General features: G+C 35.7%; 1 protein-coding gene across 1 annotated transcript; it reads left to right on the top strand.

The window, feature by feature from the left end:
- Window positions 1-4,778: 4,778 nt before the first annotated feature.
- Window positions 4,779-41,231, top strand: LOC127863798 (uncharacterized). Its single transcript, XM_052403457.1, has 31 exons — window positions 4,779-5,009; window positions 12,763-12,910; window positions 13,199-13,371; window positions 13,935-14,082; window positions 14,856-15,028; window positions 15,598-15,804; window positions 16,588-16,794; window positions 18,806-19,012; window positions 20,261-20,467; window positions 20,675-20,857; window positions 22,308-22,409; window positions 22,681-22,781; window positions 23,053-23,235; window positions 23,442-23,549; window positions 23,951-24,071; window positions 24,185-24,277; window positions 24,567-24,639; window positions 24,794-24,890; window positions 24,991-25,034; window positions 25,230-25,341; window positions 25,675-25,778; window positions 35,970-36,072; window positions 36,334-36,484; window positions 36,660-36,729; window positions 36,859-36,925; window positions 37,081-37,166; window positions 37,859-37,985; window positions 38,354-38,395; window positions 38,611-38,697; window positions 39,914-40,154; window positions 40,421-41,231. Exons 1-31 carry the CDS (start codon window positions 4,958-4,960, stop codon window positions 40,471-40,473), a joined length of 3,870 nt encoding a protein of 1,289 aa, XP_052259417.1. The 5' UTR covers window positions 4,779-4,957; the 3' UTR covers window positions 40,474-41,231.
- The last annotated feature ends 30,858 nt before the right edge of the window (window positions 41,232-72,089 follow it).

A 72,089-nucleotide genomic window follows, 5' to 3' on the forward strand; every position in this document is an offset into this window, starting at 1 on the left:
ACAGTACCTCGCTATGCGCATGCTCACTTACGATGAACGACTTTTAACGGCATTAAAGCATATAAAGCTTGTGAGTTCTATATTGAATGACTTTGAATCCTGTTGAAGCCTTGGTTGGAAAAATATTTGTGGACTTTTAATTATTTTTCTTTCCGATTTCATCAATTTAATGATTTTTTTTCGGTTATATCGATGAGTTACATGATAGTCCCTTACTATAGTTGCAATCTTACGTTATACTGTATGCATTCACTCTCAATATATGCTGGATGATGCTGGATAACGGAAAAGCATCTTCATGGGATTGAAGGGTGATGGGTTACATGAAAGTTTATGTTGTGTGTTATGTAAATATATACGTGTTTCATTGGGTTTGTGTGCATGTAAATACTGTTAAATTAATGTTGCTTGTTTTGTAAATATACATGATGTTTGATTAGGTTTGTGTTAGCATTGAATATTAATTATAAATGTATGATTACATATAAAATGGTAAATACTGTTAGGTTAATGTTGTTGTGTTTTGTAAATATAATGTTTCTCTAGTAATTAGTTTTTATGCTCTCCGAAATAAAATTTCGGCGGAGCATATAGTTGCCAGTTTGGCCTTCCTTACTTCCGTCACACTTTTGTTACAGTTTCTCATAGCACCTTCAAAACTTAACCGATCCTTTTCTTATTTGGCATGTAGGTATCTTGCATGGACCACTACCTTTTGATGAGGTTTGATGTCACTGGGGTCAAGGTCACTGAGGCTAATAATAGATTCTTCTGTCACACTTTTGTTACAGTTTCTCATAGCACCATCAATACTTAACCGATCTCTTTCATATTTGGCATGTATGTACCTTGCATGGACCTCTACCTTTTGGGCCAGCATTTTTATTTTATTTGTTTTACGGGAAATTTTTCAAAAAAATTGAGTCGGGGGGATAAATAAAAATAAAAATAAAAGCATGAAAAGTGAGCAGTCTACCAAAAAAAATAAAAATAACACTGTCTAAACTAATTTTTTTTATATTTTTGAAAATTTAAAATTCAGCCAATTTAACCTTATGTATACTTGCATTAACCTTTAAATGTTTTATATATCTCATGACACTGTTGGTGAAGCTTTTTATAATAATAGTAAACATATTTGTATATATATTTATAGGTAAAAGCACCTTTTGCATGTATTATACTATATTGCTTCAATAGAGACTATTAAACACGCCAGGTGTGTAGTTTATTATAGTGATCGTTAACTTTTGTTGAGTGTATATCATATGTATGTTTATAACAAATATAGCATGCATTTTACTAAAATAAAAAAGACTTGAAAACTTTTTACATTGTTTAATAGCTTTAAATAACAACCAAATTTGTAACCTACATCCATGGGTGGAATATGCACACCAAATATACTCTTTAATACACAACAGACTTTCTTTATATCATGATAGTTTGTATCAATCATAAGAATAAATGAGCCACGTAACAGGAAGTTGGACTTTAAGGCTCCAAAAGAGCAGTCTGATCAGGATCCAAAATGTTCAACATAATTGTCATTCAGTCACTACTTCTAAAGATGTTAAGCGAACACTTTGGATCCTGATCAGACTGCGCTTGAATTGATCTTGATCCAAACTTTGTGTAGTGAAAGTTCTAGTACATAAAATGTGAATATTTTATTTAAGAAACCGAGAGTTATAGACTTATAAAAACATATGCTGTATTTTATTTTATATTCAGAGAGAGTTATAATGTTTATATATGTAAAGTGAACACAAGAGGCATGACTAAAATATTTGGTGTGTACCATCGTAATGAGGTTCTCTTTGAAGTTTGTTCAAATCATGCAGAAAATTTGCCCTCCCTAGGGGCTACTATTTCGCTTAAAAATATAAATAATATAATCATTCTCTGAAACCGCAAGGCCCATTGGTTTCTTACGTTGAATGCCAACCATATAGTGGTTATTTGCTAAGTTTCCTCAAAGCATGTTTCCGTGGTCAAAACTGTTTGCGCCTCAGGGGTAAACTGATTTATATACATTAATGTATTTGATAATCCCTAACAACACAGAAGGGTCATGGGTTCAATATTTGGTGTGTAACATGTTAGTGTTTTCTTCTATCAAATCATACATTTGGAGTAAAAAAAATGAATCGTCTTGTCATTCTGTTTCAAATAATGCGAATTTAAATTTGAAAATAAAACAATGTGCCTTGTATAGTAGTACTTGCAATTTGAAGCATGTTTGATCCGCCGAATGAGAAAGCAAGTGAAGGATAGGTTTCTAGTTTTAGGTACGTGTTTTTATGAACTGTTTACAGAGTCTGAATGATGCGTTTAGATTAACAAACATTATCAACATCAACAATAACACATACTCAATGATCGTATGATTTAAAAACAATAAGAAACTATAGTAGATTTTTGAATCAGTTACGGGAATAACAAAAAAAAACATGTGAGGAAATTATTTAAATTTTACTAATATTATCACAATACACAAATAAAAATTAGTAACACATTGAATCAATAACCAGCATGATTTTTAGCGTGTTGTTTTAATAACTACACTTTATAGGATTATTTAAGAACGCGTGCAAATCAAAACATGTACGAGCATCTCCGAAAATGAAAGGGTCCACAAAGACGATACATGGAATCAGCACCGAAAATCATAAGAATGATACGTGCAAACATGGTTGCGTGGGATAGATGCATCTCAAGAAAAAAAAACAAAGTTAGGAATTCAAAATAAATGAAAATAATGAAAAAAGGCTTCCTATTTAAAACGGAATTCCGTTATCAAAAAACATGTTCTTTGTTTGACTTTTAATGACATCAGTCCACAGACGGCTATTAAATGAATACAATATATCACACAAAAAGTTTTCTATTGAAAAAGCAAACGTGTTATATAACCATAACACTGTAAAATCTACACACGATATATATGTATATACGTATATACAAGTTTACTTTTTTTAAACCATATCTCTCTTTATCAGTGGTTGATCGTCCGTGTGTTCATTTGTAGTATGTTTGCTCTGATAATGATAACGCGATGTTAGATAACGTGTATGTGTATCAATATTATCATGTTGACCGTTTGACTTTAAATTGCTCTGATATTATATATGTTGGACGTAATCTGGAAATTTATATATAATGTTATTATAAATAACAATGTTAACAGAAGGTTACCACAAGTAAAGTCACATAACATTCTAACTTGTATACGCTTCCAAAATAAGATTTGTTTGTCATTCAATTTTTGGCAAAAATAACATATACACTTGTATAATATTAGTTTATTGTATATATATATATCATTCACAAACAGAAATTATATATATCATTCACTAACAGAAAATGTTTGTTAGGTTCTATTGTTCCTTTCGTGTCTGTTGTTGTTGTTAATTTCACGTATGTACACATATTGTCAATCAAGGTTTAAATTACATGTGGAGTACAGTATAGCATAAACACGTGTTGATAAGTGATAATTTAAATTCGCAAGCGATAACATTCATGAATAACCCATCCCACATATTGGGCTCGTTCAAAAATGCGTAGGCGTTGGTAAATTGAGAACAAAATTAAAACGGTATTCGGTCATAAATCCAGATCTGACAACTTGATTTTAAAAAATGATAAATTAACGTCGTGGGCGTTACATTTCCCAAAGCTGGAGTATAACACTCCCACATATTCACAATATAAACTGCGTTGTAAGATTAAGCCCTTGATTGTATGAGTAGCAATGCTGTAAGGTAACTTTCAATCATGAAAGAAGTAGAAAGAGGAGTAGTAGCAATAGTAGCTGTAATCTGTTAAAGTTAACATGAAAGTTTGCAAATACACTTTTAATTGACATAATTCAATTTCGACTTAAGCGTTTTGCTATACTCAAAAAAGCATTTCTCATTACACATTAACTAAAACTTTTCATATTCAAATTTACATCTGTATCTTAACCAACCGTGCATTAAAAGAATACCAGCGAAACCATAAAAACGTAAAGCAACTCACCTTGAATTAAAGTACATATTAATCAATACATATAGATGCAGTTTGATAGTGTGCAAAATTGTCGTTAAATCTATAGCCAAGTTAGCAAGTAATTTATTATTTTTCAAACGGTACCGCTTTTAAAACCGAAAGTAGGATGTCTATACGTATAAGTCCATTTCAACAAAGGCAATTAATTTTAAGTTTTAAAGCGCAAAAAGACGGATTTCTACCTGTTACCACCAGATACATTCTAATTGGTTTATATAAAATTAAATCTATAGCCTAGTTAGCAAGTTATTTATTATTTTTCAAACGGTATCGCTTTTAAAACCGAAAGTATGATTTCTAGACGTATACGTCCATTTCGACAAACGCGATTATTTTTAAGTTTTAAAGCGCAAAAAGACGGATTGCTACCTTGTAACCCAGATATATTCTAATTGGCATAGATACAATATGTTTTCTTATTTATAATTAAATTTACTATGCCAAATAATGTGTGCGGCTTTTACATGCATAGCGAACATTCAGTTTGCACCAAAACAGCACACACTTGTGAATATAAAGATTAAGAGAAATAATTAGCAAATTGGATTGGATTGCGATTTGAACATGCTACGAACATTTGCGTTGTTATAAAACCGGAAGTGTGAATTTGTCAGCATTCATTTTTTGCACATAGAATGATGTACCGTTCAGTCACAGTCTCACAAAGGCTTGCTGATTACGGGTCATGATTATTTTGCGGTCTTTCGCATGTGCACTCCGTATCATTACAAGATAGTTTCCTCAGAAGTAATCACATGACCCACTTGAAAGTAATCAAAATAGATAAACATGAGATGACACGAACAAGGCGACATTGTCACTGTGCGCTTGTTACAATACGGAAGATAGTGTGTAGTTTGTTAGCGTGTGCACTGTATGCGAAAGGTTTACGGAAAATAACATGTGGGCAATGATTTGTACATTATGTATGTGGACGATGGCTGGTCAAACGGGTAAGTGTAAACACAATAATTAATGTTTTGTCACTCTTTGAGAAGAAAAGCATTTACTGATGTAAATTGAAACATGAAGTAACCTATAGAAGAGACCTATTGATATTCATCTCCGGAACAAATATTGCCTTTTAAGGAGTTAGCAATATCACATATCATAGGAAGGGATGTGAGTCAGAAATATTATTAGTACTAATGTTTTTGAGTTTAAAATTGTTGTATCGTAAGCTTTTATATCGTGATTTTATGTTTATTAGAAGATATTAGAAGATATTCAAAGTTCAATTTATCGCCCACGCAATTTATCAGGTTGGTATCTATGATGACGCATGTGCCTAATCTTAAATTTGTGTTTTTTTAAAGAGCTCAAATCACATCAAAAGTGTATCATTTTCCAAACAAGCAGGTGATTTTACAGATTGCAGCGAAAGTCATGTTACGGGAAATAACATGCGGGCATTTATTTGTACATAATGTATGTGGAATATAACAGACCATATATGTAAGTGTTAACACAAGTATGAATGCAGTGTCGCTCTATTTTAATTGGAATATGAAGAAACATATAGAATATATATATATATATATATATATATATATATATATATGGTTACTGCCTTTGTCAGGAATTAGCAATATATCACATATCATAGTAAGTAATGTTAGTCGGATGTCAGAAATATTATAAATGATAATATTCTCGAATGTAAAAGTGTTGTATGGCAAGCTCTTGTATTGTGATTTACTGTTAATCACGAGATTTACAATCCGGTGCGTACACAGGATGACACACTTACCCACACGCCTTATTTAAAATTAAGAAAAAATATATCAAAAATGTTAAAGTGCTGAAATCACTTAGAACGTTTAATATTTTCCGAATAAGCCGATAATTTTTACAATGTGCGATTTGTGATATAATACAAAATTACTAAACATGTTAATGGTGAGATTGCAACGAAAGTCATGTGGGTAATCTGACGCCTTAATATCCGTTTAGATCTGTGGTTTTAAACATAATCAACCCAGCAAATCCCTTAAAAACAAATCGCCCCATTAACCGACTGGGGAACTACTCATGTAGATTGTTCCTGTTCCATTTTTACGGAATACTACGGAATACTGTTAGTGCCATCGTGGTTACACATTAAAATCTAGAGGGCGACACTGCGATAATGCGAAAGTATGATGGCGACCAATGCGATAGTACGATGGCGACAATTCGACAGTGCGACAATTCAATTGCGACAGTGCGATAGTACTATGGCGACAATGCGATAATACGATGACGACAGTACGACAACGCGATAGTACGATGGCGACAATTCGATAGTCATATCGTACTGTCGCCATCGTATCATCGCATTGTCGCCATCGTACAATCGCGTTATCATACTGTCGTCATCGTATTATCGCATTGTCGCCATCGTACTATCGCACTGTCGCCATCGTATTGTCGCACTGTGGCATTGTGGTCATCGTTCTGTCGCATTGTCGTCTATCGCCTTCCGGTACACATGCGCACATCGTATTTTTTCCTAGATGGAGCCATTTTTAGAAAAACTTTACAGTTCGGCATACCTTTCATCAATACCCATTCTATAACTTAATAAGAATCTGAATTCATTATAACTGTAACCTCTATCAAAGAACATCTTTATAAAGTCAATTATTTTGTTTCTGCAATGAGAATAGTTTGTGTACTGATAGTCGACAATGCGATAGCACGATAACGACAATGCGACAATGCGATAGTGCGATAATACGATGACGACAGTGCGACAATACGATGACGACAGTGCGACAATACGATGGCGACAATGCGTCAGTGCGACAATACGATGGCGACAGTGCGTTAGTACGATGGCGACAATGCGATAATATGATGACGACAGTACGATGACCATCGCATTGTCGCAATCGTACTATCGCGTTGTCGCATTGTCGCCATCGTACTATCGCATTGTCGCCATCGTACTATCGCATTGTCGCCATCGTACTATCGCATTGTCGCCATCGTACTATCGCACTATCGCATTGTCGCCCTCTGGATTTTTATGTGTAACCACGATGGCCCTTATGGTATTCCGTACCAAAACGACTGAAAATTGCCGAAATCCAATCGCGAAAGAGCATTTCAAATACCCGTCAATTATTATGAGGTTAATACCTCGTTGCATTAAGGCCAGAAGTGATAATCGGCCCGCAGAGTGATGTTCACTTCAGGCCCTCAAGCAATGATGGTATAAACGTCTTTAATACCGAATACTTAGCGTGTGTTATTGTTTATAGTACATATCATCCTATTTGTTTCTTCACTAAAATATTTTACCGAACCTGCTTTCCGTACTTTTATTTTAATTCAATTGATTACGCAATTTATGACGTATCTATCTTGTATGAAGCCATTTCTGTGACGAAACACACCAGTTAAAGCTTGAATTTCTTGATTTTCACGACAACAATTCGGACGTTGTGATTTACTAAACAGTAAAATATTTATTTTAAAAAGCATCGAACGAATCCAAAACGTATTTCGGATTGTGTGTTTGTGATGTATAATTGGAAACTTCAAGAGGAATTAAAGAAATCACTCCGAGCAGTCATTCGATTTCGTAAAACGTTAAAAAAAGTGTACTTTGAAATAAATAAAGATCATGGGGAGGAAAAACAGAAAATAGAAGTGCATATCAATGTAATTGTATTATTATAAGCATTTGATCAGAGATGTCTTTGAGGTAAGATTGTAGTTTACTAAATTTTGATGTTGGATGACTCCTGTTAAACTAAATAATTCTTATTTTATGATTCGTTATTTTTTAATTATTTCGTTGATCTGTGGCTTAATTTTATTTATCATCGTTGGAAAAGACTGAATATGGACGCCATTTTTTTCAGGTGACGTCGCGTGCTTTAGCTCCGGGGCGATTATCGATAATTAACATTTGGCCCTGCGGGTCAAACGTTATAATCACCTTAATTTGACCGATAATCACATGCATTCGAGTCAATTTTGTAACTATATATAGTAACATAGGTATTAAGAGGTTTTGTCATCCTGGTTATTTCTCTAGTGCTAACATACCGCTTAAATGCAAGTATTGCTCATTGTCCAGAAAGGTATCGGCGCGTCTGGTGTAGTTGTTGTGGCGTAAAAGGGCAAATTCACGAAATGTCACCACATGCCCTTTACTGCTAGTTAAGGACATATAACCTTAACTAAATACTTAACTTCCAATTAACCAAATGAGGATTATGATAGGGACGTATACGCCTTTCGGAATAAAGCTTGTCAACATTCCAATAGGTAGAGAAAGGCTAAAAAAGTCACGCGTTGTTTGTTGAACAAGAAGAAATATTAGTTTTTATGTGGAACCCACATTCCGAAGTTTGTCACTGTATTAAAAGCTTTGAGTCCAAACTATGATGATTCAAAGTCTTCCTTTTACGCCTGCTTTAATTTAGCTTGGCTTCATCTTAAGTTGTGTAGCCGTAGATTGTCTTGACATCCTTAATGCATCCATAATGATGGCGGATATGGTCGAATCTTGTAAAAAATATCTAAGAACATTTCGTCTTATTTACACATTCATCAGAATTATATGTTTATAATAATCTAAATTTTTTATTCACATATTGACCGATGCGAAATTATAGATCTACCTTTAAAGCCGTAAGATCAGTCCATGATTATAATTTATATGTGCGTAATGTTGAGTATTGAATACTTGTTATCGAACCTTAAAACATTAGGCATTAAAACAATAAACGGGAGTAGGAACATGTGTTTTAATGTTATCACCGTGTTGAGACGGGATGTAGGTCGCAGCAACTTGGTATCACATGTATAAGGTCATGGTTCATATATAGATCAGTGGGCTAAAATGAAATATCGTTGCTTGTCTGGCCTATAATACTACTATTTATCAAGACAATTTAACATAACGACTATCACCTTGTGGAAACTCTATTTGGAGCGAAAAATTGCATCGGTATCTGAAAGATATAGATTACAATTATAGACATAATACTATCGGCCACACAACATACTCGCCAATTGTCTTCAACACATGTTGACACCACTGTAAAAAGCATGGGTGTATATATAAAGTCAGAATAACCGTAACGCAAAGGTTATCAACGTGATGATCATAATATAGGGAGAAAGATATTTGTTTTGTCATTAAAATGTTTAAATTTATAGTACAACATTTCCGATTGTCATACGACCATGTCTGTCATACCTTAGAAGTCGCAATATAGGTTAAGGCATATGTACTCTCTTTACAATTATGCCGATTAAGATATATATCATTTTATCATGTCATAATGTAATGTGTTTGACGAAGTCTATTATTTACTGTTTTACTTGGTATTTGCATATGTATTTGTCTGGGTGTAATGGCTGGGGAATTTGCTGTATCGGGCTTGTTTACTACTGAGATTCTTGTCCAATTTTATAAAGTCAATTAATAGTAAAATTTGCAATTAAATGTACCAATCTACTTACAATCACATATACATTAAACACTTTGGTCATATAGCAATTAGAGTGATAGTTGCGAAAATATGGGAGTCTTGTGCGTTCGGATTATTTTCTTGGTGTTCAAGTTAATTTTAAATATGGTTTTAGTGTTATTTTTTAGAGTGCATTAAGATAACACTCCTTGTACTCGAATAAAGCTAGAGCGGTGCGGTAAGGTCGACAGCGGTGCATAGATAATATGAAAACCGACAGCCATGCCATATATAAGCCATTTGAACGCGTACACAATCGTAAAAGACACAAAATTTTGAACAAGCATTGTCGCTTTAAAATAAGACTTTAAATTACCGTCAATTTGTGGAATGTTATTGTCATGTTTAATGACGGTATGAGGATTTTCCTTATGTGATGATAGAAATTCCAAGAAATCGATAACTTCCGGATTACCGCCCCTGAATACTCGCGCGCGACGACTTACAGTACTGAAAAACAATACAGCGACCTATATGTTTGAAAAGGTCCGTGAATAATAATAGGATTCGAAGCAATGTTATCTAATATATTTAAAGATGTAAATTGTTTCTGTTATCGAAATTATCATCACATAATAGTTCGTATGTTATAAATAAATATTTTTTTCAGTTATTTGGTGATTTAAAGAAACAAGATTCGTATATGTATAGTCATAAAACTCAGCATGGATCGATTAACCTGATTGTCATTTTAAATGTTATCAGAATGTGACGCTTGGCATCTTATCTTAATAACGGTATCAACACATGTGCAGACATGTGGTGTCACAGACATATCAATTAACACTTTTAAACCACCCTTGGGACATCGCCTTCCACTGAAGAAAAGCTTTTGTGCCTCTATCGCAGATGTTTTTTTTCAAGACCATTATATCTACTTTGCTTAAAATGACAATCCGAAATTAACAAAGAAAAACATGAATTATTATGTGCGTGTTTTGTTTTTGTATCGTTAATTTAGACTTTATTACGAAAATTAAATAAAGGCAACTATAAGTTTAGGAAATGTAGAGAACATCATTGCAGCTATTTAAGTTAATGTAAGGCGCCATATTTTTCATATTGAACATTTTTATCGTAAATTTAGACACTATTAAGAAAAATTTATAAATTATGAAATCAATTTAATTAACATTATTTAAATAATAACATACCAATAAAGTTATAGGTAAAAGCTGATATGTACTGTTCAATTAAAAAGTATGCAATGTCCTGACATCTTTCACAGTTTTGCTAATGAATAGCTCCGGCACCTGTTCATTTAAAACTCATATCCGGCAAGAGTTGCTGTGTAAGGTTGAGAGCGATTTTTAAGATATTAATTAAAATAAAAACTTCAGTTTTAGACTAAACCAGAAACATACTTTAAATTAAAAAAGCGTTTGCCTTTACATGAAATCTTAAAGAGTTTTGCTTATAAATATTTCCGGACCAATTTTAGTTAAAATCACAAAATGTACTTGGGCTTTATATGTTTACATTACCTTTAAAATATACTTAAATAATAAATATTAATAACGAAATAATTAATGTTTAGACAAACAAAGATATGTACTATTCAATAAAAAAGTCAGCCTCGGTCTTGAATCTTATAAAGTTTCTTAATTAGTATCTCCGGTACTATATGAGTATTTACAAAAAGAAATAATAATGTTTAAAACAAAGGCAGATATCTACTTTTCAATATAATTGTCTACTTCGGCCTTATTTCATTCAAAGTTTCGCTAATTAATATTTCCGGCACTATTTACGCTAAAATCACAAAATTTACTTCAGACTTAAGATATTGATAGAACATTTATAATTATCCTTGAATAATTCCATTCAATAAAGAATTACTTACATTTTAGGCAATGGCAGTACTGAAAAGTGTGCTTTAAAAAGCTAACTCGGCCTTAAACATTACGTGTTGTAACTAAATAGTGTTGCAGAGATACATATTTTATAAATCTATCGTGTATATTTCTTATTTAACTTCTATTCATTAATGCTGTGAAACATATCGAAACAACTTTGTGTCATGATTGACTTGTTTCCAATCTAAGTGTCCTAAGTGATAAAATATTGTTTATTGAAATGAATAATAATAAGCTATGATTACGCCGAAATCTGCCTAATTCTTCAGTACCGTCTTCAGTAGCGGGTCACGTGATAGCCAATATGGCCGTGGTCAATTTATCGATTCCTGGATTTTCTATAGCACATAGTAATCATTTGACCATATATCTATTTTTGTAAAACTTTTTTTGTTGTGTTCTTCGTGTAAAGCATGTGACTTAATGCTACCAAATATGCATTACAGTTTAAAAAAACAAGGCTGTTTGAACTCTGTAACGGCTTCCTTTTCTAACAAAACAAGTTATCAGGTATACTGGTTATTTGTTGTACAAGGTTATATATATATATATATATATATATATATATATATATATATATATATATATATATATATATATATATATATATATATATATATATACAGCATTCACATTTCATCTGTTCATTGCACTTGGAATAGTTCTATCTGCCTTTACAAATGTGTTTCTAAGAGCATATTTTGAAGTTAAAATGAGCGTACTGAAATATTTATTTATTAAATATACTGCGATTTTTAGCGTTCAATTAGTGAAATTTATACAATACCCAACATTCAGTGCAATTTCACGATTGCTATCGATCAAAATCGATAATATTTTGGATTTAATTTAATGTGAAAAATAGCAATCGTTCAAGTAAAAATGAGTACACTTTATTCTTAGTTATGATCATTTTATGTCATAACTGTCGTTTTAAGATTGAAAATGTATTGGTGTCATTTTTCTCTTACTTCTTTGAAAGTACATGTAAACGGAATTTGTGATTTGTTTTGTATGTAAGCAGTTCATCTCTCGGATACATACACATAAAACAACACTGAATGCCAACGTTCACGGCAATTTGTAATATGTAATTGTGATACCGATATATTAAACATCCCGCGTGCCAGTCTATAACACACAGTTGTAATCAGCGGAACGTCGTTTTCTGTGGCTGCAGGTTTGAACAAGACAATGATCCAATTGTACATTCTCACTGATGAATCGTGAACATATATCTATATAAAACCCTGAAAAAGACGTATAGTCGAAAGCGCTAGGGTATAAGATATTTACTTTTTTTACACTGTTTTATCCTGTATATATAGTATTTATTGTTTAAATTGTATTAAACACATTTGTGACAATTTGATCTTCAGCAGCGACATCCAGGCATCTGGTTGGGGGTCCATCATCCTATGAGGGCCGAGTAGAGGTGTATTTCAACGGGACCTGGGGTACCGTTTGCGATGACGGTTTTGACAACAAGAGCGCAGCTGTCGTCTGCAACATGCTCAATCTTCCGATGTGAGGAAAAGAGTAGTTGTTTATTAAGCTACGTACAAGTTTAGGCCGTTAAGCTTTTGTTTTATATTGCTGAACAATAACTCTAGTCAGTGGCCCCCCATGCCTGTTCAACATAGGAATTTTAAAATCCCATAACGTTGAAATCTAGTACATAAGGAATTCAATTAAATCATATATTATGTTGAATTTTAAGATTGCGTTCAATTTGAACCAGATGTACGTTTTCTACAATGCTATTTAATTTTGAAGCAATGAACTTTAACATTTATCGATACATGTGTCCATTAGTTCCGGAGCCCAACATAAGGATAGTGCCTATTACGGTCCGGGTACTGGCACCATATGGCTGGACGATGTTCTGTGCCTTGGAAATGAGAGCGATATAGACCGGTGTCCACACAGAGCTTGGGGAACCAACAACTGTAATCACCAAGAAGATGTGGGCGTCGTTTGCGCTTATGGTATGTTCTTAGTCTTCATTTTTGTACTGTCCATGAGTGGGTCTTAGAGTGTTTATTAAATGAGTATGATTGATTGTTTTTTTATGAACACGGTAAAAGCTAATTTCTAAAGAGTATTTTTATTTTTCCCAGGTTTTATTTATCAGCTTTAGTTCGCGTAAGATATATGGTTTTTTTTAATGTCTGGACTGGATGTGTATTTAAAACTTTATCAGTTTAAGAAAACGTTAAGTTTGTACAAGACTTGATATTCGGTAGTTTTGGGACATAATATACTATATGTGGTGGCAGTGATGCTGACGATGTTGATTGCGATGATATTTTTCGGACATAAAAGGGTATAAAAATAAAACGTACATATTTATAAAACAGTTTAATCTGAATGTATTATCTTTATTTCCTTAAATATACGTTTTACATATTTACTCCACGGAACACAAACATTATTGTTTAAGTGGCTGTTAAATTAGAGCTTTACCATATATGGTGCACTGTTACTGATTGTTAAATTATATGTGAGTACAATAGGAATGGAATAGTTCAAATTTATTTTTAACCTTCAGCTGCGACACCCGTGCGTCTGGTCGGGGGTCCAGCAGCCAATGAAGGCCGAGTTGAAGTGTTTTACCAGGGGGTTTGGGGAAGCGTGTGCGATGACCTTTTTGACACGAAGAGCGCAGCTGTCGTCTGCAACATGCTCAACTTGACCAGGTGAGAAAATGAGTTGTAGCCCATAAAGCCTCTTTGAGTTGTAGTCGATAAAGCGTCGTTGAGTCATAAACAAATTATCTTCTTTGAATTATAAAAAAAAAATATTGATTCGAAATCCATATAGCTTTTTTATGAATTTATTAATTCTACTCAAAAAAGCCATATATATTACGACGCCATTATTCTTATATTTGAAATCTACACTGACCAATTCAGTCTTAGTCCATAAAGCCTTTTTGAGTTTTAGACGTTAAAGTGTGTGCACGAACTAATATAAAATCAAGGCATTAACAATGGAACAATCAATTGTACAATATTCATGTATTTGATTGTATTCAAATGAGATATGCTAAAATCATTGAGTTACGTACGTGTAGAATTACTGGCTTTTATCATGGCCAAATAGAGAAGAAGTTGCCTTATGTGCTCTTTGTTTATTATTTAAAATCAAAACACAGACATGTGTCTTCACCATTGTCATCTTACAAAATTACATTTAAACACTGCAGTCGAATTCATTATCATAGTTGTATTCGTAAATCAAATACAGCTTTTGTATTTTTTTAGCGTGTAGGTCGAATCAGTTTTGTTTCAATGATTTTAGTCAGTTGAATTATTGTTGAACATTTTCTTGATTAAGGACTGATCAAAAGAGAAGTTGCAAGGTGCCTTACAACGTTTTTTTCGAATGTTGATTTAACACTGGTGTAAGCGGTAAACATAGCTATATCAAGCACTGATATTTAATATTCAACGATACATTTGTCCATAAGTTCCAGAGCCCAGCCAAAACCAGGTGCATACTACGGCCCCGGCACCACCACGATCTGGTTGGACGATGTCCGGTGCAATGGCAATGAGACCAATATCGACATGTGTCAACACAACGCGTGGGGAACCAACAACTGTAATCATTCTAAAGATGTGGGCGTCTTGTGCGATCAAGGTGTGTTATTAGTTTTTAAGTTAATTTGAACATATCCTAACAGATACCATTTTTAAACGAATATAATATAATAACATTGAAAATAAAACTAAAAAATATTTTTGATTTTCAAAAAGCGATGACTTTGATGATCGTCAATTTCCTTAATGCGCTCTTATGATCGGCGGAAATGTTTATTTTCTTTTGTTACCAATATAGTATTTTGATTGCAATGCAAGATCTGTTGTAAAGCAATTAAATGCGTATTCCCTACCTAGTAGTACACCTAGGTTCGTTAATTATCATGTTATGACCATAGATTTAGTTTTTTGTTTATTGTTATTATCAACATCAAATAATGTTAAGGCATACTCTTGTACCAATTGTTTTAAATAATACAAAAGCTTGTAATATTAAACGTGTGTGTTTAGATACGTTTTTGTCATGCATTTAGAAGCAATATTCGGCCAAGTTTAATAATCTTCACTTATTCAAGACTTTTATAAAAGCTGCGTCCAACTTGTTCATTGTTTAATGGTCTAAACGAGAAGGCATGCTAAAGTAAGAACCTATATAGCTCCGTCGTTCAGGTTGTGGAGCATGGAATAGTGATTCTAGTTCGGTAAACTATCAAACTATAAAATACAAAAACGGGACCACGTTCGGCGCAGAGGCTGTTATGACGTGCTACTCGGGTTACCATGTCGTCAACAAAACTAACACACGTTCTGAATCAGCGATATGTACTGGGAATGGTACATGGAGTACACCTACATATTCAGCGTGTGTTCATACAGGTAATATTATACCTTTCATAAATATTCTTCAATGCATATTTTTAATGTCAATCAATGCTCAATGAATGCAATTACTTTTTATGGTTCTAAAGATATAGACTTGTGTTACTGAAAACGGGTAACTGTTTAAGTTTAACGTCCTCTGTTGTTGTTTTTTTAATAAGCCTTGCATATAGGCGCATACGATTTCAAGTACTATCACAATATCCTGTCCGAGATAAAATATCATTGGTATGCAAACCGTAAATTAAAGGTCCAACTATGTTGACAATTATGGTGATTTATATTTAATAAAACCAGTTATATCTATCCATACACATCTAGAATGATTTAATTTGATGACAATACTTACATAAATCTATACGAAGGTAATTTCTGAGTGAAGTTTGGCACTGTCACCATTAACGAAAATGTCGTCTACGACGCGATTAGCGTCCTTCACAAGAGGAATATTTTTCAATAGGTTAAGAACCCTGAAGGACTAAAAAGCTACAGTGGATTCCGTTTGTTCTTTTTGCGACGGTGCTTGACATTCATTAGAGGCGTTACAAAACATCTTAAGGCAACGCTCGACTCAATTTCAAGACACAGTCAAGCTGAAATTATGACAGTCCGCGTCTGTCCTGTATTATATTTTTATGCTTGATGGTTTTCGCATCGTTACGCTTTATGTATGTGTCATGCCTTAATGCGTTTAACTCTTCTATTGTTGCATGTTGGGATACATGTATTAATACGAAGGTCTTTATTTATATATTTCATATATTTATTTATATATTTCAGATTGTGGAGGTTGGTACAGTGATTCTAATTCGGATTACCATCATCAAATAAAATACAAAAACGCGACAACGTTCGGTTCTGAGGCTGTTATGACGTGCAATCCGGGATACCATGTTGTCAACAAAACAAACACACGATCTGAATCAGCTTATTGTACAGAAAATGGCACATGGAGTGCACCTATCTATTCAGCGTGTGTTCCAATAGGTAAATACTGATAATGAAGTATAAAATATCAACCGTAATTATTGCAATCTGCTATTTTCAAATCTCATGAATACAATTATTTTACGTTATATCACACATATAAAGGAGAAGTTTAATTTAGTTGTGATAATGCGAAATCATTTGAAAACAAAACAAACTAAAGAGGATAATTATTTGTAACTATTCTTTAAAACAAACATTCAGTAAATTATCAAATTAATAGAAAATTAAGAAGTTACTGTTAATACGCTGATAACAATGAATGTGTGCCGATTAAAGAGGGTCTTATTGTTTACATATTTTGATAAATAGTTTATAATGTGCAAGTTACTAACTTTGTGTTGTATTCCGTAATATGTGTGTGGTGTATTGAACATACGACGTACATAAAATATAAATTATCATTTAGTCCACAACCGTGTTTTTTCCTACCACAATCCAAAGAAATTTGTAAGCGTGTTTAACAGGTCGAATTTCACATCGACGATTCGGTTATTAACCATTTGGTAAAACAAAACATTTGAGTAAAGCCACATAACACGTGGAAACAAGCAATAGTGCAATTCTTAAATATTATAATTTCATTCGAGCAACATCTGGTTATCATCCAATGGTATTTTCCACTTATTTACCGAAAGGTATGAATCGAATATAATACATACGTCTAATGACTATATAAAACAGGTATATGATCGCAAGGGCATGCAATAACTAGGAGAAAAAGTAGAATAAACTTCTTAGAGGACATCTATCTGATATTATATTCCAAATATAAAATTCGAGAGTCTCATGTGTCGTGTTCTGAGAAAACTGGGTAAAATGCCTGTGGGTTAATTGTCATCCCAGATTAGACAGGCTAATCCGGGACGACACTTACCGCCTTAACTGGATTTTTGCTAAGAAGAGACATCATTTAAACGAAAAATTTCCGAAAAGCGGAAATTGTCAAAGAGAACGCATTTGTATAACACTATAATAAAGATCAAGGTTGGATTTTCAGACAATTTGTTTTTACAAATTACATTATGCAGTCCACTTCACGCGTATTGGTAATACCCATATAGAGGTAGTATTTTTACGGAAACGTTCAGAGGCGACAATGTCGCCGAATGTCACTGGTTTATTTACCCCACGTAACTATGAAGTTTACTATTTCAATATTTTATTCGTTGAGTGTTATCACACGATTAGTATAAAATTACCCTAGGTATTCTGAACATTTTATTCAACAATTAAATATCTATTTATATTTCGTCGCACTGGCTATTTGTTTTACGCGTAGAGAATCGTGGTCGTAAAAAGCTACAATAAAATGTTAATGGTTACCAGTAGTTATGTGCCTTTGAATCTAGCCATGCATCTGACAAAGCGGTTCTGGTTGTTTATCATATAAGTCATCCTAGTTGAAACTAGTTTAAATATTTTAGTTTTAGGGCTCATCATTTTCTCGAAATAATACATAAATAATTGATAAGAGCAGTGAAATATAATACATGTAAGTAGATGATAACGCCCTTATCGGTTAAATCATAAAGTGTATAATCGTTTTTATTAATGTGTTCTTGATTGATATAGATTTTATGGTCAGGTTTTATTAAAGAACATATTTGACATTTAAAATTGTTAATAGTTACATGGTTATCATGACGCATATAACGTTAAACTATAAATAAAATTAAAGCGCAAACACATCTTTCATATTTAAATGCAAACAACAACATTATACTTTATATCTTTATAAGTAAATAAATCAGCAGCATATAGGCATTGATTATGACGTAAAAATGTGATAAAAAATCAATAACTGTATTTAAAAAATTAACGTGTGTTTTGGTTGTACAGATTCTAGGTATTATCAATATCTGATGAATGTATATTCTCAATTAACATTGTGGAGATCCTGTTTTTGTTTTGGTTAGATAAGAGAAATAGTCAGTGATGCAACAATTTAGATATTTAAGTGTCACTGATGCAGATAATAATACAAGCTTGTATATGTTTTATCTTTCAGATTGTGGAGATTGGCATAGTGATAATATTTCTGATAACCAACTAGCAATAATCTACATAAACGCGACAACGTTTGGTTCTGAGGCTGTAATGACGTGCAATCCGGGGTACCATGTCTTCAACAAAACTAACACACGATCTGAATCAGCTGTTTGTACAGAGAATGGAACATGGAGCACACTTACTTGTTCGGCGTGTGTTTTAATAGGTCAATTATCATTAGAAAGTATGCTTATATCAACCGTAATACATACAAGCTGCGATTTTTAAACTTAATGTGAATAGATAGAAGCGGTCGTATCAGATATATTCCAAAGTTTATAATCGTTTTTATGAATGTGGTCTTGTTATAGATGTTATGTTCAGGTTTTTATTTACAAACACATTTTTTTTAATTAAAGAAGTTACATATTTATCACGTCGCACATAACCATACAATATTATGGACATTATGGCGCATTAAGTAATTTTTATATGCAAATGCAAACAATAACTTTATATGAACGTGAATAAATCATAACCTTTTATGCTTTGAGAAGGTTTTAGAAAAGACATAATTATACAAAAATTGAATATTTTTCGGCTGCACATCTTCTTGTCATCATCATTACCTGAAGAATGTATACTATCACTGAACGCAGTGGAAAGCTTATATTGCTTTACTAAGATAAGAGGGCTGGTCGGTTATTATCATCGAAGGTTATTAAGATGTTATTGAGGTCATGAAAACATTCCAATCGAAGACCTATTTGCGTGTACCATAATCTTTTAACAGGGGTTTCTCTTTGAACATGGCCTTTTGGAACAGAATGAGTTGTTCGCAACAACGAAACATAGATTCGAATATGGATTATTCAACTGAGCGCACAATGCACAAAGATCTCTTTTTGCTTAGGTTTTCACCTGTCGGCTTCGGTCCCTTACCTATTTTAGAGCTTCGGCTTCGGTTCTCCATGTGTTTCAGGGATTTCTATGCGGTTCGTCTATGCCAGAAGGTCCTCAGTGATAAAAACTGTTTGTTAAATACTTATAATACACGATAATACACACAAGAGCTAGTAACACAATTTGTCATCGTTTTAACAAAAATAATGTTAACTGAACTATAACTAAATTGTTATATTTGTTTGTGTCCATTTGATGTCAATTAATAAACAAATTAACGGTTTATGTATTAGTTATGGTTTTAATAACGCCGAATATTAATTCAAACAATTACAAAAGTAAAATTAAATACTTTTACGAATAACAATCAAACGAATATTTAAGATTTATTCGTTTATAATACCAACTTTAAGATTCAATCGTCTGTCTCAAAAACAAATTCAGACACTTAAAATAACACTTTATGGGTGTGATCACACAAACTAATGTCTTAGTTCGTTCAAATATTTTATTTGTAAAGCAATGAACCTTGGGATGCATATAATACAAATGCCTATTTTGTATCTTTCAGATTGTGGGAAGTGGTATAGTGATTCTAGTTTGGATAACCATCAACCAATTATTTACAAAAACGCGACAACTTTCGGTTCTGATGCTGAAATGACGTGTAATCCGGGGTATCATGTCGTCAACAAAACCAACACACGTTTTGAATCTGCTACTTGTACAGCGAATGGAACATGGAGTCCACTTACATATTCAGCGTGTGTTCCAATAGGTAATACATAATTAGAAGGTATACTATCAATCGTTATTAATACAATCTATTCAGAAGTTTTATTAAGATCGATTATTTATAATCTAATTAAATATGAGATTTGTGATTGTGCTTTGAACAACACTTTCAGGCACTTATCAATGTCAACAACAATGCATTATACGTTAATGAATATACATGAATGCCGATTTAAGATTTTATTTTAAGAATGCCCAGTATTGGATACTAACGACAATCTAACAATCGAATTGGCGCCAAATCCATCAAAGGCAATCTCCAACACGACGGCAACGTTTTCTTGTTCACCGGGCACGACGCTGGTCGGTTTGGCAACATTAACATGCAGGATTACTGGTCAATGGACAGGACCTGCACCTAAATGCATTGTGTGTAAGCGATAATGTTAAGCTAACCTGATCAAAACATGCTCGTGGTGAGCTATTGATTTACCGTGATTTCCGTCGTTCATCCTTGCATGCGTACGACATGTTCCCCGGGTGGGGCATAAGTTGACGAAACTACACAGAAATTGTCAATGGGTAGTCCTCTATTGAAGTTTTTCAAATGGGTTCGGTTCGTTGATTATTAACGTGGCCAAAAAAAGTTTAAAAATAAAAGTCTTTAAAAATCTTCTCCTCTATAATTGCATATCCAAGTAACACGGCATTGTGTTTCTCTGCGAATTTGTTTAAATCATCCCCTGGATGAGGGGACCCGAAAGGTTTCCTTAAACGTTATAAGCGAATTCTTAAAAACAAATCTCCCGTTAAACCGCAAGTCCCAGAGGTTTGGTATTTGCTTCTCAATATCGTGTAATATATTTTAGTGTTTCTCTACCAAGTTTGCACATATCATACCCCTGGGGTCTAAATTTGGTTCTTTTGGTTACTTTGGTTTCCATATATGTATATAGATACATACAATCTCTTCTAAAATCGCAAGGCCCAACGGTTTGGTATTTGTTATGTGACATTGAACTGCGGTCAAAAGTTGCCCCGCCCTGGAAGAACCATGTTTTCTTACCTGTATATATTCAACAGTTAAAATTAATAATCTCCTGAAATGGAATGCCCAGAAGATTGGCATGTGATATGTAGCATCGCATAGTGGCCCCAAACCAAGTTTATTCGCATCCTGCCTTTCGATTCCAAATTAACCCGCTCATATAGTATTTGTATATAGGCTTTATAAGCATAATAACTTAAATTATTTTCTTTTGAAAAGAACAGGTCGATAAGTGTGTTAATATCAGATATTGGTCATCTACTAAGTTTCTTCAAATTATGCATCTGTGATACACACAATTGCCAAACTCGTATGGTTGTGTAAATTGTTTATTCAGACTTATATAGCAACATATGTTCAAGTTATGCCACTGTCGTCAAAAGTAATCCAAACCAGGGGTTACGAGTGTTATACCACTCAGCTACAGTTTCTCTGATGAGCATTAAAAGATCCTCACGGTCATCTTGTTTGAATATTTTGATCGTTTTACTATGTCTACAAAACTGATAGACACCAGACGTCGTTACGTTACTCACATTGTGCTGAATTCCGTACTTTGAGTGTGATGTATCGAAAAAACAAACCCATTGCACATGAGGTATGAAAAAGCAATCTTCAATCCCATCATTTGGCTTTGCTACAATACTCCAAAGTGTTTTGTCAGCATGTATTAGGTATATGTTACATTCTTCACTTATTCACTTGATGATTATATTAATTCAATGTATTGTGTTGCCTGCTACAAATGGTTATTTGTTGAACTAAGAAGTCGTTTACTTGCCAATTTATATTAAAAAACAATGTCTTAATAATATTGTTTGTCCATTGGTTAAAGTGCAAGAGTATGTTGGTAATTGTTCTATCGACATGGATACCAAAAAAAGAACTTGGAACGAAACACAACCGGGGAGGATTGTTGAGGATGATTGTCCAAGTGGTAAAATATTAAATTAATTTTCTTACATATATAACGTTTCTGTCAGTCCATACTACATTGTAGAAGTATTATGAAATCTGTTCTAAATATGTACACATGCCAAACACATATATTAAGCGTTATATGGTTTATTTATTATTACATTCGCTATATTTTATGTTACAAAACAAGGGGAGAATATTGAAAATAATATATTAAATGAAAAGTTTAACAAACAGGAATTATAACTCATGCATTTTAATGTAGGATTTTACGTAATACTATTTTGAAGGATTTTTCGGGAAAGTAAGTCGGCAATGTAGTCAGGAAGGAAAATGGCTCAAACCTTTTTACAACTGCGTATCCAAACGCGTAGCTGAATTAATATCAACGGTTAGTGCTAATTATATTTCAATAAGTGTTATATTGCATAAAAACTATACGTTGTTATGCAAATGTAATTTTTATTCCATTTTACGTCTGCTTCGAGGTAAATTGTACACCAGAATTAAGTTTCAGGTAAAGCATGGTCTTTAGTTTTCATTTCAAAACTGACTACTGAATTTAAACCAACGTATACAAATAACGACCTTTATTCCAAAACGCACGTACTGCATGGTGTCGCAATTGTAATGTTGTAAATTAACTTTCTGATCAAAACAAGGTGGAAAGACTCAAAGAATCACCGACTGCTGCGAAAATCACCGACAGTCTTGATCAGCTAGTTAATGTAACAAAACCTGCAAACGGTACAGCCTACATTGGCGAACTTAACGCTATAACTGACATGCTGGACACGATAGCAAGCGTCAGTGACTACAAGGAGGTTACACATGAGCAAGCCAATGTAAGATATGTTTCCTAATTTCATCAAGGCTGTTGAGTAAAAAGTACATTACATGATAATTTACTAGAATTTAATTAAAATCACATTTCCTGTGATATTTTAAGATACATTTTATAATTTAGCTTTATATTGCTTCTCGTGTAAATATTGATTGTAGAAACGGCCTTTTGAATTTACTACAATCATTATCGTTTCTTTTTTTTAAGTCGTTCTTTACCGCAACAAGTAATTTACTGGATAGTGATAACGCTGAGTCATGGCAATCAGGGGACGACCACTATGAAACTGATGTGCCACCTGACGGATCTAACACGGTACGATGAGGCGATTTATAGGTTACATAGTTGCGTCATAAAGACGGATTGTGCGCCCTAACGTACGTCACTATATTCAGCAATCAATTCCTCAGCAAGACAATAAATCAACTGCTTATTAGCAAACATGAGCACGAAGTGAGCACGAAGTGAGCACAAAGTGATCAGTGATCTTATGATTTAGGGGATTTCTTCGGCGTAGTCTTTTGTCCATACGCCGTTCACTGTTGAGGACCGTTTTCACAATAAAGACTTCATTTTTATCTCACTTCACTCTAATCAGAAAAATTTCTAACATAACAAAATATTTATATTCTCTTATGTTGACTTATGTCAGCACGTCCGTCGTGGTGATACATTAATGACCTTATATGTTACCTTAATTCGTTTAATCTTTGCAGAGTACGGCTGATTATGGTGCGATGAAAGTTGTTAATGTGGTTGACAAATATACAGACATTTTAATGCTTTCACTAGGAAACGAGACTGATACCAGTAAAACTATACCTACGTATAATATGGGTAATCATTTGTCTTCTCCAAATAGATTTGTATTTAGATTCTAATGTTCCTTGAACTTATTGACTGTTTAGAAACGAAATGGCATGTTTAATTTGTTTCTTGCAATGTTTTAGTCGTGCATGTCACACAGATAAACAAAACAGCAGCCGAGTTGAAATTTCCAAATTTTTCAAGCTCTATAATTCTGCCGAACACTTCATTAATTGGTAGGTACACAATTTATTTCATGTTCATCTATACTTTTTTGAAAGGCATTTTTGTAATTGCAAAACGTTCATATGCCATATATGAGTAAATAAGTAATGAATTTGCCATTTATCACTTGTTGTATTTAGTGCTGTGTGTGTTAAAACTGTTTCTATACAGTAATGCTCATACGTGTCTTCGTCTTGAAGTTTGAATTTGAACTGTGTTTACGTAATCTATGGAAATTCGCGTATATCATACGACAACGTATTTCTTATATTGCTATCTCTTTAAACACGTTTGTTTTAGGATCGCTCTCCATCGGAGCAGTTTTGTACAAAAATCTGACAGGACTCATTTCATCAGTGTTGAAAAATTACAGGTTTGTAAATATAAAACATGCGTCTATACGGTTCTATAAAGCAAGCAAATCATACGAATACGAGCAATCACATCCATTTTAGTTTCTGAATTAAGTATTGCAAGTATGAACATACATTGACTGCTCTTGATTGTATTATTATAATGTGTTCTAGTGAATCCACTATAAATTCAGAAGTTGTGACCGTGACCTTAGATAACTGGGAAAACACCACCGACTTTGTGGTAGACATAACAATGAAGTACGCTCAGGTACGATCTCATCGAATTGTTCCATATTTGTTTAAATGTGCGTTTTGATGTAATGAACGTGCGATAATTATGTTTAAACATGTTGCTTTGTATGTTTCAGGACCTACATGCACCACCTATTTGTAGTTTTTGGAATGCCGCAATGTATGTATCGTATTTCGCTGATGATTCACCGCATTTTTTTTCTAACGGTTATGGTTCCTTTGAACAGTTTATTCGTATTTATTAAACATTTTCAACATTATATTAAAGTTGTATATATGAATCGACAAATCTCAATGCAAATGTTAAAAAGAAGATATTTAAAGATTGCTACAGTATTTTCATCAAACGTTCTAGTTTTTCCTGGGACACCTCCGGATGTCGAGTCCTGTCCTCAGAACATTCTAGCGCAACGTGTCGTTGCACGCACCTGACGAATTTTGCAGTCCTCATGAGTCCAATTATTCAGGTATTTTTTTAAATCAAACTCGTGGTTAAGAGTTGCTAAGGGTCGCTAATTAAACTTATCTATGTTCGACGTTATCACAGTATTCGAGTTATCACATCGGTTTTGCTTTTTTGCTGTTTTCATTTCTGAAAATAACAACAACAATACACAAACGAATAACTGATAACAACACTAAAAATAGCTGAAAAATAAACAAAATGACAACACTTTATTGTTTGATGAAATTCAACAAATATGTTGAAATAAAACATAATATATTATGACAGATGTTATTTAAAAAATATGGGTCAAATGATTGGATGTAGTTCTTAAAATGTATTTCCTTTTTTTCAGAGCAATGTGAACACGAAAGACATCGACATCATTTCTATAGTCGGTTGTTCAATATCATTGGCCGGATTGGGGCTGACAGTTATTGTCCATATTGTGCTTTGGAAGTACGTTCATTTGTTGTTTTCGCCCTGCGTAATAACGATAATGTTATATATACTCATTTATAAACAAGCTAATAAATGGATGTGGAAGTAACTTCATCTTACCTCACAGATTATACTCGTTTTAATTGACTAAACCAGGTCACGTGGAGACCGATTATTTGTCTATAATAAATCAGTAGCAGTTTATATCAGGCATTGACGTTTAATGACGTCAAGGAAGTAAACAAAATGACATATTGAAATTCCGTATAGCTACGGCTAATCCTTATACATTATTGTTTAAGAAATAAATGGTACACTGTAAGATAAATTCGACACACGTCTACTTACTGTTCCAGTACTATGTGATAATGGGTATAAAATTGATTGTTGGCCACTCACTCGTCCCATATTTATTTACTTACTAGACTTGCGACACCTTAAGGGTTTCGCGGGATGGAATGAGTGGGGAGATCATATACAATTTTCAGCTTTCAGGAAGCAAGGACCCTCTGGACGTGAAACATCAGCTTTCCAACACTATATGATTCCAGTCCCATAGCACATATTGCATTAGTTCAATGGGAAGAACATTAAACGGCATATTCACAAATCTCTGAAAAACAAACAGTGCTCAAAAATATTTAAAGTAGCCATTTACTATTTAATTGATTATGTCCTCTGATTGTTGCATTTTTAATTTAAATATGTGTTCCTATATGCATTTATTGTTGTTTTGACTTAAAAAACTAAAATGGATGCCCATTCTTAGTTTGCTGTCTTAGTCTACCCTAAAATTATACATGTTTCTTGCATAATTGAATTAGCAAAAACTGCATACTTGTAAAGGCATTGTCAGAGTTATTTGGTTAAGTTAGAGACAAAGTAAAGCAAATATATTTATTTTTCTTAAAATGAATCATCCTCTGAAGCCCCCACTGGGATTCAAACCCAGATCTCTTTCCTCTGGGAAGGAAAGTATTCTATCTTGAAATACAAGGGCAAGTAAGAGGACAATTTGCAATTTTAAACCTATAAACATATAAACTTAATTTTGCACATGACCTTAGAAACAACACAGACATCTCCGAATCTGAAAAACATTACAGTTACAATTCAGGTTTTTAGTATTGTGCATTGTACATGAATGTTTAAGTATTGTATTTATCCTTGGTACACAGAACTGCCTAAAGATGCGTAAAATACCAGTATTCAAATCTGAAAATATCCCATGTGTTTGTTTTACTCTGTTAGTATCCCTATTTTATTTCAATAAAGCAGTTTTTTCCTTCTCCTGAAAATTTAACTAAATATTAGTTATGCTACTTTTTACATTCAGCAAATGACATGTGTCCGTAATGTCCATCTTGAAAATTTGGTTAAAAAAACATTATTTTTACCAAAAAGGTAGACTTAATAATTATTATTAAACAGTTGATGTATGTCGCCTTAATAAAAAAACAAAAATGGGAAAGAAATAAAATGTTTAAAAATGTCAGTTACATGACTTATAACATTAAGTAGACGATATAGCTTTGATACTTTAGGATAAGAGTAGACCTTAACACAAATAGGATAAGAGTAGACCTGAACACAAAACTTAACCAAATTTTCAATTTTCTAACTATAAAAGGGGGCATTATTCAGTCAAAAAACAGAAAAAAATGGGTACAAAAAAATGTGTGTACGAAAACAATTGGGTAAGAAAAAATTATGCCGAAAAAATATATGCTAAAATAGCTTGGGGTCTTGACCACCAAAACGGCTTGGATTTTAATTATGCTGAAATAACTCGGGGTCATGACCACCAAACTGGCTTAGAATTCAATTATGCTGAAATAGCTCAGGATCTTGACCACCAAACTGGCATGGAATTTTTATTATGCTGAAAAAGCTCGGGATCTTTCCCACCAAACTGGCTTGGATTTGAATTATGCTCATAGTTCGGGTTCTTGACCACCAAACTGGCTTGCATTTTAATTATGCTGAAATAGCTAAGGATCTTGACCATCAAACTGGCTTGGATTTTAATTATGCCAAAATAGTTCAGGATCTTCACCACCAAACTGGCTTGGATTTTAAATATGCGGAAATAGCTCGAGGTCTCCGCCATGAAACTGGCTAGGATTTTAATTATGGTGAAAAAGCTCGGGTTCTTGACCACCAAACTGGCCTTGATTTTAATTATACCGAAATAGTTCAGGATCTTGACCACTAAACTGACTTGGATTTTAAATATGCTGAAATAGCTCAAGGTCTCCCCCACGAAACTGGCTAGGATTTTAATTATGCTGAAAGAGCTTGGGGTCTTGACCACCAAACTGGCCTGGATTTTAATTATACCGAAATAGTTCAGGATCTTGACCACCAAACTGACTTGGATTTTTATTATGCTGAAATAGCTCGGGGTATCCGCCACCAAACTGGCTTGGATTTTAATTATGGTTAGAAAGCTCGGGGTCTTTACCACAAAAATTGACCACCAAACTGGCTTGGATTTTAATTATACCGAAATAGTTCAGGATCTTGATCACTAACCTGACTTGGATTTTAATTATGCTGAAATAGCTCGGGGTCTCTGCCACCAAACTGGCTTGGATTTTAATTATGGTGAGAAAGCTTGGGTCTTGACCACAAAAATGGCTTGGATTTTAATTATGCTGAAATAGCTTGGGATCTTTACCACCAAAGTGGGCGGGGCCCTGGGGTGGGTAATGTGAACATGGATGGTCGAGACACTGTGTTGTCATAAGAAATCTTAAGTATTAATTTGAAGTCAATTGGTGAAGAATGGTGCGGCAGAGGCCGACGCGTATTCCCACGCCGCATGTTTGACCCAGGGGGCGCCCCAGGTTTGGTAATGCGGCCATGCATGGTTGAGATTGACCGTAACTATTGTCTTAAGAGATTTCGAGTGCTTGACAGGTTAATGTAAGCCATCATGGAGAGGGGTGGTTTATGTGGGTTGGTGGTAATTTAAAAGATGAAGTTTCAAAAATAATTATAAAAATAAAATTGGGGGGGGGGGGGGGGAATTTTTGGGTGGGGCATGGGGGATAGTTTGGGTGCAGTGCATTGTGGTATGTCAGGTAAGTGTTGTTTTGTCAAAGTATGAATCAAATGTGATCATATATAAAGAAGTTATGGCAATTTAAGCAAAATGTTCAATTATCTAAGTATAAAAGGGGCAATAATTCTGTCAAATGCTTGATACAGTTTTCTGCTCTTGTTTATAGATTGGGATCATGTTGGTAAATAAGCATGCAAAATATGAAAGCAATATGTCAAAGGACATAGAAAATATTGGAGGTGGTATGCAAACTTTAACATAGATTTATCAAAAATATGCATATTCTAAGTATAAAAGAGCAATAATTCTGTCAAAATGCTTGATACAGTTGTCTGCTCTTGTTTATAGATTGGGATCATGTTGGTTATGAAGTATGCAAAATATGAAAGCAATATGTCAAAGGACATAGAAAATATTTGAGGTGGTATGCAAACTTTAACATAGATTTATCAATAATACACTTTAACTCCAATATAGTGAGGTCCGTTATAACGCTGTGTCCAATATAACGCGGGGGATCCTTGGAACCCTTTTTTTCTCCAACCTTCCATTTCTGATTCAAATCCATGTTATGCAACTTCATGTATTTTCATAAATTCAAAGAAGCTGGCGATCACAGCTTGATTGCTTTATCCGCCCGTTTAACTGATTTTAATCGATTAGAGGTTAAACGACACTCGACAGCTAATTGGTGTTTATCTGTTGTGTAATGTCAATAAAGGTGTGAAAACAAGCGAGTCTGTGTTTATTACATGTATTCCCTATCAGAGCGGTTCGATGCGCTAATTTCAATAAGGCAAGTGCAAGCGGAATAATTATCAAATTAAAGTTATTTAAAACTATTACCTGTTTATGTTCCGTATTTATCGTGTATTGTATTTCGTTGGTATAAAATATGGCTGTGTAAGTGTGTTATTGTTTATTATATGCTACACATGCTTGATAAATAAAGTTATCTTTGTGTGTGTTTAATGTTTCAGTACGTATACGAAAAATACATTTAACAAGGGACAAAATTGTCACAAAACCAGGTTTTCATTGTGAAAAAAAAATCTGATAAAGGGAGAAAAGTCAAACTGAACTTTTGAAATGAACAAACAAAATTAACCCCCTTTATAAGTTTTTTTTTTTTTTAAATCTATTTTTAGTCGTGGCGACCTTAACATTGGAGATATTGACGTGATTCTTTCGTGCGACACAACGTCCCATGATGGTGAACAAATGTGCCAAATGATTTTAAAATCTCACAATGAATGACATAGTTATGGCCAGGACAAGCTCATTTATGGCCATTTTTGACCTTTGAACTCAAAGTGTGACCTTGACCTTGGAGATATCGACGTAATTATTTCGCGCGACATACCGTCCAATGATGGTGAACAAATGTGCCAAATGATTTTAAAATCTGACAATGAACGACATAGTTATGGCCCGGACAAGCTTGTTCCGCCAGCCCGCCCGCATTCGCCAATCTAATAACCATTTTTTTCCTTTGGAAAACCTGGTTAAAAATCCTGACGATTTATTTACATGCTAACGCAGTGTAATAGTTAACAGAGATACACTTAAATTTTTGCCAGTTATCAGAAAGTCCACGGAAAGCACGTTTTTTACATGCTGCGTATGACGCAATAAAACATTTCTTTGTACATGTATCGTATTGCCTCGTATTGCATTCAATCTAAATTTAAATTCGCTCGTCCAATGAAAGCTTTGTCCCATAATGCACTGTACTAATTTTTCTGAAAAATGGCGTAGGCATATGAATTTGTTTACGAAGTTCGTAAACATATTTCTTGTCATAAATGTTAAACATTATTTTTTCGTAAGTGATGTAATTATATTGATTTATCGGATAAATGTGCACATTAGAAAAGCGGTAGTTATACTGTTATCGCTCGATTCGGTTTACATGCATGTATTTGCGGTTGACAACACAGCATGCAGATACACAAGACCTATATTATAGGCTATACTTTACCTGTTTTATAGCCCCTTAAATAAATTAGCTCAAAACTTATAACGCTTTCCGTTTATAACGCTGTTGCGTGGCTTGGACCCCGTCATCCGCGTTATATTGGAGTGACAGTGTATGCATATTCTTAGTATAAAAGGGGCAATAATCCTGTCAAAATGCTTGATACAGTTGTCTGCTCTTGTTTATAGATAAGGGTCATGTTGGTAAAGAAGTACATGTATGCAAAATATAAAAGTAATTTGTTAAAGGACAAAGAAAATATTTGGGGTAGTACACAAACTTTAACATGTGCACGCTAACGGTAACGCCGACGTGATCATGATAGCTCCATTATATATATTTCATATATATTAGTCGAGCTAAAAATGAGTGAAAATCTCTGACCCGTCTCCACCCCATCCCCTTTAACTTTTGACCCAGGGGTCAGATCAAAATTCCAAATAGTGCAGGGTCGCACATAATGCTCATAGCTACCATGTGTTTAAGTTTCACGGTTCTAGTGCTTATGGTGTAGGAGATAGTGGCTAGGACAGACGGACAGACTGATGGTGGAGATAACCACAATGAACCTGTTAACAGCCAACTAACGCTGCCAACAAAGCACAAGCTTTACGTGTCAGGATGCGGCACTATCTATACAAACTGCATAAGGAATTACAAGACGCTTAGGGTTTGAGGGACACCAAACCTGATTATGAGTCTTCCACACCTTAAGCATTTTAATAACCCTTTGCATGCTGGGAAATTTGTCGTCTGCTAAAATGTCGTCTGCTGAATTTCTAAAATAAGCATTTTCTTCAAATTTTTTTCAAAGAATACTATCAGAATAGCAAACAGTTTGGATCCTGATGAGACGCCACGTTCTGTGGCGTCTCATCTGGATCCAAACTGTTTTCAAAGGCCTTTAAAATTCGGTTCCTGCACTGAAAGGGTTAAATATACTTATTTGCTTGTGTACATGTACCTGATAATAAATTATTATTATTACCTGTTTTGGCATCAACAAGCTTTATCGATTGGCTCTCAAATTTTGCACATAAACGCTACACGATCAACCAATATGCCTTTTCATTTCAAGTCAGAAAGCAATTTAGCCCTTATTCGGCCATAAAAGGGTGGAGGATCTATTTAAAGTACAACTATTCCAGATACAAAAATATGAATTCATTTATTTAATGCACTTATTTTCTTCTCTTTTGCTACAAAATGACCATAAACCAGCTTACGCATATTTTGCATTAGCAGATAATATTTCTTTTTTTACATATGAAAGGTAAAAATAAATTCAAGCAGCATTTTATAATATAAATTTTAAAATGCACTCAATCATGCACTTTTAAACAATATTATTGTAATTCTGTTATTTATAATCATATTAATAATGCCTCATTTTCCTCAATTTTATGGTTTACTATCTATTTTTCCCAATTTTATGGTTTATCTTGATTATTTTCTGAATTCAAAAGACGCTGGCTTAAAAAAACTGTCTATGCATGTAACTGTTTATTGAAATCTCTTTATGAGTGATTATAAATGCATAATAAAATTCTAACATGTTATGTAATAGATAAATCTATATTGTTTGTATTTTTCGTAAACATTATTAGCCACCGTTGTGGTCAAACATATTTTTTTGTTTTATTAACGACTTTGTTTCACAGATTACTGTAACAGAGCTACAGATAAGGTGCGCATTTGTGTAAATACCCAATGTAAAATTGCCGATTACGCATAGAAAAATAAAACCATGCGTTCCGAAACCCAATTGAAATTGCCGATTACGCATATCATATTTTTCCTTTGCATAACGAGTAAATTTGTCCCGGAAATACCCTGGTCAGATATACCCGGATTCTTTCCGCTTTGTCCAAGTGCTTTCAGTATAACCTTCAGCACAATAATATGTACGGAAAAAAGTGTCTTTGTGACTACGTGTTATTGTTGTGAAAATGTCGAAACCGTGAGGCCTTAAAAATGGAAACATCGTATCCTAGGAACAAAGAAACTCAATTTTAAGATATTTAACCGCAGGCAACACAAAATCAAAAGCGGAAAATATAGTGAAACTAATTCTTGACGATATTATGTCGGAGGCAATCGCTGTCAGTGCTTACATTGTAAGAAAACTGGTGGAAAAAATCGTTGAACTTTTTTTTTAAATCAAGACTGTATATTATGGATACATCTACATAATTACACAAAATCTCTGAAACTAATCAATTAAGAGTGGAACTACAACCAGCTTATTCAGGTAAGCAGGTGAGAATTTAAGACAATGAACATACCCAATTTTAAAACAAAGGTACCCAATTGTCAATTAAAGTACCCGGTAGTGGGTACCGACTTTTTTGTACCCAATTGAATATGAAAATACCCAATTGAACTCAAAAGTAGTGGGTATTAACCAAATTACTCAGAAAAGTTATCTGGAGCTCTGCTGTAACGTACAATCTTTATACGGAATGAAGGAGTTTTTATTTACAAGTACACTTTTTGTATTTTTTTGATAGTCTACTTAATTTTTGTTTTACTGTTAAACAAAATAACGCCGCACGCGTCAGACTAATGTCGTTACAATCTAGAGTTTAAATGAAATTATGTCACACGATAGACGTATTAAAATATTTAACTGCATGTCCGACTTGTCGTCATTAAATTCAAGTAGTCATCAAATATAAGATTTAAAATGAAAATACGTCACAAGATATATGTATTTCATACCATACGAGTTTTTAAGGATATTTTCAGATCTGAATACTGGTATTTTACATGTGTTAAACTTTAACTGTAATGTATCGCAGATTCAGAGATGTATGTTTTGTTGTAAAGGTCATTTAACCCAACATATCTCAGACACAAAGAGTGTCCAAATTTGTGCGAACAATTAAATTAAAACTAAGACATTTATCGATTGTCATTACCTGCTGTATAATTTATTTGTGTACTGACATATATTCAATTGTGGTGAAATCAACCGGGATCACCTTGGTGAGAATCTGGTGGAAAAATCACTGCACTAACCTGAGACATCAGTCTGTCATGATTGATTGCTCAGTTGTACATATTTTTCTAATTCTGGCTACCATAACTTTAAATGTCGCTTTTTATGACTTTTGACTGGCGCGACTTTATAGTTATGGACCAACCCCATTAGGAAAGTCAACCAGAAAATGCCCGAAAGTGGACAGTTAACAAAGACCGGTCCAAAACAGCTTTTAAATGCAGTTATTGGCCCATATCAATCACTTGATTGGAAAGATTGACATTTTTCACATTTAACTGATACATTCTTTCACAAACTACTATCTTAAACATTTAAAATTTATCTATTCTGCTCTTACATATGGAGAAAAACAGCGATGTGACAGACTTTCTTGAAATGCGAATCTCCCGAGATTTCACGGTCATATGATGGTATTTCTACTTTTAGTAACATACCATGTGCTCAAGTGTTTTCAAATTCAGAATGACATTTCCCGGTATTTTAGAATATTCTGGCTTGTTTTGTGAACAAATTGTAGTGTAAATACAAACTAAAAGTAAATATTTAAAACTACCCGATTCACACTGAAATCAGTTTTATAATCCACCAGACTTATGTTGTTAATAACAAATAATAGATTTCACAAAACGAAAGTGATGTTTACAATTTCAGCAAAAAAATGTCAAGGTCGTTCGAAAGTATCCAAATTAAAACTTGTCTTGGACAAAGCGACAATGGTGTCAAAATTGTGAATTTCAGACTGATGAGAGTTATTTTCATCTATTGTAAGATGCATTTGAAACATTTGAACCTTAAAATATTCCTCGGTGCAGTAATTTATATTCATTCATCAATATATGTAGAAATGTATCCAAGAAAATGAGTATTCTTTGATTTATAGCGTGACATAAATATGTTACCACTCTGGTTGACTTTCGATACAGGGTTGGCTTGAGCGTACAGGTATGTCAATACTATATAAATTGTACGCTGAAGTTTCTTTAGCTAATATTTTTCTAATGTTGACAGACCATTGACATTGCTGGGGTTTGTTGAGTTAAAGACTTATTATCATCAGGGGCAGGAAGACATTATAGACATTAAATAGCGTATCATTACGTAGACAACAGTTGCACAACTGTATGCGTAAAAGGTAAATCAGTATATTAATAATTATATTGACAACTAGCTTACGTAGCAACGTCCGAAAATATGAAATATCCGACATCTATTTCAATATTTAAAATTCAAGATATAATGACTACTGAACTGTTTTACTTTAAGGATAAAACAGTAAAACTATGTTTTAATGAAAATGAAACACAACAAACTAAATACTTATCATGATAACGGCTAAACGACTTAGTATCCCAATATAACACTGTCATTGAATCGCACATTTCAATTAAAATTATTCCCCTTGAAAGTTAATGCATATTGATATAACGAATTCATCAAACGTTATCAAACATTAGTAATTTGCATTGCATCGGATTCCCACAATATTATGTGAATGTAAATCGGATCCGGTTGTTGTTTATGTGTCAAGCTCATTTTGCCAGTGAGATACTTAAATTTCTTGCGTAGTAAAATCGGCTAGATTGAACTTTACCGGTACGCAGTTGTTTACCACTATCAAATCTACTGTAAAGTACACAAAGATACTTACATAATTCTGCCGTATCTGTCTGAATAAACATCCACTGCACAAAATATAGACAATTGTATTAATGATTATTAAACACAATCATATTTTTCTGTGTTTATTGAATTAATAACACTGAGTTTCTTTGTCGCGTTACAAGATGGCGGATCTCTAGCGCTTTTTGTGAAGTGACGTCACAATGTTTATTTGAGCGCGTGCCCTTTCCCATAAAAAATATTTTAACGCAAAATACTCGAAAACCTGATTTTTCCCAGGTATAACGCCTACGCCAACAGGTAGATCGCATTCTTGTCCATATACATGTCAAATTTCAGCAAACGTGCTAGGCCAGTATTCAAGAGACCCAAATCGCGGCTATATGCCTCAACTTAACGAAACTTAGCCCCCTTTATCATTCGTTCGATTGAACGTCATCAATGATGACGTCCAATACAGCACTCATTCCATACCATGTGCTATACCGTTAACAGGCGTGTAACTAGTAGCATTTCTATACATTGAAACATTTATTTCAGGTATGTTGGCAAACGACGTGTTGCAGTGCTGTTGAATTTGTCTATAGCTATCATCATTTCTTACGTTATGTTTATTGGCGGCATCGACAGAACGGAAAACAAGGCATGAATTATTTTTCTAATAATAGTAGCTCTCATTATTTCTTATACTATTTTTATAGGCGATCTAGAATAGAAAACAAGGCTTGTGTCAATATTATTTTAGTGCGAAGCCTCAAAAGCTCGATTGATAAAATACAAAAATGATAATGTCACGTTGTTTCAAGCTGAAAGTATTATTTTAATGTAAACTGAGCAACACAATATAGTTTGCTTGATATTGTGCCCCATGGTGATAATGTGTTGTTTTTTTCTTCAATTTAAGATCGTGTGCACAACCGTGGCGTCTTTGTTGCACTACATTTACCTGGTAGTTTTCTCCCTTATGCTGGTAGAAGGTATCGACATCGCCGTTTCTATATTAATTGTCTTTAAAACAAAATCGAAATTGAAATGGATGCTGACTGCAGCTTGGGGTAATTATAAATGAAATTCATTACATCATGCAATAAAAAAATCCTATTTAAGTATGTCTAAATTTAATTCGAAAACGGAGATTGATGATTATGGATTATATAAATGCACTGCTTGTTAACAGTTCACAATATACGACATTTTGATATCTATACTTTAATGTTGATTTACGCTCAGTTGCTCCTGCTGTGATCGTTGGAACTACGCTTGGTGTTACCAAAACAGAAGGATACGGCAACGAACAGTCGTAAGTGACACACAACATTGATTTTAAAGCTAACTTATAGGTTTTCTCGTTCGGAATATAACATTCACATTTAAAAGAAAATATCCTTAAATAAATATTTTGAATAATTATAATTTTTTACAACTTAAGATGCTGGTTGACCATCAAGGAAGGTGTCATTTGGGCCTTTGTTGGACCAGCACTGCTAGTGGTCTTGGTATGTTTTACGATCTCAAAAATTACTATAAAGCGCGATACCATTTAAGCCATAATTAAAAAAGATGTTCTATGCATTATTCCGTTGAACTTATAATAGTGTTTATTACAATTGTGTTTATTAGGTATTTAAATAGCGAGGTTGTTGTACTGCAGGTCAACTTCGTCATTCTAGTGATTGTGATAAGGGCAACACTAAGATCGTATGCAATGGCAAAGAAGTCAACAGTTGAAAGATCAAAGTAAAGGACTGGTGAATTTTTCTCAATTTGTCAGTGTTACACATTCTTGTTTTCAATCTGTCTGTTTCCCTCGCGTATTACAGATTGCTTGAGCTATGTGAATATCCACCCACATGACGCATCAAAGCTTTTTAAAGTAAAATATGAAAAATATGTAAAAGTCAAAATTAAAAAAAAACATGGATACATAAGTGTGTCAGCGTTTGAGATCTGGCCAATATAAAGTTTTATAAGTATATGCAAAGCAAACACGACAAGAACGAATATTGCATAAAACATGTAAGTGGAAAATATAGTTTCTGAACTGACACATGTGCAGTGCATATTAAGTGCATACAGAAAAAAAACATGACATTGCAGAAACTATTAAAACAACATTGTGGGTCAAAAGGTCTTAAAGTGCATTTTTGTAAGACATGCACAATGGCGTGCTAACAGGAAGCGTTCGGTATATTTCTTAACCTATTCTAGTGTGGACTAATATTTAAATATGTGCATTATTATATGTTTTAACTGAATGCATCCTCAATTGTACGTATAGTTTGTTTTAATAAATAACCGTTCTAGTAGATCTACCTCATAATACTAACAGCTAATGCATGTGTTAATACGCCAAATCGGTCGCATAATGTTACTGTACGTACCAAGACTTGACAAACTATACATACATGTAAAGTTTATTATCTACCCAGATCAGCAGTGCGGTGTCTAGTAGTACTACTACCTTTAATGGGACTAACGTGGGTTCTGGGGGTTTTCTATCTGGACGAAAGCATGGCCTGGGTACAGTACGCCTTCGCTGTGTGCAACAGTCTGCAGGTACTCGATAAAAATAATAATCACCATAACTACGTAATACGAAGCTTTATACACTCGCAATAGTGTATGTTCTTTCTTAACACAACCGTTTCTATTCTTATATTGTTGATATATATTAATTGTCTCACTTAATACGAGTGCAAACGTACTCCTAACATATTGTACTTGAATGAGAAAAGAAAATCAAAACTTGCAAATTTCACAGAATGTGCATAGTCCGTACTAGATCTATGATTTTATAATGGATTCTGCAGTACTATATAATAATAACAAGCGATGCGTCAATTTGTTAATGCTTTATGAGATTTAATTGAAATGCGTTGAAGTATTACGATTGCAATGTTTTTTTATGTGACTATCTTTTTCAGGGTTTTGTGATTTTCTTGTTCCATTGTGCTTTCAACAAAACGGTAACTATTTACTTAAATGTTGATTTGGTTAATAATAATTTAACCATTCTAACAATTAACTAATAATTAAAATTGTTCTTGCATTTTCGGTTATAAAAATAAAAATAACAAGCTTTAGATGTTATTTGTAAAACAAATGTGTAACCCATGTTTGTTTATTATGCTTAATAACCATGCTGCTCAGAAATGAATTATAGACATTTGAAATATTGTAGCTTTGGAAAGCATATAAAACAAAACAACAAAGGTCGTCGTACGCCAGTAGCACTTACCTAAAATCTAGAAGCACTTCAGTAAGATCGGTAAGACGACAATATCAGTTTATCATGACCTTGTTTGGTTTACATGGCTACGTCATCTTAATGTTAATTTAAATACGTCCATTGTGTTAAACTTTTTTAGATATACAAACGATTCTTTACCTCGTATAGACATTTTGTACCGAGTATTACTTGTACGGATTGTTTTGCAAACGCCGTGCTTTTAGTAAAGGCTAAACATTATAGCATGATCGGTATAAAACATTTTGAACGCAGCAATATGGAAGCGATGTATCATATAAAAAATGATTAGACGGAATCTATCTCATAACAAGCATTGCGAGTCTCACTTAACTATGCTTGTTGATGATAGGATAGAATGATTTAGCAATTTGGTATCTCCCAATAATATATTATATGGTATAAACCACAAAAAAACACAAGAAATTAACTTGCCCCTTCCCCTGCGTGTTTACCTTTCTTGATGGTGGGAAACAATCACACTACTTTGCATTTCAACACAAACTTTCGTACCACACATGAGGGCCGAGAGTAATTGCTTAGAACCATCGTGACCTTTATAATAGGAACGTATTTATTAAATTAAGGAATAATTGCGTATTATTGAAGACATTTTAAATTATCTATCTATCTATCAACACTGTCTAACTCCCCTTTCGGGTATTATTAACAGGAGTACATTCAATTAAGACACTCTTATGAATATGTAGGTAATAAAGGAAACAGAAGAAAATCCAAGCCCAAGTCCCAAGTCCAAAATGTATTGCATAAACGTTATACAATGTACACAATCAGTAAGACGAAATAATATCAGTTAATTTTATAACCACCCATTCTGGTTCACAAGCTAAGTCTGTGAATAAATAGTGAATTCAGTGTGTATCCATTTGATATTTGAAAACAGCCGTTTACTCCAATTGACATGCGTTGCTAATACATAACAGCGTTGTTCATTGAGACAACATATAGTCAAAAGATATAATGAAAATTATACAATGGAAAAAATCTGATATAAGAAACTATATCCAGTCTCATGGTAATATACTATCCGCTGCTGACCTGATATAACGAAATCACACCCAACGAATCGATTCATTTAATCACTTTCATAGCGGTGTTGTTTTGAATGTTATATCCCCGTTATATATAATGCAATCATGTTAATAATGTGCGAGATAAACTTTTTTATGATTGTGCTAATAAAATATAAGCGCTGAGTAATCACATTCATTTATAGATAACTACGGAACACAGCGAAGTATGCATGACCGTACACGACCAATCCAGAATACCATCAGTTGACGCATTGGCCAATACACGCTTTAGCGGCTTGCCTGACAGAAAACCAATGCAAACAACTGAGGTTACTGACAAAGAAGAACACATCTATGATATCGTTGAACACTTTGAGAAAAGCGCTAATGAAGAGACGATTCAAAGTAAAGATGATGCGAAATCGGTGAACACAGATAGGAATGGTAATACACAAAAATACAACATTATACTATATATGATATTGTATTTCATGTTTTTCTAATCAACAATATATGTGACATTCAAACAAACAAAACATGATTTTACTCAGTTATTTCTTATGTCGTTATAAATTAAGTTTACAATTTTTTGGTAGTTTAATGTATTGTGTATCCCAGTTCAAATTCATCCCCATTATTCATTTAGTTACATACCTATAAAACAATATGCTAAAGCATTTGTAAATTAGTTATGATTGCATGTATTTCAGACGTCGGAATGGAAAATAAGACACAACAAGACTTCTATAGCGAAGTGTTATAGATGTTTAAGTGTAACTAAATCAAACATGTTTGCGGATTTTTGAATACATCACCGTTTGGAAAGTCTCATAAAACCACGAAAAGTCTCCGATGTCCATGCGCATAATGCTGTTAAGAAAAATATTTCACGGACATAATAAACGAAAATAAAAGGTTGTTTGGTTTATATTATTTAGTATTTAAACATTGAAAGACAGTTTAGAAATTCATACCGCTAACATGTATGATATTTGAATATTTATGCAAGAGTTTTATGCGATCTCACATGGGTGATGTCGCCTCGTTCAATATGGATTTTTTCAGTTCACCGTCACGCAATACTGCACAACTACAACTCTATTTTGTATAATATAACACATAGACATTCCATATTAGTTAACTTGTTTTATATACTGTAATATTTGTTACATAGTTGAAGGCAAATATAAACAGTCATCACGGAAAGAACGGAATGTGTGGAAAACAACCCAAGATGGTGAAAGTTGTGTGCCACATGATAGAGATTTCTCAGATATACTTTCACGTGTTCTTGATGATGTTGCTGTCAGTGAAAATTTAATTCAATTTAGACGGAAAGTATTGTTCTCTGTTGAACGTGCAATTACTGTGAAGTTAAACACATTGTTGCATAATATACGAGCTTATATAGTTGGAAGTCAAATCGAGGGCACTACAAAAGCCGAAATGATGTATGATACAGACTTCTTGCTTCGTTTTGATACGTTTCGTTTGTTTCTTGATTCGGAAAATCCACCTCTTCAGCCGCATACACACCGACTCGTTGTTAAGGTGAGCACAAACGATTGTGCTTCGCAGTACTGTATTTTAACAATGATTGAACCATCAACACAAGCAATACTTTATCGAAAACTTGATCCTTATCGAGATCCTGTTGATATCATGACTTTTTTTACAAAAGGATTCGACGACAACTGATGGCATGATTCCACATACGGTTATGTTCGAGCCCTTAAACCAACTTAACAAACATCCAGTAATACTGAAGACAGGAAAACGGCACGGACCTGCAAAAAGTAAAGGTCGTGTCGACTTAGTTCGCGCATGTTACTGTAAAAGTATTCCAAAACAATGCAGGTTGTCGTGTCGGTGACCATCAAACCCGCCAACACGACCGAATGACCAAATTATCCGCCATAAGCACACAATGGGTGCTTCAACGGCGTGCATGACATTTGTCAAATGTTTTGTCGTTCTGGTGCATTGTAGTGTAAACCTCGCCAATACGCCAGAACGTTATTAAAGAACGCAATCTCCGTATGCACGGCACATTATTCATTTTTGAACGCCGCTGTTTCAGATCCGAAAATATGTCTCATATTAAAAATATGATATGCAAGAAATATTACCAGAAATAAATAAAGGTGCATTTGTTTAAAATCAAGTTTAGTGCAGTTGTTGTGTTTCATTGCGTAGCATTCAACAATTAAACTCGTGCGATTTATTATTGCACATCGACAAATTATGATTTTAATATAATTGATGTTTTCAATATATTATAACACTTAGACATAACATATACATTTAATGTACTTTGTGATTTCCCGGCGAACATGAACAACATGAGACACCTCTCATGTTCAGTGCATATCCTTTCCTAAGTTCCACGGATGCGTTGTCGCCGCTACTTCCGGTCGAGGAATCGGCGAGCAGGAAGTAGTGTTAAAATAATTTAAATATATTTATTCTAGTATAGAATTTACAATCTTATCGACGTCACATGAATTGTTGAACTCAGTGCAGCTAGCAGGCTTATGAATACAAATTTCATGCGAAATTTACCGAACCTAAACATATTTTTTTACTTTTCCCTGTTGCAAAATTATTTTTTTACTGCGCGTCATAATGCAGACATTATCTCTGTATTATTAACATTCATTTTATTGAAATATCTCTTGGAATATCGTTTTTTTTTATATCACAACATTAGAATCGGCTTACGGTTTGTTGCAAAATAACGTACACTGAAACCATCCCAACGATACGAGTCGACCTGTGAACAGAGTAGGGTTTGACGTACTATACGCGTAAAATTGTAAACAGAGTAAGGTTTAAGTAAAATACGAGTCGAATTGTAAACAGAGTAGGGGTTGAAGTACGATACGCGTCGACCTGTAAACAGAGTAGGGATTGAAGTACGATTTGAGTCGAATTGTAAACAGAGTAGGATTTGAAGTACGATACGAGTCGATCTGTAAACAGAGTACGGTTTGAAGTACCATACGAGTCGAATTGTAAACAGAGTAGGGTTTGAAGTACGATACAAATAGACCTGTAAACAGAGTAGGGGCTGAAATACGATACGAGTCGACCTTTAAACAGAGTAGGGTTTGAAGTACGCTACGCGTCGAATTGTAAACGGGTAGTGTTCGAAGTACGATACGAGTCGACGTGTAAACAGAGTAAGGTTTGAAGAACGATACGAGTCGACATGTAAACAGGTTAGGGTTTGAAGTACGATACGATTCGACCTGTAAAGAGAGCAGGGTTTGAAGTACGATACGCGTCGACATGTAAACTGAGTATGGGTTGAAGAACGATACGAGTCGAATTGTAAACTGAGTAGGGTTTGAAGTACGATGCGAGTCGACCTTTAAACAGAGTAAGGGTTGAAATACGATTCGAGTCGATCTGTTAACAGAGTATGGTTTGAAGTAAGATACGCGTCGACCTGTAAACATAGTAGGGTTTGAAGTACGATACGCGTCGAATTGTAAACAGAGTATGGTTTGAAGTACGAGACGTTTCGAACTGTAAGCAGAGTAGGGGTTGAATGAGATACGACAGGGCTCGAAATTAACACTCGTACACTCGCAAAATGCGAGTAAAAAATACCGATTGCGAGTTAAGTTTTAAGCCACTAGTATTTTTTGCAAGTAAATAAATAGTGAAAAGAAATGAGTAGGTATAATGCTGCTCGACGTCATGATCGCTAAATCTTAGGTCAATTTATAGAACGCCCAAGTACCCTTATGCGTAAGCGCGCACCTTGTATGTAGACTGGTATATACAGATACGCGGATGGTATTGGTACAAAGGAAGTGAAACAGTCGACTATTCACTTTATGACCACAGACGGAAATAACACAAAATATACATAATACAAAAGATTAAGCAAAGTTAACAGTTTAGTTAGAAAACACGGATTTTAAATCCTTCTACGAAAACAGTGAATTTATGGGAAAATTCCTTAAAATGAGACTAAAACTTGTTGTAGATGAAGATGGTCAATCAACCTGATGTGGGTCCTTATAGTCCAAGGAACTGATATCTGTGTATGGTTGCAGAAATAAAATGTGTATACATGTTAAGTACTTTTACTTTGTTTAATGTCAAAGATTTATGTATGTTTCCATCAAAATTTGCGAGAATGTTTTTGATTTGGCGAGTTGGTATTAAAGCTGCTCGCAATTTTTTGCAAGTAGAAAAAAAAGTTAAATTCGAGCCCTGTACGAGTCGACCTGTAAACAGAGTAGGGGTTGAAGTACGATACGAGTCGAATTGTAAACAGAGTAGGGTTTGAAGTACGATACGCGTCGACCTGTAAATTGAGCAGGGCTTGAAGAACGATACGCGTCGGATTGTAAACATAGTCTTTACGTATAATATACATGTATATATCAAGTAATATCAGTTCTAAGGTATAAATATATTGAACACTATTTTATTATTGACATAAAACTTGTGCCGATCTTCTATGTCCAGAAAATATTGAATCAATTACTATAAAACATCTAACAGGACTTACTAATATGAATCAACAAATAGAAACTAATTGAGATTATACTTTTGAAGGTCCAATTTAAACCCATCTTAAATATATACATGTACATACTGGATTATTTTCTGACCTACATACGGACACATTTGCTTAAAAGTTCAGACAAAGAAGATATAAACCCATATCCCTACTTATTCAATTATAGCCCAGAGACATGATGCAAATCAAAAAATTCATGATAATAACACTATTGCGTTAAGACAAACCCTTCTGGTTGGCGTCCAATCATGGAAAGACCGGACTTATTGCATGTGGGCAATGTGTGATCCTCAAATGCTTATCAGGAAGAACAATTTCCGCATTAACTGGATTATCGCAAAGAAGAAACTTCCTTTAAACGAAACAAACCACATCTTAAACCTCTAAAGCAAATCCCAGTTTTTCCAGAACTCGGCTTATTGAATAGTGCCCTCTGTGGTATTTCCACACCCACGGGAATGCCCCCTGAATTAGGGGTCGGTCAAGTCTAAGCAACAGTCGATCGCGTCGAAGGAACAGTTGACACTAGGTAGGCACTGTATTTGAGAACAATCGATCTCCGTATTGCCCGCTAAAATTATACTATTTGGTAAATATGAACCGTGTTCTGAGAAAACTGTGCTTAAATTGTGTGCCTAATTTTATCATATATTAGCCTGTATAGTCCGCATAGGCTTACCAGGGATGACAGAGTGGTTCATTGATGAGCATTATATTATATTAAGTCTCAGCTAAAGATACAACTTACCCGCGTCCTCGTGATGGTCCTTCCACACACCCCTGACTTTAGAAGTCATAGCAACAGTCGGTCATGTCGAAATAACAGTTGACGCTGGGTACGCACGGGCTGTGCGCACAGCCAATCTTCGGATTAACGTTAAAATAATAAAGTTAGACTTTTTGGTAAATATGAGTTGCATGCTGGGAAAACTGGGCTTAATTCATGAGCGTAAAGTACCATCCCTGATTAACATTTGCCGTCCGCGTAGGCCAATCAGGGGTCATACTTTCCGCTGTTTTTTGGTATTTATCATTTACATGAGGTCTGTTCTAAACGATAAGCCAGTGTAGGCGGAGAGTGTCGTCCCTGATCAGCATGTGCGGACTGCACTGTCAAATCTGGGTCGAAATTTTAAGCACATACATTAAGCCCAGTTGTTCTAGAACAAGGCTCACATGATTAAAACATCCATTAGGAGTGATGTATGAATTGTATACCCTACATGTAGTAACAATTACAACTATATGAAATATAGATTAAAATATATATATGGCATTGATAACGGTTATCGGAAAAACCCGCTTTAACTGTCGTCATTAATTTACCCGGGAAGTTTTTTAGTGTTTTGTGAACAAAACAAATATTTGCGGCATTGTTGTGATCTTCGGGATAAAATGACGTACGAAGAAATAGATGTAAGTATTTGTTTGTTCATGATCGTAGTGTTATGAAAGTTTCCGTTTGAAACGTGTAAATTCTATTACTTTAATAGCATTAACCGTCTGAAGTGAACGTATAACAAAATAGTTCAGTTTTACTCAATAGCGTATAGTAAAGTTTGCGATGTCAACATCGAAATCAATGGCTTTTATGTAATGCGTAATAAAAATGTATTATTTATGTACTTTTTTAATCAATGGTTCCTTTAAATTAAACCTAAGAGCTAGAGCATGTAGTTTGTATATAGGTTATTACAATGTTATTATAAACAATATTATTTAACATATTTAAAATGCTATTTTACATCACGTTGAGGTCATGCAACAACACAATATTTGTTATAGTTATATTTTTGCATGATATATGTTATAAAAGTATTTAGTTTAAATTTAGGCATAAAATTTGATCTGATGAAAAGTGTGCACAGATCGGCAGTGCAAAATACGCATACATGTACATGTTAAGTGCTTATATCGTCTATGCTTGCTCTAAAAAGTATGCGAAAGTTATTTGACCTCAGTGATGTGACTTAATACTGTTAAAACGGCGAAAAGTAAAAACATATTAATACACATTAGCCTCGTTCTGGAAAAAGAGTCGCCCTGGTGAGCCTGTGAAGTCCGCAGATGATGGTAAGGGGCGACACTTTCCGACTACACTAGATTTCCGTTAAGAAGACTTCATTTAAGCAAACAAAACGATAAAGCTGAAATTGCCGTCCCTGATTAGATTGTGCGGACTGCTAAAGCTCGCCCTATTTTTTTTTCTATCACCTCACCGGATAAACTTTTTCCATCTCGGAACCAACCATATATTCTCTATTAATACAAAAGGACTTCGTTTTGATAAAAGTGTCACCCTGGTCAGCCTGTGAAGTCCGCAGATGATATTAAGGGACGACACTTTCCTAAAATGGATTAAGCCCTATTTTCCCAGCCCGAGACTCGTTGTTATGTCGGCCTACATCCTTTTTGTAAGCCTCAGAATATGTTTAGAATTCTGATCAGAGTAAAAGGATTACATACATCTTAAGATGATGTATTTTTAAGATGTAATAATACCAGCCCTGGAAGCCCAGCATCCGCCAGACGACAGTCGCTTCCCGCGCGCAGAATCCGTCGTCGCACACTGCCCGCCACTCGACCTCTTGGTTCAATTGCACTAGATCTTCCTGACACGTGCTGCCTTGAGACGGGCGAACAGACTATTTATACAATTTACTTTAAAAAAATCAATAAACTCGATTGTCTCAATAAATTATAAACGTCAAGTAGAGAGAACCATGTTTAAACTAACACAACAATATCATAATATAATTATGCATAATAATTATAACTAGTTTTTTATAAATGCGAAATAAAATCGTTATTGCAAAGAAATAATTGATGAATTGAAATTAGTGCAATATATAACAAACACATGTAATAAATATATGTATAAGTTCAGTGTTTGTTTTCGATGTGATGCGTTTCAACATTTCATCAATTGGTTCCCTATGAATCGATTCCATTCGCATTTCATGAGAACATTGTATTGGTGTTGTATTTTAAAATTTAACGTTGTTTAAGCATCTCATTTTCGGAATCGGCGTGCTAGATACAACAGACTCACTGAGCGGTCCATCAGAAAAAAACGTGCAAAGTTTTTGTCTATGTTTTGAATAAATATTGTTTGCCCACAGGTTGCGCTCCAACAAACATTTACATGTATACGAGTACATTTGCAATACTATTTAAGAGGATATTTTATTGCTAGTTTTATGTTATGCGGTAACTGCTAAATTCTAACATTTTTTAACTGGAAAATGAGATAATATAATAACGACGTGACGAACAATATTGACGTCATTCCACACAATTTGAGACGGGCAACGTTGATAATACGAGTCTTTGAAAGGATATATTATAACCCGGCTCGCATATATATTTTATCTGGCACTTAACAATTCCATCGCGGTTGTCCGGTTAGCGCAATGGTTGGTTTACGCGCCCTCCCCCCGAAACACACACAATACCACTCCAAATGTAAAATATGCCAGCAACAACTCAATAGCGGGATACTGTAGCTATAATTCGTCCAAACATTCGTGAGTCTAGTTAGTAAATTAGATAGGCGTGCTAAGACTCACTCCGGGTCTTCACATAATGCAGCCTCTGGTGCGGTGCGGAAGACCCGCATAAACTTCGAAACACACACACACACGCACATTGACAACCCACTCAACACATGACGTGCTGACGTCCTGACTATGACCGCACTATACCGCTTCCGGTTCAATACAACGTGACCAGCATTGACTCAGATTCGTCTCGTTTCCATGGCAATGAACGCGCCACAACATGACGTCACCAGAGCCTTGTCTGAATATAGCGTTACCAAACGCGTAGCATGTGCCTTGAAAAAACAAACGAGGGCAAAACAACGACGAAGTTGGCTAGAATTCAGCTCCACTTAGTAACACAAGGACATTTAAGAAAAAGTTATATGCATACTATAAAGTGTATGTATTCTTATTCTTAAAGGTCCATGTGCTTAGTATGTCATGGCTTTATTACAACATATACTGCTTGTTTATTTGTCTTGACATGTTTTGACAAGGAAACTTACAATTATAATAGGTTTGATTAGAATTTATGAATAACCATTGAAAACCGTTAACTTATTTGTAACCAGCGATTTAAATTTATGTTTCACCAGCGAAAAAGTGACTTGTTATAAAGGCCAAACTACGGTTTATAGTTTCTGTACAAGCGCTTGCTCATTATGCCTCGGAAGTGAACCAAATAAGTACACTGAACTCGTGCCAAGACTACAGAGAAGTATGCCAGCCTCGTTCTAAGAAAACAGGGCTTAATGCAAGTGCGTAAAGTGTCGTTCTAGATTATACTTTGCAGTCCGCACAGGCTTATCAGGGACGACCCGTTTGATTTTTATTGTATTTTTCGTTTAAAAGATTATATTCTTGGCAAGTGGTTAGGCGTACAGTGTCATCCCTGATAAGCCTCTGCGGACTGCACAGGCTAATCTGGGACGACACTTTAAGCACATGCATTAAGCCCCGTTTTCCCAGAGCGTGGCTCCTGTATTCCACTCTCACTGAGCGCTTGCGACTCTATACATAATGAATCGTGTTACTTAAAAGCTATCTAGGAAATTCGTGTAGATAGACACTAAAAGTTAATTAGTTTCGATGGACATGGTCTTTAATCATTAACATAACAATACAACCATTGTTATCCATAACTAACATGCGTATTCGAATTAATTTCGGTTTACTGGGTTTATTAACAGGAAATACTGTAGGATCATTTTTATTTGTGGGGTATTATTTTTTTATGATTTTGTAGGTTTACTGATCCACGAATTTCGTCGCTTGATTGCTATAGTGCTCTAACTACCTTTTTCATTTTTTAGAGAAAAACACATGTAAAGGTTTAACCTTTATTTTCTCACTTATTTATGCACGTATGTGGAAAAAATATACCGGAATGTTTATCAGCAAACGGAGAATATGAATATAATTAAATATTAACTTAAGTCAATTATATGTTAATGTTATTTGCAATTGTTATATGGAGATAGAGCATTCTGGTAAAAATTTTACAAAAAATCGTTAATGCTGAACTGCTCTATCGGGACATAGAGCATTTTGTCGGTTACGGATCTGGACATTTATTCATTGAACGTCATGGAGATTGATCATTACAGTTCTGAAATGAAACTTAGTCACGTGGTGTAAATTCTGGCAATTGATAGACTAATCTGAGCGTAAATTCTTCTTTGCTCTAAGTCCCGGATATGGTGCAGTACAGCATTCGCAGGATTACATCATATTAAAGATCTCGTTCTCACGAACACAGCGATATAAAAAGCTAATTTAAAAAAAAATGGAGATAGAGCACTATAGCAATTAAGCGACGATTTGACACAATCACATCGAAAAACGACGCAAGTTATTTTTTGTTTCTACAAAAACGGAAATTCGAGAATTAGGTTGCCCACGTTAGGTCATTTTATTAAACGAAATTCGATGCTGGCGAATAGTAATCCGTTAACAGTAACCCACTCATGCTAGTTCCGTATACGATCTGCAGTCGACAGCAGCCTTCGAGTCAGTGTCGGTGTCGTCACACACAGTACAAAACTCGTCGTCATTTCCGGTCAGTCGTGCCTATACGCGACCACGTTGGATCTTGTCACAGGTGACGTCACGCTGACCATCTATCAGTCGTAGCTCTAAATCTGCAACATCATTACTGAGCATTGACATTCACTACAAAATATTGTCATTTTTATATAAATTTAAACTATGCGATAATGTTCGTTTATTTTAAATCTGAAAATAGACTCGAACATTGGCGTGACATGTCTGAGAGACATCGCGGTTGGCGGTCTATTAAATGTGGGATACACATACCTGACAAAGCCATATTTTCAATAAAATTTAAAATTAGCAAGAGGTTCGTGAGTTGTTAAAAAGGATATGAACATCCGCGTGACATATCTCTAACAGGCTGCGGTAAGTTTAAACGTGTTTATTTTAGCATCGTAACTCGTATGGAAACGCTTTTGAGTCCGTTTCCTGAGAAAAATCAGTACTTGATAGTTTTGGGGAGATTTAAAGATCGCTTCCACAATGGAACTGTGTGATAGATAACTACGATTTGCGGTTGGTTGTATATTACTCGTGTCAGGTCATATATAGACTGTATCGGTCTGGTCATATATATACTGTATCGGTCAGGTCATATATAGTCTGTATCGGTCAGGTCATATATATATACTGTATCGGTCTGGTCATATATATACTGTATCTATCACGCAGTTCCAGCATCTCAAGATGTATGTAATCATTGTATTCTGATAAGAATTCTAAACTTACTATGAGGTTTAAAAAACGAAGTAGGCCGACATTTCAACGAGACTCGGCCTGGGAAAATGAGGCTTAATCCATGTGCAGAAAGGCTCGTCCCGGATTAACTTATGCAGTCAGCACGGGCTTCTAAGGGACGGCACTTTCTGCTTTATTGATTTTTTTTTAAATTTAAATGAAGTCCTCTAAACGAAATTTCAGTGTAGTCGGAAAGTGTCTTTTCGTACTCTGCGGACTTCTGAAGTTTACATGCTAATCTGGTCGACACTTTACCTCACGCATTACGCTCCGTTTGGTCGACACTTTACCTCACGCATTACGCTCCGTTCTTCCAGAACGAGGCTCATTTATATTTATATGAATTTTAATTTTCTTCCTTGTAATAGTACTAAGTCACATCACGGAGGTCAAATAACCTACTCATACTTTTTTTTGGAAAACAACGCCGATCTTAGCATTTAACATGTTCATGCATGCGTTTTTTGCACTGCCGATCTCATATATAAATTCAGTTGTTTGCAAATGTGCATCGGATAAAATGCTTAAACTGAATAATATTACAAACTATATGCACATTATATAATTGCAAACTACATGCTTGAGCTTTTAGGGTTAATTTACAGAAAACGTTGATTTAAAATATACATAAATAATACCGTTTAATAACGCATTACATAACACTAATAATTGATTTAAATTTGGATAGCGCACAGTAGTTTACTTAACGCTATTGGGGTAAACTGCAACAGTTTGTGTTACTTTTAGTTCAAACGGTTCATGTTATTAAAGCAATAGAATTATCACATTTCAAACGAAAACTTGAATTACACTACGACCATGAACAAACAAATACTTGCCTCCATTTCTTCGTATCTTGAAAAATCACAACATTGCCGCGAATGACTTATTTTGTAAACGAAATACTAATATTCTTCCCGGGTAAAAAAAATGACGTCAGTTTAAGCGGGTTCACCCACAAACTTAATCACACCAGTACTAGGTGTCTTTGGGGGAGATTTAAAGAACGCTCCCACGGTAGGGATCGAACGCGTGACCTCGTGCTGTCCGCCTAGCGATCGGGAGGTCACGGGTTCGATCCCTACCGTGGGAGCGTTCTTTAGATCTCACCCAATGAAACCCAGTACTGGTTCTAGGTCCAGGAAACGGACTCGAGAGCGTTTATATAAGCCTTAGGCTTTCGATGCAATCGAGCTAAAATAAAAAGGTTTAAACTAAACTCCATCAATGCAATTGAGGCATATATATATATATATATATATATATATATATATATATATATATATATATATATATATATATATATATATATATTCAACATTTCATACAGCTACGACATGTAGGGTATATACATCATTCAAACCACCTAATGGATGTTTAAATGATTTTGGGCCTTGTCAGCTTACAGTTTCGTCCTAGTTTCGTGCATAGGCATATCTAAGGTGTCGCATAAGTCAAGACAATGTTTAAGGCCGGAATACTCCGATGATTGCGGTTTAGATTCGCTTGAAATGGATCAGTGCAAGGAGCAAACGCCAATAATTTCAATAAAATTTATTTGGAGTATTTTCCCCTGGTATTTTGAGTATTAATGGACTATTTCAGATTTCGTTTAATGACATAAAAAAATTATGTAAATCTATTCAGGCGATCTTCAACGCAAATATAAACAAACATGTTATTAAAAATAATGGGCATCCAGCGTACAGAGATAGGTGTTTATACAAGTCACTATTTATGTAATATGGAAAAGATATTACTTGAAAACTAAGCCGAATAACTGCATGCATCAATATAAGACTTTTATACCACGAGCCTCGTTCTGGGACAACTGGGTTATAAATCAGTTGCATTAACGTCTTAATCAGGTTATTCTTAAAAGGGACTTAAGTATTTTGAGAAACAGAGCCTTGGAACAGGTAGTGACTATAGCATTTGTATGATTTAGATGCCATGTCGCATGTGCAGTTGTGCAACTTTAGTGACATCTCGAACTGAGGAGTGAGTGAAAATACGATGTGCAGACTGCCGAAAGGTGCCGGTTATATTGTAATATATACTATGCAATGAATTATGAATATGTATGTCACGTTCTGGAATACAGGGCTTAATGCATGTGCGTAAAGTGTCATCCCATATTAGCCTGCGCAGTCCGCATAAAATAATCAGGGACAACATATTCCGCTTACACTGAATTTCCGATAAGCAGAGACTTCATTTGAACGATAAATTCCATTAAAGCGAAAAGTGTCGTCCCTGTTTAGCCTGCATAAACTGCACATGCTCATATTGGACAAGGATATACTTACATGCTTTAAGACCAGTATAAGGCGGAACGAAGATCAATTGTGGGATGGTTTCTATGTCTGTTCTATGTTTATATCTTACATCGCCCGGGTCCGGATATTGGTCCCCTCGCTACATTATTTTGACAGCGCGCCATTCGTTCATAAATTATTTTGATAACCGACCGTTTCTTCCTACTTTATTTTGACAACCCGGACGTTCGTTCCTACGGTATTTTGACAAGCCGGAAACACTGTTTGTTTTCACAATATTTTGAGCCGGGACATTCGTTCCTTCGTTATTTGTACAGCCTGAACATTCCTAGGTTTGAAATAATTAAAATGTTATCGGATAATGCACAGATTAAAATCTATGGAAAAGCACAAATATTATCCGTGCTCATTATATCAAAATTGGTACGAACATATCTTTAAAAACGGTACTAAATCGGAAATTTTGTAAGAGCGCGTTTAACAAGCGTGAGTTGCATCCCTTTTCAGGAATACAGATGGAGCTGGGTCCGATAAACATCCCACGTGACCGATGAAGGTATGCCGATCACAGCTTTTAACTTCCGGTATAACATGACCCTGAATATTAACAAATAAACTGTGTTTTTTTTAATGAACATATCGATTTCTATAACGACCCGCCTTTAAAAAAAAGGTGTGTTATTTCGAAACAAAACGTGAGCATATTCTTATGTTGTAAAAGTTGTTCCGGACATTCATAGAAATATTTCAGTAAATTACATGTGTGTGACATACAAATACTGTCTGCATACTGAAGCGCAGTAAAAAATAATTTTGTGCAACAGGGAAAATAAAAAAAAAGTTAAGTTCGGTTAATTATGCATTATATTTGTATTTATAAGCCTGATAACTGGACTGAGTTTTAAAATACTTGTGAGGTCCATTAGATTACAAATTCAAAACTTGAATAAATATATTTAAATTGTTTTTTAAGACTACTTCCTGGTCGCCGATTCCTAGACAGGAAGTAGCGGCGACATCGCATCAGTGAAACGGAAGTTAGGATATGCAAGGAGCAATTTTCTCGGATATGGAGCATTTTCAAGGAACAGCTTTCTCATTTTCGTTTATGTTCGCCGAGATAACGCAAAGTACATTAAATGTATATGGCGCGTCTAAGTGTTTCAAAGTTGTGAAAACATCAGTTTTAGCTAGACAATAATTTGTCGATGTGTCATAATAAATCGCGCAGAGTTTGATTGTTGAATGCTTCGCAATGAAACAAACAATATCACCTACTGCACTGAATTGTATTTCAAACACATGCATCTTTATTTATTTCCTGATAACACTTTTTGCAAATCATAATTGTTAATTTCAGACATATTTTCGGATCTGAAACAAGAGGCGTTTAAAAGATGAATTACATGCCGGGTATACGGATATTGAGTTCTTTAATATCGTTCGGGCGTATTGGCGAGTCAGCGTTGTTTGTACCAACGGATTAGTGAAATTTAAGCTTGCTTATTCATTCAAGGGTTCAAGTGCGAAATTCCTGCTTATAAAGTTTACAGGTGTCGAGTTTGTGTTTGCGAGCTATATGAGCTATAGTTATTGGAAAACCGGGCTTAATGCACGTGCCTCAAGTGTCGTCCCATATTAGCCTGTGACGTCCGAACAGATTAATCAAGGACGACACCTTCCGCCTAAACTGGATTTGAGTAGAGAAGAGACTAACTTTAAAGGATAAATCGCATCAAAGAGATAAGTGTCGTCCCTTATTAGCTTGTGCAGACTGCACAGGCTAGTCTGGAACGATCTACTTTACGATCATGTACAAATCCACAAATTTTGACTCATACATGTATAATTATGCTATATACCATAATTGTCATATGAACCTCGTGCTGATAAAGCTGGGCTTAATGCATGTGCGTAAAATGGCATCCCCAATTAGCCTCTGTAGTTTTTACATGCTAGTCAGGAACGCCGTTTTCCGTCTAAACTGGATGTTTGCTAAGGAAAGACCTCCTTTTAACAAAAAACTTCCATAAAAGTGGAAAATGTCGTACCTTAGCATGTGCGGACTGAACAGGCTTATCTGGGACGACACCTTACGCACATTTATCTCGGGTTTCCCTGAACGAGGCTAAAATGATTCCGCTAAAAGTAGTACGTCCCTTTTTTCTTTATAGCTGAGAAAGAGAAATACACCTGAAACGTGCGTGTCGCTTGTTTTGCAGATCGAGCGGCACTCGACTTTGAGGGCGGAAACTGCTGGTACCGTGCCGAGTCGTCTGCCCCTGCCAGCTAGCAGATGAGGAACAGGGATGAATCCGGCGAGTAAGGTTTTCAATACTGGAAGAAAATTTGGTTGTGCAATCACGAGTTACGTGCGGATAATTATCGTGATTATCGCAGCCAAATATTTACTTAGTATTACAAATAAAGTTACATATTGCTGATAAATAAGTACTCTTTGTTTTCACCAATAAGAAGATTTGCATTATACCTGATTTTTTCTCTCGTGTTATCTTCTCCCTTCCTGTCTTAATTCATACAAATATCGAAAATCACATTTTCCACTGCGTCATTAATTGATTCATAAATCCATAGCCATAAACTCACTCATCCGTCCACATTATCGCGTTACTTATCTGCTTCTATTTCCACCCGTTGTTTTCTGTATCTTCCCTTCCTTTTCCTACATTCAAACAATTATCGAAAACCATCTATTGTTCCTATCTATTACATTCAATAACTGACTCATGTATTCATTCATAAATTCAAACTCATATACTTACTAAACTCTCGACATAATTTCATCATCAAAAGGTCGCCGTTGAGAAGTAGAGATGGTGTTTTTCTAGCAACCGGGAGCTCATCAGTTCTACCCCCTTTGAGAACGTTCTTTAATTCTCACCCAAAGACACACAGTACGGGTTCTTCCCAGGAAACTGGCATGCGAGCGTTACAGTAAGCCTTAGGATTTCAATGCAAACGAGGCTCCAGATAAGCCTGTGAAGTCCGCTCAGTTAAATCAGGCACTACACTTCCCGCTAAACTGGATTTGTTGAAGTCCGCTCAGTTAAATCAGGCACTACACTTCCCGCTAAACTGGATTTGTTGAAGTCCGCTCAGTTAAATCAGGCACTACACTTCCCGCTAAACTGGATTTGTTGAAGTCCGCTCAGTTAAATCAGGCATTACACTTCCCGCTAAACTGGATTTGTTGAAGTCCGCTCAGTTAAATCAGGCACTACACTTCCCGCTAAACTGGATTTGTTGAAGTCCGCTCAGTTAAATCAGGCACTACACTTCCCGCTAAACTGGATTTGTTGAAGTCCGCTCAGTTAAATCAGGCACTATACTTTCAGCTAAACTGGATTTGTTGAAGTCCGCTCAGTTAAATCAGGCACTACACTTCCAGCTAAACTGGATTTGTTGAAGTCCGCTCAGTTAAATCAGGCACTACACTTCCCGCTAAACTGGATTTGTTGAAGTCCGCTCAGTTAAATCAGGCACTACACTTCCCGCTAAACTGGATTTGTTGAAGTCCGCTCAGGTAAATCAGGCACTACACTTCCCGCTAAACTGGATTTGTTGAAGTCCGCTCAGTTAAATCAGGCACTTCACTTCCCGCTAAACTGGATTTGTTGAAGTCCGCTCAGTTAAATCAGGCACTACACTTCCCGCTAAACTGGATTTGTTGAAGTCCGCTCAGTTAAATCAGGCACTACACTTCCAGCTAAACTGGATTTGTTGAGTCCGCTCAGTTAAATCAGGCACTACACTTCCCGCTTAACTGGATTTGTTGAAGTCCGCTCAGTTAAATCAGGCACTACACTTCCCGCTAAACTGGATTTGTTGAGTCCGCTCAGTTAAATCAGGCACTACACTTCCCGCTAAACTGGATTTGTTGAAGTCCGCTCAGTTAAATCAGGCACTATACTTTCCGATAAACTGGAGTTTTATTTAGAAAAGACTTCCTTTAACATAAAAAAATAAGCGCATTACGAACATGCGTTGAGACAAGAGTTCTGATGGTGATGAAGATTATTATGTTGTTAATGACGATGATGTTTGTTACACATTTAAAGTCATTTCGGAAATTTGAAATTTGATGAATGCAACATTCGAACGCATCTTTTATATTGCATACAACATTGATTTCACCAGGATGATCACTACTAGATAATACATGAGGTGCATTCTGATCAGGAAGTAGCTACATCTAGATGGACGATGTGTAGTGCACGGGAACTGAACAGGATATCCGGGACTGCGCGTTTGACGGCAAGGACAGGACAATGGTAACCACAACGAGGACGCTGGAGTCTCATGTGGTATGTTGGGGCCCGTCTGATCGAACATCATAAGACAGATGAGTCCGCGCTCTGGGAAAAACTGGGCTTATTACATGTATGTTCAGTGTAATTGGAATAGAGTTGTGTTTAGGATATACTTCCTCTATACACAAACAATATTTAAAAGTATCGTCCTTGATTAGCCTGCGCGTACTGCTCATGCTAAACTGGGATCATACGTAACGCACTTGCATTTATTTGCTGTCATCCAAAACATTAGTCGTAAAGTTGTCGTATGCATTTTGATAAGACATCGATGTATTGCCGCATCTTGGTGTCAATCTCACATTAATATTTCACACAGAACGTAGCGTTAGGTCAATGACATTTGGACGCCATGTGAAAGTCAATTGGTCGTCGGACGAAAGTTATAAAGTTGACGGCGCCGTGTAATAAACACGCAGACTTGTGAAGTCAATAGGTCGACGCGCGAAAGACACGTGGACAGTGTCCAACGCACTGTGATTTATTAATTATTTGTTTCAGATCCACCGCTGTTTGGCACCGATTTACCCAGCAGGCATCTTCATGTGTTCGAAAGTGAGGCTCTGCATGGCGCGTTGACTATTCGTGTCCCCTAGATTAAGCATTCGACGTCAACAATACGTCACGTTCATCGTTACGAAAGCTAGCGATGATAGATTCCGGGTACGAACATGAAAGCATAAAATTAAACTATTGATGTTATGCTCGCACGCGCAACATATAGATTACAAATGTATAAATCAGTCTCTGATATAAGTCTAAACCTCGATTGCATAAAAAGTTGAAGGCTTTTTGAAACGCTCTCGAGTCCGTTTCCTGGGTAGAACTATGGGTGGTGCGGTGGTCGAGTGGTAACACTCTGGTCTACCATTCCAGATGTCCCCGGTTCAAATCCCGGCCGGGGCACTGGAAATTTCAGAAATGCTTCAAGTGTTTCCCACCCAACTAGAGATGTACTGGTATGATACCCAGGTAATTCTCGCGTGTATCGGTGCTATACACTGAGCACGTAAAAGAACCAAGGTATCTATTCGCAAAGAGCTAGGGTATCGCACCCGGATTCCTTGTATCCCAATACTGTCTCTTCTGCTTGCTGTCTCTTCAGCAAAACCAAAAGGACCCCATTGGAAATAAGTGCTTGCACTTTCATGGGTTATCCTTGACCGCAAGGTCAAAATAAATACATACATACATACAACTGATAATGGTTTCGTTTGGGGGAAATCGCGACCTCCTTGTCGCTAAGCGGACACCATATACGCAACGCCACGGCGATAGCGTCCCTGATTTGTGAGTTTATATTTATCTTGTTCTTTAAATTAGGCGCTAATTTAGCGAGATAATATTGTTATGTATGCAAATCATTATGGACGAACAGTCAGATTAAATTGGATATTCGTTTAGAAGAGACTTCCTGTCAGCGTTACATATTATAAACGCGGAAACCATCGTCCCTGATATGTCTGTGCGGACTGACACTTCACGCACATGCATTGAATCTAGTTTTTACAGAACGCGGCTCGAATATCACAGTTTTCAAAAAGCTTTAAATAAAAATAAATGTTAACGTTATTTTATGTTTTATGTGTTATATCTCGATATGCCATCCTAGGGAAATGAAACAATAGGTATTCTTAACATATTAATTATCTACGTTTCTCATAAATGTATTATTGTCTACGTTTCTCATTTATATATGTATTGTAACCGTTTCTCGGGATATCGTATGGAGTTATAACATATAAACATAAATATCCACTGTAAAGTCAAGAACAACCCTGCCAAATATTTATATTTGTTAAAACCTCTCGAAGTTCGTGCTTTACAATATCTGACAAATCGTATAGTCTAATTTCTGTAATACATACCTTTCTGTTGGCTGTAAGTTGATAAAAAGTATGATACATTTGCATTGTGTATGTTTTAGTTGACGACTTACAACGTTATTATAACTTTTTATAGCGCATAGTTAATATAGATATCACTTGATCTCTGAGATGACTTTATGTGTGTAGGTTTGTCTGTCCGCATAACATATCAAAATGTGCGTGTAATACTTGAATACCTTGGTTTAAGTCTCATAAGCGACGCATCGATGACGGGGTTTAAGTCACGTAGGCGATGAAGCCGTGATGGGGTTAAAGTCACATAGGCGATAAAACGGTGATGAGGTTTAATTCACATAGGTGACAAAGCGGTGATGGGGTTAAAAGAACTAAGGGGACAAAGTGGTGATGGTTTATTAGGTCTCATATGTCTCATAGGTCTTCCAAGTTCCAGTGGATAAATACTGAAATAAATTCATTCAAGAACGTTTTGCATGAACATCTAACCGCTCAAAAACAAAACACAAATATGTTAAATTATAACAACTGTGTACTTCCCAATCAAATAATTATCATACACGTGATCGCTTGTGATGCCTCTGAAGTAATTCAGTAAAACATTAGTACAAAGTGGACAGTAATTGAAGTATTCCATTCGCTCACAGAGGTTTAGTATATACACATATTTAAGCTTCGCTCGGAGACGATTAATACATGTGCTACAAATGTCGTCCCAGATTAGCCTGTGCAGTCCGCACATGCTAATCAAGAAGTACACTTTCCGCTTTTATGGCAGTTTTCTTTTAAACGAAACAAGAATAAATGTGTCGTCGATGCTAAGCGTGTGCTGCTGTCAAATGCTAATCGGGGACGATACTTTATGCACATTCATTAAGCATCGTTTTCTCCCGGTACAAAGTACTTGATGTAACGTAATAAACCCTTCGGATGAAATAAAAAAAAAACACTCAGTTAGATAATTGATTTTTTACGAAAGTTCGCCCAAAAGATTACAAATGACACGCGAGCCCTGCTGTGATATTTCTATTATTTTTTATGTCAAGGTGTTCAACTTATTTGTGGAGCACAGAAGCGCTGATTTCAAGCGTAAGATCAACTAGGAAAAGATGAAATCAGGATTTTGAATGGAAATTTCAAATGTATACCCATGTTTTTAAAGATTGAATTACCGTTTTTATGAAAATGTATGTTTCAAATATTATATTTCCTCTGCAAACAAAAAAGTAGAATGCAGCCTATAAAACAGTTTTAATATTAAGATTTTTATAATGATCTTTCGTCAATATTGTATTAATAATAGGTGGATAACACATGACTGAATACAATATATCAACATTTTAGCAGAGTATATAACCACATGTAATACTTTTAAGCAGTTAAAGAAAATAAATAATTGATAATTTAAATGTAATAACGAAGGCAAATCAGTTTATAAACCTCGTTCTAATTAATAAGTCTGAATGTATGCGCGCAAAGTGTCTTTCCTTTTTAGTCGGTGCAGTCCGCAGAGGCTAATCAGTGAGGACACTTTCCGCATACACTAGGCAGAGGCTAATCAGTGAGGACACTTTCCGCATACACTAGGCAGAGGCAAATCAGCGAGGACACTTTCCGCATACACTAGGCAGAGGCTAATCAGCGAGGACACTTTCCGCATACACTAGGCAGAGGCTAATCAGCGAGGACACTTTCCGCATACACTAGGCAGAGGCTAATCAGCGAGGACACTTTCCGCATACACTATAATTCCGATTAGAAGAGACCGCCTTAAAACAAACAATTCCATAAACACGATAATTATCGTCCCTGATAAGCCTATGTGGACTGCACTGGCTAGTCTTGAATGCCACTTTCCATATAATCATTATCATGGCAAGTTTTTCCTGAACGCGGGTCAAATATTTTGCAACATTTAACATTCAAATGCTATGCCAGACAAATAGTGTGACATCAAACACCACAGGTCAAATGCTGTGACACCACAAACCGTCCAGTCAAATGTAAAGCAACTACAAACCGTCCAGTCCAATCCTTTCTTACCAACTGTTTAACTTGATTTCGTCTGCCATGGTGATTTCTAAAAAAAATCAGCGCATCAAAAATTAAATCTGGCGCCCATAGTGTGTATTGGCTGTTGTTGTAGAGAAAGAGCGAGGTTCCCGGTTAAACAAGTGGTAAGGAATGATTCATGTGTATGCAATTTACAACATATTTTGTTGATTACCCCATTTAGTGAGCGAAACAATAATTACAGGGATTTATCACATCGTCTGTGGATGTTTCTGTTGCAACTGACAGTAGATGGAGAAAGAGCGATGTTCCCGGCATGCGCGCGCTTTTCAATAAGCGAGCGAGGTGACAGCGATTTGATTGTGGTTAATGACGCACTTCCTTTGCTTTTTTAAAATGGCGAGTGATTAACCTTGTAAATATCTATGTACATAGTCGAACTATCTTTTTTTAAGAAGACCTTTTGTCGGAAGATGTTTATTGATTTAGTATGTATATCATTATAATAAACAACGGGTAACTAACAAAAAATAATAATAATAAATACAAAAACATTGCTATCGAGCGCCTTTGTATCACACTAAAATGCATACAATGTACATAGTGAAAATCGAAAACAAATTCTGCACAGGTGATATACTTTAAGGAGATACTATAAATAGTATAGATAATAAATGTTATGAATATGAGCCGTGTTCTGACAAACGAGCTTTTGGACAATCTTTAATCCAACCCGGTGCTGATGTTTCGGAAATTTGTAACACATTGCCGCAGCCACATGGCCTCTACTTCCGGTGGTAGAAGGTCGCTGGTACGTTGGTGGCCAAGTAAGGGGTCTGAGAATGCTCATATCTCTTGTGTCTGACATAATAACGTACTTTCGACAACATTGGTTGTATAGAATCAAATTTCTAAACCTCAAAAGCGAAGGGTGGGAAAACGTTCGTCAAACAAATGAAATGTTTTCCTATTCCGATTATGTAGAAATTAAGAAACGATAAGATGTGTTTTTTTCCTAAACAAATATAATTATATATTCTATATGGAAATCATGTACAAGGATTTGGTTAAACAAAATTTATGCAAATTAATCGGACACTGTCAAACGTTAAACTCCTAACCCATGTTGTTGTTTATTCAAAATCCGAAATATTATTTAGGATTTTCATTTATAAAAAATCACGTGTTTTCTGCCTTTATAATATACATTGCCATAGCCTGAACTGAAGCAGAATGTGTGTTTTACTTCGAGTTAAAGCAGGCGTGATCAGAAATGCGTGGACACGAGGTCCGCATAATATATTTATAATATCTATATACGATATATTAAGTTTGAAGTATATAAACTATTGACATTAAACTTTAAACGATATTCGATCTACAGAAAATACTGAATAAATACTCCGGGTAAAGCACCATTGTAAGCCTTTGCTTTCAAACGTCTTGCCCGTACCCTCGGTTAAATCCGTCAACACCCACGTGATTGCCCCCATCCCTTTGATCGAGTTTTCAGGAAAGTATTTGCAACAGTCGGCCCTGTCGAAGGAACTGTTCACGCTGGATACGCACACGCTCTGCACACTCAATGACCGGATTGTCCGCTAGAAATATACTAGAAAAATGAGCCTCGTTCTGGGAACACTGGGCTTCATTCATGTTCGTAAAGTGTCATCCCAGATTAGCGTCTGCAGTCCGCACAGGCTTATCAGGGACGACACTTTCCGCTGTTATGGAGTTGTTCGTGTGTACGTGATCCAATTTTTACGCAAGTCCAGGGTAGGCATTGAGCCAAGTGATAACAGGGCGAGGCTCAAATTATCAAAACATCCTGTAGTTTTTTGGGACGATTTTTGTACCCTACAAGTTATAAGAATACTTGAAATAACTATATTCTTATAAAACTCTAAACAATGTGTATTTCAGTTAAATTCGTGGAACGGTCCACTCACGCAATCAACGAAGATGACTGATTCATGAATGTAAATAATTTTAGAGTAGATGTTAAAGATTGACAGCGCATAATACGCTTACATGTATATGTTAATCGCATTGATCGGCTTAATTTTCCCATGTACAGAAAAAAAGTTATTGTGTTTGAACGTGATATGACTGAATGCTGTTGTAACGGCGAAAATAATACAGGAATATCAAGACAAATAGGACGTGTCGTGGAAAAATGAGGCTTGAAGCATGTGCACAAATACAGGAATATCAAGACAAATAGGACGTGCTATGGAATATCAAGACAAATAAGACGTGCTATGGAACAATGAGGCTTGGAGCATGTGCACAAACGAGAAAAGTGACTCCTGGTTAGCCTGTGCGGACTACAGAGGCAAATCTGATAGGCCACTGAAAGCACATGTATTCAACCCAGTTTTCCAAGAGCGAGGCTAAAGTATTTATCAGAAAGCGTACGACATGCCACGCCTTCCGCCTCAAAGTAGTCGCAGTCGTACTGCCCGAGGGGTGGGACTGGCACTGCATAATTTTAGTCTCGTTTCCATTGCAACGTATGTCGTCAATCCAGAAACGTGCGTCCGCTATGCCGATAACCGCGCTGAACAAATATAGCCGATACCCGAACTAATAATATTGGAGATTACAGCGCTGATACAAATATGGCCAGTAACAGCACTGGGTTATATACAAATATGTCCAATAATCGTACCGAAACAGTATGGACGATACCCGCACAGGCAAAATCTGAACCTGTCGATACCCGCACTGAAACAAAATGACCATTATCCGCAGTGAAACACTTTACCTTGACTCAATATTATCCAAAACTTAGCCAAAAAGTGCGCCTGTTCGGACAAATATTTTGTTTATACAATCAATAACCAAAACATATATCCTAAAGTTAAAGATGACAAAACATTATCCGCTGTATAAGAGTTATCCATATTTTAACAAATGGCTGCTGACCGATATCCGCACTGAAAAATGTATGCCACTTTCTGGGAAACTTGGCTTAATGCACATGCTTAAATCGTCGTTTCAAAATAGCATATGCAGGCTAATCAGGGATAACACGTTCCAGTTTTATAGTATCTTTTGTTTAAAATTATTCTCCTCTTCCTTTTTTTTTCCTTTTAGGCCGAAATTGTCGTTATTTATTAGTGCGGATTGCACAGGCTAATCGAGTACGACACTCTCCAAACATGCATTTAGCCCCGTTTTCCCAGAATTAGGCACCTATTGTCGCCTTGCTCTTGTCTGCCGATTTTAGTTTAAATTGCAATTTTATGACACATAAATATCTTATAAATTTTGACGTTTGGAGCTAAAATTGTTAAAACAAACTGCTGTATAAGTCCTCAAACAAAAATTTATTGATAATGTTCGAGAATATAATGGTAAAGCGATACTTGATACAATAATTTATCATCCTTCCAGAGCTGGTAGTTTTTGCTAGTCCCGAACACCCATTTTAAAGGACTATAAACACATCACGCGATAATTACAAATGAGATCCCTAAGGTGATCAAATACCTTTCAGGTAGAGCTTTCTTAAACGCTCTGAATGATGCCCGCAGACAAATGTGCATTTACAAAAAGTGACCGTTAACGCAACTAAAAAAAGCCTTTAAAACCTGCGCGTAATTACTCATGCCAATTTTTGAAATTTATTTGTAGATGTGACGTTTAGCTGTTAGCAAAATGTGTGTATGGCGCACTCTCATCATCACATCATCGAGTATTTGCGGCAAGATGATAGCAACTTCCTGAATGAAGTCTAGACATGCTGTATACTGCCTATATTTGACCTTTAATCTCTAAGTGTGCCCTTTTCCTTTCAGTTTTGAAACCAGTTTGCCTGTGAGACTTTCTTTAAACGAAAAGTACAACAAGCGGAATGCACGTGCTTATATTTGATGAACCTTTATGCACCTGCATTAATCCACTTTTTCCAAGAGCGAGAATCAAATGTTTTCAAATATCGCTGATTGTACATGGCTTTGTACGAAGACTTCCAGAATCGTTGTTCTATTTAAAGCGTAATTATAAACGTTTACGACATAAACGAGCAAACTGCCGTTACAGACAATATGTGTGAACAAAATACAAATTAATATAACACAATTATTTTTGTGTACATGTTACATGGTAGAAAATCACACGAATCATGTAGATCATCAACGAATTAATCTTTTTGTTAAGCAAATGAGCCTCGATTTTGGAAAACTGGGTTTAATGCATTAGCCAGGCTAATCATGGACTATGATTTCCGCTTTTATGGAAGCTTTTGTTTACAGGATGTATTTTCTTAACGAAAATTTGGTTTATGAGGAATGTGCTGTCCCTGGTTAACCAGTGCGGACTGCATAGGCTAATCGCGGACGACACTTTAAACACCAGAATGAGGATTCTATAAAAAGAGAAAAAAAGCTAATTGTCCTACTAGTACTTCTTCATAAAAACTCGCCATCCGCGAATACTCAAAATTCCATATTATTATCCAAATTATTATATGGTAACAACTTGACTGCAATCATAACGCACCGTCAAGTATTATCATATTAATTTGTTATCTATAAAAATGATTTGTGTATGCAAAGTACCGCATCAAACGCAGCAAAATCTAAAATAAATTTGTTAAACTCTAAAAAAAAATTAAACACATTTTATCTTTTTGGGACACCATGTTTGATGTAACCGGATACTGCCATTAACACCGCATCTAGGTGTTCAACACCATAAGACTTTACCGCATTTGGGTGTTCAACACCATAAGACCTCAGTTAAGTTCAAACTACATTGAGATGCGCACTATGAAAACGATGCTTAATGCATGTGCGTAATGTATCTTCCCACATTAGCTTGTGAATTGCACACTGGCTAATCAGGGCTAATCAGGGACGACTTTTTACGCCTTAATCGGATTTTCTCTAAGACTAAAATAACTTTCAACGAATACTACCGTAAAAGCGGACATTGTAGACCCTGATTAGCCTGTGCAGACTTCATAAGTTAAGCCCCGTTTACCCATAGCGCGGCTCTGTCGGACCGTATTTGGTACAAAAACGAATATGGTACATTTGTACCATATTCGGCCGAATATGGTACAAATGTACCATACTCGGACCGAAGATGGTATAATTTTCGACCGAATATGGTACAAACATTGTACCATATTCGGTTGGAATAAGTTTTTCTATGCTCGCCAAAACGTATTTGGTACATACCAAAAAAACTCATAAAAATGAAAATGGCCTACGTATATGGTACATAAATTATGTATTTCTTAATAAATGAAATAGTCTGCCGATGTGTAAACTTTTTTTCAAACTCAAATACATTGTATTAACCTAATGTTGGAAGTGACAAAAGTATCATCATCATCATCATCATCATCATCATCATCATCATCATCATCATCATCATCATCATCATCATCATCATCATCATCATCATCATCATCGTCGTCGTCGTCGTCGTCGTCGTCTTCGTCGTCGTCGTAACTAGCAGTAACAGAAACAGCTAACCTAACCACACTTTACATGGATTTTGCTGGTTGTGTAACTGTTTCGCCGGCTAGCTCAGTCGGTTGCGCGTCAGATTGGCACGCAGGCGGCCTGGGTTCGATTCCCGGGCGGGCCAGATACTTTCGTGGAGATCATTAATAGCAATTTTCAAATTTTTAAAACTTTTTTTTTCGAAAGTGTATTTTCACCAAAATCCGATTTAAGAGATTTTGAGCTCTTTTAAATGAATATATCTCTCCAAAAATAAGGATGTTTGACTGGCTGCTTTAGACAGGTGTGACTGTATTCCTAAACATTACTTTGTAAAGTTGATTTGTCGTTCCGACGTCATATTGCTGAGAAGCCGACAAAGCTTTGAAGTTTCCGATTTTTTCTTTGATAACGTGCCGCTTTAAAAAGGCGGGAATTTTGCACACGAGTCTTACTCAGAAGTCAGTAACCATATTTGACTTGGCGGTCGGCAAGAAAAGTTGTGATTTTCGACTAGAAAGAATTGAAATCCAAACTTTCTTCAAACTTCAAAAGAATTCTTGACAGTAAGTACTGTACATAATTTTAATTTTCAGTTGTCTTAATATGCATTGATGTTTTAACATGCATTGATTTTTATGTTTTATGCCCCCCCCCTCAGAGTGCATTTGCAGTTGTCCGTCCGTCTATCCAATTGTCCGTGGCATTCCTTCCGGGTGCGTAACTCCTAAACTGCTAAAATATTTAAGCTACAGTCATTTTTTCGAAAGTGTATTTTCCACCAAAATCAGATCGAGCTCCTGTAATCTGTAGATTTGAACATTTTAAATTTTATGGAGTTTATAGGTCTTTGACCTTCGAACCCTGCCTAGTCGTGACTTCTGGTGAGCGACCTAGGCCCCCAGGGCCCCTTCTTTATATCCCTTCCATCCACGTAGCATTGGTTTCTACAGACCGTTTGTCCGTTGACCGCCATAAGTTTGCCCGCTATTTTTCCCCTGAATTTGAATTCGGTTGGATTTCAATGAAACTTTACATGAAGTCCTTGCTACTTTCATTGCGCATATTGCCCGGAAGTTCGGATTGTAAATTTTAGCGGAGCTATCAGACGAGTGATTTTAGCTCAGCTCATGTCGTGAGACATTCGTTTTCGACACGCGGTGTTCAATACAAGCTCTATTAACTAATGAAGTATAAATGTATAATAACTTATTATATTATTTCAGATGAAGGAAGCAATTAGGAGAAAAAGGAAGCAATTAGGGTGCTTGCCCAGGTCGAAGTACGACATTATTGTCAGATGTTTAAACGGATCGTTCGATGTCCCTGTGAAGAAACGGACACCTGAAGAGAATAATTGTTTGGCCATGATTAGAAAACGTAAGGACTTCGAGCTTGGTGACCGGGGTTCTTTATTGTGTGGCGGAAAGCAAGTCCTTGTGAAAGAAGATCTTCCTAGATTTGTTGAGAAGATGTTCATGGAAAACAAAGGATGTGGAGCAAGGGTTATTTACAACAAACTGAAAGTAAATTACACGGGGTTCTCGGAACAAGCTATCCTTGAAATACTGTACAATAGCAAGTATTACCATGAGAAGTATCCGAGATTTACAAACAAGCCAAAGCCAAAGACAATTACAGAAGAGGAACCAGGCAAAAGATGGCAGATTGACATAATTAACATGAAAAATCAAAGTGTTAGCTACAAGGGGTCCACATACAGTTATATTCTACAAGTCGTGGACGTTTATTCTAGGTACGTATGCCAAAACCCCTGAAAACGAAGAGTTCGCGTAAAGTTGCAAAGGCATTAGAGGACGTGTTGATGGTTAACCTTGCCCCTGACATCATCCAATGTGACAACGGACTGGAATTTAAAGGCCCTAGTATGAAACTTTTGTTGAACAAGTACAACATCAAAATGATCAATAGTAGGCCGTATCATCCTCAATCACAGGGCAAGTGTGAAAGGTCAAACAGTGTTATAAAGGCCAAGATTCTATTTGCAACAAAAAGTAAACGTGGATTTAACTGGGTCGAAGGGCTTCAAGATTTAGCCTATGCCATAAACACAAGTTTCAAACGAGTTCTTGGGGGTCTCACGCCCTTTAAAGCCTACTACGGAAGAAGTCATGTTTTTACCAAAGAACGTCATAGTTCTCGTGAAATAAAGAAAACCATACGGCGAGCAAATAAAAAGGCTTACAGGTCGCTGTTGAAAAACGCAACTTCCCCAAGCAAGTACAAAGTAGGAGAGACAGTATTAATTCGCTATCCCTTTCGAAAATCCAGGGTGCCAACCAAAAGATATGTTATCGAAGGCAAGGTAGAAAAAGTAAAACGAAATGGTGTTTATATCGTGTCATTTCAAGTACCGAACAAACCCGAACTTGGATTCGTAAGCAAATCGGTTGGGGTCGAAAACATGACTAGCCTAACTGTTGCGTTAGAGAAACAACGAAAAATTAAAAAACATTCATTAAAACAGAACCGCTCAGAGAAACAAAATCACAGAACTAAGTACTATCATGTTTTAACACACCATGAAAATCTGCAGTTGTTGGATGGGGTGAATATTGCCATGGACCCAAATCCGGATGGAAATTGTCAATTTGCTGCTATATCGCATCAACTTGGTAAAATTGGTATATACAAAGACGTAGATGCTTTACGTAAGGAAGCAGTCCATCACATTGTAGAAAACAGATATTTCTATGAAACTTTTGTCTATGATGAAACATTTGATGAATACGTTAAGAATATGTCTAAGAATGGGACATACGGCGACAACCTCACGCTCATTGCACTTATGAGAGGATATAATTTGCAATGCCTGGTAGTTTCTACCCGAGGACTAGAACACTCATCAATTGTGTCAGCAGATGGAAAGTTCGATGGTGATGTTGGAACAATTGCATTGGGGTATTTCCGAGAAGGATTTGGCATGCATTACGTTAGTATCCGTATCAATCAACGCGTGTACAAGGACATAATATCACGCTTAGAACAGTCGTATGACAACGGTGACTCTGGCGACAGCGCTGCGTCTGGCGACAACGCTGCGTCAGGCGACAACGCTGCGTCTGGCGACAACGGTGACTCTGGCGACAACGGTGACTCCGGCGACACCGCTGCGTCTGGCGACAACACTGCATCTGGCGACAACGCTGCGTCTGGCGACAACGGTGACTCTTGCGACAATGGTGACTCCGGCGACAACGGTGACTCCAGCGACAACGGTGACTCTGGCGACAACGGTGACTCCGGCGACACCGCTGCGTCTGGCGACAACACTGCATCTGGCGACAACGCTGCGTCTGGCGACAACGGTGACTCTTGCGACAACGGTGACTCCGGCGACAACGGTGACTCCAGCGACAACGGTGACTCCGGCGACAACGGTGACTCCGGCGACAACGCTGCGTCTGGCGACAACGGTGACTCCGGCGACAACGCTGCGTCTGGCGACAACACTGCATCTGGCGACAACGCTGCGTCTGGCGACAACGGTGACTCTTGCGACAACGGTGACTCCGGCGACAACGGTGACTCCAGCGACAACGGTGACTCCGGCGACAACGGTGACTCCGGCGACAACGCTGCGTCTGGCGACAACGGTGACTCCGGCGACAACGGTGACTCTGGCGACAACGGTGACGTCTCTGTGTGTTCAGCCCTGAAAGAGCTTCAAGATATGATAAACAATAGGAGGGCACAGAAGCGAACGACTTTTCCATTTCTGATGTTACCACTTCACATTCAAGTTGAAATTTTTAAGTTCTGCATACAATCAAACCCGTCAATCCAGTTTGTGTTGGCGAAGGTCGGCAAACCCTTTAGAGATTTAATAAGGTCAATGAGTTTGCAAACACCTAGAATTTACATTCGGCCGGATATTGGACTAGATACTAGTAACAGAAATCCTGTTAGCGTTCGTTTCCTATTAACAAGAGCGGGCAGAAACAGCGGTCTTATTTCGGCAATAAAAGAAATCATCAAGGGGCCAAAATGGGCAAACGCATGGCTGCGTTTGCGTGTTAGTGGAATCGGTTGGTATGATATCATAGATGTCATGTACAGACATTACAGGTGAAATATACATGTATATCGGTGTTTGGAAACCTGTTATGTTATTTTTGTGATTGATGATTATGTTCTTCTACCGGAAATTTGTTGTCATTTGCTCATTTACTGGTAACTTTTTACGAAGCACATTTGGGATATTTTGGCTGCTACTAAAATGAATGTATATATGTATATTATGTCTTGTCAAAATGCTACAGTTGGATTAAAATTTAAATGCTGTTCTATGTTCTTCAATATTACTTTGAAAAATCCTGTCAGTATACCAATAAATGAAAAAAGTACAAGTTTGTTGAATCTCTTGAATGAAACAAATTATAAAATACAAAATGTAAAATGAATATGTGATGATGATGATGACAAAACATTTGTGATGATGATGATGGTAAAACAATTGTGATGATGATGGTGGTGGTGATGATGATGACAGTGGTTATGATGATTGGGGTTTGATGATTGTGGTGATGATGATGATGATGATGATAATGATGATGATGATGATGATGATAACAAACGTTTTGGGATGATGATGACAGCGATGTTTATCGGACGATGATGATGGTTATAATGATGATGATAAGTTTTTAGATGATGATGACGGCGATGTTTATCGGCCGACGATGATGATAATGATGATGATGATAACAAAATATTTGTGATGATGATGATGGCGATGTTTATTGGCCGATGATGATGATGATATTCTCATCGTCGTCATCATCATCACAACATCCTCATTATCGACCGAAAACATCGCTGTCATTATCATCACAAAAAAACTTTTGTGATCACCATTACGATCATGATAATGGATATGATGATGTTGGTTTTGATGGTGATGATGATGGTGGTGTTGGTAAAGATAACAACGATGATGATCATTGGGGTGTTGATAATTGATGTGATGATGATGATGATGATGATGATGATGATGATGATGATGATGATGATGATGATGATGATGAGATAACGATGATGATGATGATGATGATGATGATGAGATAACGATGATGATGATGATGATGATTACGATGATGAGTGTGTATCATATTCGGAACGAATGTGGTACATTTTTCATCCGAATATGGTACAAGTTTGTACCATATTCGGTCAGGCATTTTACCCCAAAACTGCAGATACGTATATGGTACAATTAGACAGTTGTACCATATTCGGCCGAATATGGTACAAACTTGTACATATTCGTTTTTGTACCAAATACGGTCCGACATAGCATGACTAATAAGCAGTTAAAACGTCAGGCAGTGCGATTTCCTTTAAGGATGTTATATTATAATGAATCGAGTTATAATGGTAAAAATAATATATGCAGTTATACGAAGGCCCGTCTTTGGGTATAGATGACATTTATATATATGGAAAACATATGTATACATTTATGACTATAAACGCCAAGATCAACTACAAATTCTTGGCATATAATACTGTTGGGATTGTTTTGAAGAGTTAACAATTGTGTTACAATGATAGATTATGA

This window comes from Dreissena polymorpha, unplaced genomic scaffold (assembly GCF_020536995.1).
Source record: "Dreissena polymorpha isolate Duluth1 unplaced genomic scaffold, UMN_Dpol_1.0 chrUn039, whole genome shotgun sequence".
In the NCBI taxonomy this organism is placed as follows: domain Eukaryota; kingdom Metazoa; phylum Mollusca; class Bivalvia; order Myida; family Dreissenidae; genus Dreissena; species Dreissena polymorpha.

Excerpts from the sequence above, each read along its gene's own strand:
- LOC127863798 (XM_052403457.1), top strand. The coding sequence starts at position 4,958 with ATGTGGGCAATGATTTGTACATTATGTATGTGGACGATGGCTGGTCAA. Across the intron at positions 20,858-22,307 it reads TGCACCTAAATGCATTGTGT|TGCAAGAGTATGTTGGTAAT; the intron begins GTAAGCGATAAT and ends CATTGGTTAAAG. Across the intron at positions 38,396-38,610 it reads ATTGTGCTTTCAACAAAACG|CTTTGGAAAGCATATAAAAC; the intron begins GTAACTATTTAC and ends GAAATATTGTAG.